This window comes from Triturus cristatus, chromosome 1_1 (assembly GCF_964204655.1).
Source record: "Triturus cristatus chromosome 1_1, aTriCri1.1, whole genome shotgun sequence".
NCBI lineage: Eukaryota > Metazoa > Chordata > Amphibia > Caudata > Salamandridae > Triturus > Triturus cristatus.
The window spans coordinates 240,776,968-240,849,056 of NC_140579.1; the positions used below are offsets into that span (position 1 = coordinate 240,776,968).

Genomic DNA, 72,089 nt, shown 5'->3' on the forward strand with positions numbered 1-72,089 from the left:
TGCCTGAAATCAGTGGCAGCGACAGCTTTAGCAATCAGACAAAGCGATGCTATAGTGTTAGGACATCCATTGACAGTTCAAGTACCACATGCAGTAGAGGTTCTTGTGAATCGAACGCAAACACAACACTTGACTATAGCACGACTTACAGGGTATGAACTAACATTGTTTCAGCCACATATAGAAATCAGACGTTGTAACACATTGAATCCTGCCACACTTTTACCTGTAAATGGAACAGACCCACTAGCCCATGACTGTATTGATGTTATTACAATCACGACGAAACCCAGACAAGACTTGACAGATGTCCCATTGTCAGACCCAGACCTGACGTTGTATGTAGATGGTTCATGTATGAGAAAAGGTACAGGAGAACTAGTGGCCGCTTACGCAGTCACAACAGACACTGAAATCATTGAAACAAATTGCATAAATACCTTGTCCGCTCAAGCAGCAGAGCTCGTCGCTCTGACACAAGCCTGTATTCAAGCCACAAATAAAAAAGTCAACATATACACTGATTCACGTTATGCATTCGGAGTTGTACATGACTTCGGCGTGCTGTGGCGAGAGAGAGGTTATTTAACTTCTCACGGTGCCCACATTCAGCACTGACCCCTCATTCATGCTTTATTAGATGCAATACATCTACCCACTGCAATATCAATTATGAAATGTAAAGCTCATACGAAAGTTACTGATATCATTTCTCAAGGCAATGATTTAGCTGACAGAACAGCTAAACAGACTGCTCAAACTCAAACATCCGACATGACAAAGACAATAGTCCCGACGCCAACACATTGTATGACGGTTAAAGATCCTACTCTTGACGTAATTGATATACAGACACATGCTACACCAGAAGAAATAAAGAAATGGACTGAATTAGGAGGGATCCAAACGGATCAAGGATGGTTGATGAAGGAAAAGTCTGTGTGGTTCCTTCCTGATTCAATGGTCCAGGTTATAATTAACACTGTACATAGTCCAGCACATCTAGGAGAAAAAGCTATGCTAGACAGCATTCAACACATTTGGTTCAATAAACATTTACGAGCTGCAGCCAAACAAAAAGTTCGTACCTGTATGATCTGTTGTCAGTTCAACCCAGGAAAAAGCATCCCCGTAGAGCAGGGTGGATTTCAGCCTCCTGATCACCCTTTTGAAATCCTCCAGATGGATTATATCCAGATGGAACGATGTCGAGGATTCAAATATGTTCTCGTAGTTGTCTGTGCTCTTTCCCGTTGGACAGAGGCATACCCGGTTTCAGATTACACTGCCCCGACTACTGCCAAACAGCTAGTTCGAGAATTCTTCCCACGATACGGTTTACCACGTGCTGTCTACTCAGATAACGGCCAGCCGTTCTCATCCGAATTAATGAAACACGTCTCACTCTTGTTAGGCTATCAGTGGAAATTCCACTGTGTCCGACACCCCGAAGCAGCAGGTCTCGTAGAAAGACATAATCAGACCCTGAAAATTAGATTGTCCAAAATATGCAGAGAGAAAGGTGTCGACTGGGTAGTAGCGTTACCAGTTGCACTCTTTTACACAAGAATGGTAGCACACTCTCGAACAGGGCTATCCCCGTATGAAGTGATCTTCGGCAGACCACCAAATATGTGGGGGACGCCTATACCACGCAAAATAACTGATATTGACTGTAATATGCTGACAGATTATTTGGCTTCCTTGATGTCTGCACTACAATCTTGTCGTTCACAGGTAGCTGCAGCTTTTCCTGACAACACTGAGGTGAAACCCCATGACGTAATTCCGGGGGATCTCGTTTTAGTGAGGAACTTTGATCGAAAGACTCAGCTGGATCCTAGGTGGAGGTCGCCTCAGCTCGTGTTATTAACGACGAGGACAGCCGTGAAGATCGAGGGCAGAAAAGGCTGGATTCACTCAAGTCATATCAAGAAATTTCATGGACTACAATCAGATGTGAATACCACACCTCGTGTGTCTTCACCCATTGACTCAAAACTTCCTTTTGTTGAAAGGAGTAATTCCGAACATTATAAACTAAAGCTCAGGTCCAATCAGTCAAGCAATTTGATTGTTTAAGTCCTCTCCGAGGTGAAGCGGTTGAATTGTCTCTGACATGTATCCCTTGGACCTGAATAGAGATAACACCCGAAAAATGTTGAAACGACAGGCGTACTGTAAATCACTACGGAGTCATTGCATAGTGACGTTATTAATTTTGTTTTTCTTAAGTCTTTTTATAATTACTGCAAGTATATTATTGCACATATATTATCCTATTTCTAGACATGTTTACAATGTTACTGCTGAACATTCTTTTAGTGAATTACCTCCGTTTGAGTTGTCTTATAGATTTGCGCTGCGCAATAACACGTTTATCAGTATGTTACATCATTCCCATCAGGTTAGCAATGCTACAAATTGTTGGATATGTGGCCGACTCCCTCCCTATCAGAATTATAAAAGAATTCTACCTCTCTTTCCATACCCGTTCACACACAACGGCTCCTGTGGAGCATGGTTTAGCTTAATCAATTCCTTAGATTCAAATTCTGCAGTTTATCAAGACAACTGGGTAAGGGGAAATCTGAACTTAGTTTTACTTAAAGTCTGCCACCCCAACAAGGAGGGACTTCCCAAAAGAACAGGAACTGATCTAGAAAACGAAGTATATGGATTAGGTAATTTTACGCTTAATCTCTTGATCTTGAATGTCGAATCCGAAGTTACTCCAATTTTGCCCGCTATGTCAATATTTTCAGTAAAAGGTGAATTATGTGTAAGAAAGAATGGTTCCATACATATGGGCCATAGTAGATGCACCACTGTAGTAGAATTTAGTGATCAAGGCAAGTCTACATTTAGAGCTTCCCGCCATTCCTATTTCATATGTGGTCAGACGGCATATGTACGTTTGCCTCTAGATTGGGATGGTACCTGCTACATTGGATTCCTTTTGCCACCTGTTTTTCTAGCTCCTCCCGATTATCACAGAAATACTCATTTAGTATATAATAGAGTAAGGAGAGATCTCCCGATAGTCGATTACACTGAAACAGCATGGGAAAAATACACAGATTTCAATAAGGGTCTCTTTCCCTATATAGGTACCGTTACTAATAGTAAGCTGATACGTAGATTAACTAGAACCCTTGAAGCAGTAGTGAACGAAACTATTTCCGCCTTAGGCAACTTAACAGAAGAGCAGTCTGCTATGCGGATTGTTGTGCTTCAAAATCGTCTTGTCCTTGACGTCATCCTGGCCGATAGGGGCGGAGCTTGTAGGGTCATCGGATCAAGCTGCTGCGTATTCATACCAGAAAATTCGCCATCTGTATATAAAGCTATAACCCGCCTTCATAAGATTGTGAGCCAGATACACCAGAATCCAGGCACTTGGACTTGGTCCGGGTGGTTTTGGAGCGTGTTATCAGCCTGGGGATGGAGAGTTCTATCCTTCCTAGGTATTGGCCTTCTCATACTATTCAGTTGCTGCTTATGCCTGCAATGTGGACCAGCGATTTGTGGTCTGTGTGCCACATCGTGTATTCCACATCAAGATTTTCGTTCAAGATCCCGGAAGAAGAAAGAAGAACAAATGATGCTATATGAACAGATCAATGGATTAATGAAGATTGATATCTCTTGACGGGCAAGTAGGGGACAAGGAGGGAATGTGGAAATATGGATTTTTCTGGTCAGTTATGTCCCCTATCTTGGACCCCAACGGTTCTATGTGCATGTTACAAGTACATGTATGTTCCCTCCAGTTCCAGTTATGAAGACGCAAACACATGTGCGTCCACCGTTAACATGTCCTCTTTCAGATCCGCCATGAATGGGCCGGATATTCCATTCCTAAGTACAAAAGGCCACCGCCTTTATATGGTTCACTTATGCCATTTTTACAGTCCAGGCAAGTAGGCCCTGATTCTGTCATCAAGCTTTTCTTGCTTTCTGTCTCTGAAGCTCCAGTCCGAGCCTGCATCTGTGACCATGAACTTTGTCTCATTCCCTGCGCGGCTCACGATGCCTGACATCAGCTTGCTGCCTGCCAAGAACTGTATTTCACCTTCGAAATTATCTGCTCCGATCCCTGCCCAATGCATTCCTGTCTAGTAGTTTCAGTAAACATTCTTCCAGCTACCGAGCAAAGGCCCGGCTTCTCTGTCTTCATGCAAGTAATTCATAGCCCTGTTACTATGGAAGATTCCTGCCCTCGCATCTAGTGTAGACACTTAGACGCTTGTACACGCACTAACAGTCAGTATAGTCAGTATAGAATAAGATTCTACTCTAAGAGACCTCTCTTTTGGATAACCTAGTTCTTTAAACATAGGATGTTAGATATGATTTGGGATTAGGTTGACTTGACCCTCCAGACTTCTGTCGCCACATGTAGAGCTAAATGTCAATTCCCCTCCACCCCCTAGCTGCACGTCAATCACACGTCATACTGCTGCGCGCGCATTTCTGTCAAGTATTTCTGCTGACATTGCGAAATTCTTTCATGTAACCGCCCTCTTATGACATCACATCTGATGACGTTCTTTAAATCACTCCCAGTTACGCCTATTTTTGCTACGCACGAATATATTATCCATGCTATCAATTGTTACGCCTCTTGTATTTGCTTCACTGTAATGCCTATTGTATAAAAGTAATTGATTGTCAATAACGTATGTACTTCACTTCCTGAACCTTCGTGGTGATGGAACCTGGAGCAACCGATTATAATCGACCATTGGAATAAAGCCCATTCCGAACCTCTAATACCACGGATTCTGCCTCTTATTTACTGAGCTATTTTATTATGTTTCTGTATCAAATTAAGGCCCGGTAATTAAATTATTTACCACACTTCAGTGGATTACCTCCTTCCTGACAGATTGCTCCCAAAAAATTCAGATGGGTGATTGTGTGTCTGACAGAGGGCCTATAACCTATGGAGTCCCGCAAGGATCTGCCCTGTCCCCACTCCTTTTCAACATCTATCTTAGACCGCTGGTGAGGGACCTGACCCGGATGGACTGCCAGGTGTTCAACTATGCTGACGACACACAAATCATTTTACAAATTGACAATTCCCCTCAAGCCCAAGCACGTGTGCAAGACATCCTGAGATATGTGGTAAATTGGATGACAGCCAATTCACTTAAGGTTAACCCGGACAAAACAGAGGTATTAGCCATCACTACGGATAACAACCCATGGACCACCCAATTCTGGCCACAAGAGCTGGGAGACACTCAGTCTCCAACCCCGGTGGTAAAAAGCTTGGGTATTAAAATAGATGCCAACCTCTCATTGACCAACCAAGTATCCACCGTGTTTGGGACTTGTGTGGGTCTGTTAAGGCAATTGAGGAAACTTTCACCCCTCCTCTCATTCTCCACCATGCGAACTGTGGTTACAGCCTTGATCATGTCACGCTTAGATTACGGCAACTCGCTTTACATTGGGCTACCGGACAAGCTGCTACGTAAACTTCAGGTGGTGATGAATGATGTTGCCAGATTAATTTTTAAGCTCCCCAAATGCACGCGGGCTTCTCCTCTGCTGCAAAAGCTCCACTGGCTCCCCATCAAACAGAGGATAAGATTCAAGGGTCTTTGCATTGCCCACAATGCCCTGCATGGACAGGCCCCAAGATATATCAAAGAGCGCCTGGGGAAATACGTCCCCGGTCGCACCCTAAGATCTTCCACAGTGGACCAACTAATCTGCCCACGTTTTAACTACACGACTAAAGGAGAGCGAGCTTTCTCTGTCCTCATCCCCCAACTATGGAACAGGCTGCTAGGTCATCTTCGCACCAAAATAGCCCTCCTCCTGTTGCAGGGATTCTGCTCATGCACAGAACTATGCGCAGGAAACCAGGACCTCAGTGAATTGTGGTGTACCAAAAACTCACCTCAGTACCCAGAACCCCTATCCGACTAGCATCAGTGTCTCATTCGTTTTCCGTATCATCTCGAAGCTACCAATGATTAGACAACCCAGACCAAGCGACTTAGAGTACTCTCAGGAATGGTGGGAATCAGAAACACCTTTCCGTTATTATTCTCATATCAGTCCACAACGAGAGTCATCGGAGTCACGGTAAAGTTAAAAATGTTTATTTTTAACTACGTGCCCTAAGGTGCAGTACTTTGGCTAACATAAGCAGACAAATGATTAAAAACAAAACCATCAGCATTGTTACAATACCATAGAAAATGAAGGGAGAAATCATATTACAATTGATAGTGGAATATAGCCACCCTCCCTTCGCTAGTAAGCTAGTTTTATGAAACTAATAGAAGGTCTCTAGGCTTGAATGGGGAACCCCATACTGTAAATATCAGCTTAGGTGAATCACATCACGGGATCTGCTCTGATCTGTGTCTGGAAAAAGTTTTCTCCAAAGTGTCTCAATCATGCATGCAAATGCAATATTAAAGGCACCCAAGTTTCAGATATTTGCAGCTGTGTGCGTGTTATGGCTAGAGAGTGGGCCGATCAAACTGAATTCAAAAGCATACATTGTTTTTTGACCTTGACGGCTTCTGCACACAGTGTTCAGACTAAGGTCGCGGTGCACGTCTAGGGATGTAAACAACAGACCGTTCTAATGTGAAGAAAAAGCAAGCAAGCTGTTTTTCTTGTAATAACAGCTACCTGCAGTGTCGTGTGCAAAAGCAGCAAAGTGGCAAGATGGCGTTTTACTTCTAAAGCGCTTATGCTAACATAGCAATGTGTGTACATGGAACTCCGTCTCCACTACACTCCCATTTAGGAAGAAACTGAAGACTCTCCTTTTCACCGATGCTTGGGCATAACTCAGTCTAGTCAGGGTTTCCCGCACCTAGGGGGACTGTAGCTACTCTTCTCTCAGCGCTTAGAGATCTGCCGGTATTAAGCGCTCTACAAGTCACCATTAACAATTGTAGGAGAGTAGGATCTGCACTTATGTTGCCACCACTTTTTTTCTGATGTTTACACTGGTTTCTGGCTATAGTCTGTCTGGGTCCCTGCTAATCAGGGCCCCAGTCTCTCTGTTCTCTCTCAACAACTTGGAGTGCATATTAGATGCACTAGTGATTGGATACTGTGGTACCTAATGAGCCCCTAGTATATGGTACCTTAGGTACCAAGGGCAGAGGTACTTCACAGGCCTACCAGGGGCTGAAGCATGTATTATGCAACCCCTGGGAAGCAGACTAAATCTGACACCACAGGCCTGCTACTGCAGCCTGAGTGAGGTAGTGTTAGCACTCCTCACTGAGGTATAGGTTCCCTATATCTCACCTTACACACACATATACACTTATCAGTAACCCCTAAGGCAGGCCCTATCAATCCTGAGGGCAGGGTGGTTGGTTTTCCATGTGAGAGGGTGCCTCTGCCTGAGCAGGGCCCCTCTGCAGCCCTCAGAGTCTATTCTCTGTGGCTGTTTGTGGACGCGGTTAAACCATATTCTCTTAAGTGCATTATAACCTAGCGGTAAATGCTAACTTTGGGATGGCTGCATCAAAACATGGCGTGTTTGGTGTCAAACGCCTTGGAATCATACCCCCACACCAGTAACTGGTGTGGGAGTATGATCCCACCCTTCTAGAGGGATTGACATGTGCCTACTGTGGAAACACGGTAGAAATCTGAAAGAGCTTGGCATCACAAAATGGATGCCACCAGCACAGACACTGGGCTGCCCTCCTGCTGCTGACTGAAACTCGCTGTGTAGGAGGCCCAACAATAGGCATCCTGTCTCAGGGAGGTGTCACCACCTTCCAGACAGGATTTAGTGTATTGGGGCTGGGTGGGTGCACTCTTAGAGTGCTTTGAAGTCCTGCACTGGGGGAGCAGTAGGCTCCTCTGTGCATATGCCAGCTCAAACCGGTTCAGGGGCTACCTGCCCCTGCTCTGGCGCGAAACTGGACAAAGGGAAGTGGGTGTAACCACCCACTCCCCTGACCCTCGCAGAGGAGTGGTCATAGAGCTATTCCCTCCCTCCCTTTCCTTTAGTATAAGATAGGGAAACCTTGCCATTGCAAACTAGATATCTCTGGACGACGCTCTACAAGAAGAATCCTGGACCTTCGAAGTTCCACTACCTTTGAAAGACTGAAGAATCACCCTTGGAGTCAAGGAGTGACTCCCCTGCTTGGCAGGCACCAAAACTTTGAATCAACGGTTGCAAACTTTCCCAGTCCCGCCGTGGTCCGAAGTCCCTGCAGCCCCGAAAGTAGATTTCCTGACTTCGACGGCCATTGTGAGTCCCCAGCAAACCTGAGGCGAGTGAACCCAACGAGTGACAAGGAACAGCAATACCCGGGTAACGTGCACTATTGTTGAGTGCAACCCCTTCACGACGTTCTACGAACTTGTGCATTGGACCACGTGTGGTCCAAGCCTCCAGCAGGATTTCCTTCGAAAATCAGAGGCCTACCTCGTCCTGAGTGACCGTGGGCTCCTGTAAAGTGAATCCTCACGAGGCGTCTTCGCGATCCCTTGCCGGTTGGCTTGTGGGTCCCCTGAAGACTTTTTCATCAAACCAAAGGGCTCCCCTGGTTGCTCCAGGCCTGCCCTGACTTACCCTTGCTGGGTGAGTCCCTCAGACCTTGCTGGTCTGCACTGCTGACTTTCTTCACATTCCATGAGACTTGCTGTTGCCAAGGCTTGTTGGCTCCAATCCGGTTGCCGACACCTCAGTAAGCTGCAGACCTTGAGGGACACTCTGAATCCAGCTCCTGGTCATCGTCGATTCCTCCTGGACCTCGTGGCTGAAGAGTCAAGACACCCATGAATCACCTGAAATCACCCGACTACCGTGGGCATCCATCTTCCTGGCCCCGGGTCACTGGCAAGTGACTGTGAACACTGTCCCTTCTGCTTTCAGGTCTTCCTTCTTCTGAATCCAGCCTTGGATTCCACCGGACAGTTCTCCAGTCTTCACAAGCAGCAAATCTTCTTCGGCTTCCTGCGAAAACGACACCGCGACCCGACACCAAAAGACACCTATGCACCCGGCTTCCCTGGGTGAGGTAACTCGTGTACTCCAGTGCTCCTGTGGGTGTTGGCCCTCGAAGTACTTACCATGTAAGTGGCTTGCTTGTAGACTCTCCCGAAGTACCCTAAAACTTTAAAAATCCAACCGCGACTTGCTCCATTGAAATCAATAGGGAACCCGCGGCTGTGTTCTCACACTGCATGCGTCTCCCGTGGGTCCTTTACTTACCTGCCTTGGGTGGATTAGTGAGGCCCCAGCGATTCTAAAGGCCCTAGGCCTTGTCCCCTTGCAAGTCGACATTCCTAAACCTCTTTTTTAGTATACGGTCTGGTACGCCCCTAGGGCCCCAGCCATATAAGTGCTTAATTTGTTGTGAAACATTGATTTGTGCATATGTTCCTGACTTCTAATCTCATAAAGAGATTAGTAGAGTGTGTCTAGAAATAAATAGATATATATTTTATATATATACCTGTGTGGTGTCCTTTCATTTGGTAATTCAAGAGATTATAAGGTAAAACAAGCTGCTTTATATTCCTCTGAGACTTAGCCTGAAGGCTGCTCTCCACAGCTACCACTAGGATAGCTTTCTTTAAAAGGTTGTCTTAAACCTATCTACCATAAGAGTCGAATTGGACTGGTGCAAGGTGGCCACTATAACTAGTGACCAGCATATGCGAGGCCAACTTCTCACAACAATTTATAGAGTGCGGCTAATTAGCCGTGAGGGCATCCAGGCTCTGAGTAGGGCAGGCCTGAAAGGAGGAGATCATGCCTTTTTCGTCTGAAGTCATGTCTTGAGGTTCCTTGAAAGCCAATGAGGAAAGGGGATGTTCTGAGGTGTTTCAAAAGGTTGTTCTGTGTCTTAGCTGCGAGGGGAAGAGTGTCCTCCGCTTCTGGTGGTCTTGATGTGAAGGAGGTGTGCTCTTGCATGAGACGCAGATCGAAGGTGTCTGGTGGGTTGGTAGAAGCTGAGGCGGTGGTTGAGGTAAGCTGGACCGGTGTTGTGGAGAACTGTGTAGGTGTGGGTGAGTCAATTGAACTTACAACTTTCCTGGACTGGGAACCAGTGGAGATTGTTGAGGGGTGGAGAGATGTGGTTATTTCGCAGGATTTTCAGGATTAATCTGGTGGCGGCGTTCTGTGTGGATTCGAGTCGGTGTAGGACATGGGTAAGATTCCAATGTAGAGGGCGTTTCCTTAAACTAGGCTACATGCGATAAGAGGCTGGGTGACCGTTCTACTGGTGTTCAGTGGGATTCACTTGAAAATCTTGCGTAGCATTCACATGATGTGGAAGCAGGATGAGGAGATGGCGTTGATCTGTCTGCTCATGGAGAGGTTAGTGTCCAGGATGATGCAGAGGTTCTTGGCATGGTCCGCAGCGGTGAGTGGGGGGCACGTTCGGAGGGCCACCAAGAGGGGTGCTAGGGGGAGTAATTGTTGCCGAAGATTAGGACCTTAATTTTGTCTGTGTTGAGCTGGAGGCAGTTGTTTTTCATCCAGACAGTGACATTGCTCATGCAGTTGGCGATGTTTGCTTTGATGGTGCTGGTTAAGTCAGTAAGCATGAGGATGAGCGGTGTGTCATCGGGGAAGGATACTATATTGATGCTGTGGGCTCTGACAATGTCCTCAAGGGGCTGCATGTAGACGTTGAAGAGTGTTGGGCTGAGCAATGATCCTTGAGGGATGCCACAGATGAGTTTCTAGGGTTCTGAGGTGTAAGGGGAAAGTCTAACTTGTTGAGTTCTGTCCGTGAGGAAGGAGGATATCCACTTGTGGGCCTGTCCGCAGATACCAAGTGCTGAAGCTTTCTGGTGAGTGACTTGTGTGAGACTGTATCGAAAGCTGCGGAGATGTTGAGGAGGATGAGTGCGCCATTTCGCGTGGGTCGAGGATGCTTCCGATGTCGTCGGGCACAATGAGGGCTGTCTTTGTTCTGTGGTTGGTGCGAACGCCTGATTGAGAGCTGTTCAGTTGTTTAGTGAAGTAAACTTCTCATTTAATTTACAGATTGGATAGTGAGACACAGCAAGGCAAGATCCGAAGGAAAAAAATTACCAGCAGAGGGCATCTCATCAATTCTTCCTTAGATATGACAGCGCTGTCAGCAAGAGTACTCCTGAAACTCACATTTCTGCAGTCTTCAATTTTTGACTTTTTGCCATTACTACAAAAACAACACACGAATAGTGACGAGGCTAGTCCAACTTGGCAGAGTGATAATGTTCAGCATATCTGACCTGATATGGATTCTGTGCCTATGGATACATTGCATGAAGCATCCGCCGTAGAGGTCACCCAGCTTCCAGATTGCTGGAACACAAAGCAGTGGTCTTATTTTAAAGAGGAAAATCCTTGGTTATATCTGAGTTCGAGTCATGTTCTATGTTTTGTTTGCTAAGAGGTGAAAGCAGCTGGTGGTAGTGTCCATGGGATGAGTTAAACTCTGAGTGGGCAGAAGGAAAGGTTGGTCCCTCTGGTACTAAAACATCTTTCCGGCAAAAGCAGATTAGGAAAAAGATTTCAGAGCATAAGGCAAGTGGCACTCACATGGTTGCAGAAGAAATTTGTAAAACGCTCCAAAACCGGACAGTGGAAGATGCAGTTCAGCAAAGCAATGCCACCCGCCTGAACAGCACTTGCAGAGTTTTTATAACTGCTTACTACTTAGCAAACAAGCATTGGCATAGCCAATATGGCTCGCCTTTGGGACCTTGTAAGTGTTTAGCTATGCAGCACATTATCACCCACCGGGCAGATTATGGATCTGATGCAAGCAGGGATCTTAGGGCAGGCTTGAAATCTATTCTTTTAGGGCAGGATTTAGAGAGATTTCAGATAGGGGAAGGAGTAAAGGCAGATAGGGGAAGGAGTAAAGGCCTTGGGTCTGAGGCAGACTTGATCTGGATCCAGTAGACTCTGAGAAGTCAGAGTTGGCCATGGATTTAAGTGCAGACCAGATATCTAGTCCAGTCTGGGCACTTGATGCATGCTGTAAGGGACTGGTGCGAGATGGGGATGCACTGCTGGCTGGGGATCAAGTGAATGTGATAATCCTGTGCAGGCTGCAAATAATATGCAGCAGAAATAATCCAGTACATGCTGAAAGCCTAGTGGGGCCACAAGAGGCTACGGATCCAATAGATTGCGAGATCTCGTGCAGCCTGGCCGGCCCACATACACGTATTTAAAAAGATGGGTAAAATAATTTAGCAGAAAAAAACGTTATTTGTTTTGACAAAATAAACCTACTGCATTCCTTTATAGACACATTAACACCAGCCATGTATATTGAATTAATGATTTAGAGACCATTAAATTTGTAACTTGATGAAAATTAGCATGCAAGTTACTGAAATATATTTATTTTCGAGATGTTTTTTTCTGTCTGCAAATGTCTAATTAGAGAAACTTCCAGGATTATTTTCCATTGTAATTTTGAGCTTGGACTGATGGCAACTTTTGAGTATTCTCAGACCTGGTCGATTCACAAGGCTGTGTGAAGAGAGAGGGGAAGGGAGCTTAGAGAGGTTAGAGTTAGTACATCTGTTGTGCCACAAATAAAGAGCAGGCTGAGAAAAATAAAGTGCTTGATATGGTGTGACAAAAATGTATCTGCCTTCAGTTGGACCCAGCTACACTGTGAATGCAAAAGACGAATCACTGCGGTAATGTGGAGACAAGGTGATGCGGATTAACCCGAGGCATGTCAATGCTCAAGAAGCGACATGGCCGTGCCCAAAGTGGGGCCCCTGGTCAATTGCAGCCTCTTCTGTGCCGTTGGAGGACGATGAAGGCATCCCACGGGGCAGGTTGTTCAACGTCCCCAGGACAAAAGAGGCTCAGCAGCTGTTTGCGCTCACACGTGGGAAATGGAGTTTCCTAGTCTAAGAGGCAGCTGCATAGTACTTTAAAGAGTGGAACATGGTAATAAGTCTGCCTCATACAAAACAGAACTTGATACCAAGTACCATATATCTGCGTGGAAGGACTTACTACATTCCGTCATCAAAACCCTCTAAATTTTGTCTGCATGCACTGCCCCCTCCCTCCCTAATTTTTTGTAAAGCCAGGGATAGTTTAAAGCACATAGATAAACATCTCCTACGAAAAGCAGACGTACATGATACCCAGAAACACCCACTAGATTACAAACACAATTTTAAAACGCAATAGCAAGTTCCCCTCCAGTACGGGTATTCAGTGGTGAAGCTCAGAAACTTCACGCACTCAGTAAATGCATTTGTTACAAACTGCCACAAAACGCTTAGAAGATCAACAAGCATTTGCAATGCAATCGGTCTCACTTTGGGACCTTATATGTATTTAGCTATGCAGCACATTAGCCTGGGTGCTGAAACATCTACTCTTCTTTAACATGGAGTGAAAGTAAGCACAAAACTGTGCGGCACAACAGGTATGGGAACACATGGAGAGACATATTGCCTTTCAGCGGGAAATAGTATTGTCCAAAGCTCTGTTTTTAATATAAAATTAGGGCCTTCGGTGGTCATATCACTAAAAATACAAGATTTAAAAAAATATTATTGTCTACGGGTGCGCATGGAAAATATTTTTTATGGACTGGAACTCAGAGAATGCTAAAGTGGTTCTGGTATTTTACTTTTGGGTAAGGTTTGCTGCAACCCACCCCAAGTTGTCAGTTAGTAGTTGGGCTCTAACCTGGTCATCTAAACAACACTGGATGATGAGGTTCATAAAGCCACAAGGGATTTCGGCCCTCTTTGTCCCCTTTAAATGCCCTTCATGAGCCTATTTTTGGGCTGCACAAAAAACATATTCATATGTTTTCACTAACTCCAGATGAGAGTTATTTGCTCACGAAACATGCTGACATGGCTGTCATGGGGAAGGGACTAACAAGCTTAAAACCAATTGGAAGGCATCATTTATAGCCTAGACCAATGAAGAAGATGGGCCGGAGAGTGGGAGGAGCTTCCACAAACCTTCCACACTATAGTGTATACTGCATGCCTCGCGCTGCAACGCTAGTGACACCTAAAACATGGATGGACAAAATGAGACCTAATAACCAAGCCCTCCATACCCTTCATCAAAGCAAAACCAGCTGAGCGTTTTGTGAAACGGGCACGGAGATGATCGTATTGCCCGTGTTACTGGAATGTACAACTAATTGCGAATATGTGTTTTGTCTCATTTGTTTAATTTATTTCCACAAACAGGTAATGTCGAGAATGCACCGGCCTCTTTTAAACAACAAGCTGGAGCCCGGTGACTGACTGGAAGGGAGGAGGGAGGGGGGAGTGGGAGCAGAGAGAGTGGGATAAGGCAGCAAGACAAGCATTTGCAATGCAATCGGTCTCACCTTTGGAACCTTATATGCATTTACCTATGATGCGCTCTCATTCCTCGCCCATTCATTGACTATGCATTAACTAATCTCCATGAAACACATAGATACAACTTGTGCTCGCCATATTGATTAGCTTAGTTGTTTATTTTATATTATAAATAATTAATGTATTTTTTGTGACATGTAAAAGTAGTGTGTAATAGAATTCATTTGATGACTTACTTTGTTTAATAATTGTTTTATTATCACAGCAAACATTTGCTCATATAATCAAAAGGAGACCTGTGAACTGTTTGGCTGCAGCTCCACCCAAACGGACGCTAACGCAGCCACCAATTTAGCAAAAATAAAAGCGTGTTTTTGTGTGCTGCAAACTATAGTTACAAGTACTGCAGCTTAGGGGATTTGTGTGTGTCTGCTTCGATCCTGTATTTGGAAGCAGTCGGTACCAGTTCAATGGAGGACCCACGGGACCGGGTAAGTGTAGCAAGACCGGACTTGAGCATAACCCAGAAGAATCTCTAGGCGGGTAATACCTCGACGGCTTGACTTGATTTTGGATTAGTCTCTCTAAATTAGAGGAATCTGTAGGCAGTTAATCCTTCTATTCTACATCGCTAGAGAGCAGCATTGATTGTATGCGTGTTTTCTCTCTAGATGGCGCAATCACATCTTTGAAAGTGAGTTGACAATCTACACTCCGAATTTCATGGAAGCAGTGAGACGCTCGATTATTGCACGATATAAATAATTATCAGTAAGTGCGGACATGGTGTGCCTGTTTATATATTCCGTGATGGGTTCCATCAGCAGGAGTGGTCATTTACCACCCTTGCATGTAGAGTAGCTTTCCTTGTCGGTTTCCCCCCCCCCCCCCCCCCTTTTTTGGCCGTTTGTTACAAGTGCTATCTCCTTTTTAGGCCGTTTGCTATTAGTATTATCTATTGCTCTCTGTTGTTTCCATCGTTTTAGAGACACCTGTGTCTTTGACACCGCATTGGCCGTAGTCCAGTAGTTACGTCTGAACCCACGTGATTAACGATACATCCGCCAATAAAATGGAAGCCTATGACGTTTCTATGAAGCACTAAGCACACGGGAAATTGCTACAACCAAAACCGGGAACGTCGAGCACCAGAGAATCTAAGGTAACATATGTAGCACTTCAATTCAGTTTTAGCTACAAATGCATACAATTGATACAAAATAATTCCAGCTCAGTGTAGGTCATACACTTCCAGAGCAAGATAAATACTAAGTATGGTTGGCTGATCTTCCATTTACAGAGACATTAGGGGAGATTGTGGCCAACCAACAGGAACGGACAAACCACGCTGTACATTCCCAGTCCAACATCACAAGTCCTTAACGTTGATACATGATCGGCAATAAGAAGGTAGGCAACCCTTAGGTTTCTTTTAGGATACGCCCTTAACTGTTTGTTTCCTTTAGCAATATTTAGCCACAGTGTCAGTAATTTAATTACCAAGTACGAAATTATGATCTTATAGGCTCCAATTACATAAAGTTCCAATCTATTTGAGGCACAGGCCTTAGAATTTAAGTAAGTAAATATACCAAATGGGTGACCCCCTGACCTAGGAGTTGTCTACTGCATCTAATATACTCTGATCTTAGAAACGTCATGGATTTGCTAACCTAACTGGAGATAGATTGTTTTAATGTGTAAATAATGTGTAAATAATGTACATATGAATAAGATTTGTATAGTTTGTTTTGATATGTTGTGCACTTAAGTGATTTGGTATATTCAAACAAATATAGTTTATTGTTGTCTTTACTTATTATGTTATAGGAGCTAAGAAACCATGGCTGCATGAGGAAGGCTGAGCGCCGAAACGCGCGTAGACCGAATAGAGCCATGTTCAATAATAATTTTTCTTCTTTTTTTTATATGAATTAATATGTAATCATTGTAATCATTTTGACCAAATCTGTGATGACACAGTACCCACAACAGGAACTGTTTATACAAAAGAGACATTAAGAAAAGTGAAATGATTGTTTGTGTATATGTTTATGAATAAATGTATAGAGTAACAAATAACTAATAAATGAATAGAAACGACTTAGTTTCCCTGGGGTCATAATTGGTCAATGGGACAATACTATGCATGTTGGTACATATTTATTCACTATATTTTGTTTGTATACTACCTCACCGTTTTTTGAATAAGTTTCCTATATATTGATTCACAAATATTTGCTTTAAACCCTGAGATAGGAAACTAAATTAGGGGTACCCTTGTTATACTACATTATATATCTGCTTTAATATATGTACACATCTTACAGGGATCAAAAGGATGTCAGCCTTAGAGAAATAGCACAAACATTTGAGTGAGCCTACTGAAAAATCTTAGAATTTCAAGTTGCTCAAATGGATGTCATTTGCAATATACAGGACTAAACCACTAAAATAAAACGCCGACACTGACCTGCCGAGACTCTTGTTATACGTGTGTAGATAGTGCCATGAGGCGAGTGACCGGCGTTATTGCCTTGGGCGTTAAAGGGAAAGCAAGGGGTACCAGCTCATACTTTTATTTAGCGATACTTTACATTTAGGCGAATTCTGAGGACAGTGCGTGTTTGTGTGGGGAGGGGGTGTAGGAGGGGGGCTATGTGAAGTACTCCGCAGGTGTGACCCTCTTTTGGCTCAGAGTACACTGGGGCATGGGACGTTTAGATTACATAAACTGTGGTGGGCACGTTAACCCTTTGAGCTATCTTTTCACCTGTGCTTGCAATGCATCACGGAATGTAGCGAAGAGCCGACAAGCAAACCTGCCAGAACCAGAAAATGTAGCTCCTAGCAGTAAACATCACAGTCGCGGTAGGCCCCAACTTGCAGCCCATCCTGATCCTGTCAACGACCCTACACCCTGGCAGAGGTGCTGGGATCGAGCTCCATAAAAAATGCATTAATATCCCAAACACATCTAAAACAGAGCATGGTACATTAAATACCCAAAAACACAGCTTAAAAAAGTTTAGAATTACACTGAAATTAGGAAAATGTCACACATAGCAATCTGAAACCTTGGCAGATGCTCACTAACTTCTTGACCTCTCTGCTGAGTGCGCCAACTGATGTGTCTCAAATACTATTGACACAGAACAGCTGTTTACTGTTACACAACTGAATTTTACAATACAGATTACAAACAAAATTGTCTCTGTGCTCGAAAGCATGCGTTGCTGTTAACCAAATTAATGCTACCCATGCTAGTGCCCTTTGGAAAGATGAAATAAGGAGCTGCTCCTCCCAGAACTGGCCCTACGACCCTCGCACTACATCTAGGTCCGCAGCTGATACCTGACCCTACTAAGTCATTTTACAGAGTTCATCTCACTGGTGAGGTTTGCATCATAGGACTGAACTACTAAAGGCTACCGAAACTCTTGTTATAAGTGTGTAGATAGTGTTGCGATGCCAATGACTGGCGGCACTGCTAAGGAGATTAAAGGGAAAGCAACAGGTAGCAGCTGGTACCTCTATTTGGCGATACTTCATATTCAGCCTACTTGTGGGGACAGTGTGTATGTATGGAAGGGGGGGTGCGCATAGGGGGAGCTCTGTGATGTACTCTGCAGGTGTGACCCCTTTTTTTTTTTTTTCTCAGAATACACTGGGGCATAGTTCTTTAAATCACATATTTTGCAGTGGGCACGTTAACCCTTTCAGCCATCTTTCCTTCTTTGCTTGCAATGCATCACATAAGGTAACAAAGACTCACTACAAAACAAACCGGAACTAAAAAGTGTGGCTCATAGCAGTAAATATTACAAATTATCTCTGTGCTCGGAAACATGTGTTGCTGTTCCCAAATCAATGCTACCCATACTAGCGCCCTTCAAAAAGGTGAGAGAAGGAGCTGCCCTACGACCCTCAGACTACACCTAGGTCTGCAGTTTATACTTGACCCTACTAAATCATGTTACGGAGTTCATCTTACTGGTGACGTTTGCATCATAGGAGTGAACCACTAAAGGATAAAAGTCTGACGCGGCCAATGCAGACCTGTGAATACTCTTGTTATTAGTGTGTAGCTAGTGTTGTGATGCGAGTGACTGGTAGCACTTTTATAAGCATTAAAAGAAAAACAATAAGTAGCAGTGGTACCTGTATGTGGCGATACTTCATATACAGGCAGCTTGTGGAGACAGTGCGTGTGCGTGTAGGGGGGCTGTGTGATGTACTCCACAGGTGTGACCCTCTTTTTGCTCAGGGTACACTGGGGCTAGGGTGACCAACTGGCATTGGTGCAAATTCAGGACGGTGAGTGTAAGAATTCAGGACAAAGGGTCCAAATTCAGGACACAAATTCAGGACAGGAGGTCAAAATTCAGGACAAAACTTCAGTACAATAGATACGTTTTACAGACACATCAGAGGAGGTTGTGCAATAGTATATAAGTAAGCCCACATATTCAACCATTTGCAAACCTATCCATCATGTATCCTTCCATCTATCATTTCACTCATCCATCCCTTCATCCATCCTTTCACTCATCCATCCATCATCCATCATCCATCCACCCTTTCACTCTATCCATCTGTACACTCATCCATCCACTCTTCTACCCATCCATCCAGCCATTTACCCTTTCACCCATCCAACCATCCTTTCACTTACTCATCCATCCACCCAGTCAGTCATCCTTCCACCCGTCCACCCTTTCAGTCATCCAGCCATCCTCCCTTTCTCTCTCCATCGACCCTTTCACTTAGCCATCCTTCCTTCCATCCATCCATCCACCCACCCACACATCCATCTACTCATCTACTCATGAATCCATCCATTGACACTATCACTCATCCATCCTTTCTCTCATCCATCTATCCTTTCACTCCTTCACTCATCTATTCATCCTTTTGTCCATCTACCCTCCCTTTCACTCACTCATCCATCCTTACATCCACCCTTTCACTCATCCGTCCATCCATTCACCCTTGCACTTATCAATTCATCAATCCATCAATCCATCCATCATTTCACTCATCCATCCACCCACTCACTTACTCATCATCCACCTTTTCACTCATCCATCCTTTCACTCATCCATCCACCCTTTTACCCATCCAGCTACCCTTCCACCCATACATCCAGGTATTTACCTTTTCTCTCATCCATCCTTCCACTCACTCATCAATCCATCCATCCATCCTCTCTCATTCTCCATCCATTCAATCTTTCACTCATCCCTTCACCCTTTCACTAATTCATCCAGCCATCCCTTCACTTACTCGCCCACCTTTTCATATTAATATTGAGCTGAGCCTTTTGGAGAAGAGGCCCATCAAGAACTTCACCCTCGCTGCAGGAGCCATTCCAGGACTGGGGCAGAAGCCACCCAGGGCGGAGACAGTATCCACCACAGGGGGGACAGGAGCCATCACAGGCGGGGGAGGGGTTGGGGGGGACAGGAGCCACCATGTGGGGGACAGGAGCCATCACTGGGGGGGGGGGGGGGGGCAGGAGCCATCACGGGAGGATCCACCAGGGTGGGCATGCAGTATTCTAGTATCATCTTGGTCTCTTCCAGGGTGGGATAGGGCTCCTCACCCCCTCCTGGACAAGACAACGAGACGACAGGCTCTCTTTCCAAAATGTTAGTTTTGCCATCCCCCACTGTGATGTACAGTACTTAAAGGAGATACTTCAAGAGAACTGATTTAACTGATTTTATGTCAAGACAGGAGGCTAGCATTATGCATAATACTTTTATTTCCCACTTCCGAGCAGCACCTTTAAAAGCTCATGGAATCCTTATAACATCACAATCTAAAAGAACTTTCAAGAACATAAATAGCATGAGGCCACCATCTTCTTCCTCTTTTGTTTGCTGCTTCTGAGCAGATAAGTATTCATTAAGGAATATAAAATTGTTGAGAGATTATTTAAAAAATAAGGTTTAAAAGATGAATGAATGACGTGGTATGCAGTTGGAACCCAATTTATGGGTGAGATGAGTGGAGTTTGTTTATGAATTTTGGTAAAAAATATAAGTAAAGATGTAAGGAACTCTGAAGATGTACAAAAATAGTATGAAGTTTTTAAAGTAAGACGAGTCTGCTATTTTGACAAAAATGCTAATTTAAAAGTTTTAGAATCAAATGATAGTAGAAGGGAATTGTAACGTAGTAGCATTGTGTACTTGAAAGAGAGATGTCGTCGATATGGGGACAGGTTTAATGAGGTGTTTAATATAGCGGAAGATTGAAATATATAAATAATAATAACGAGCATAAGATGATCGCGAGGGCGAATAAATGAAGTTTGAAAGTAAATAAATAAATAAACGAACAAATCAGGTGATCGCGCGCAGAAATTAAGTGAGGCATTGTTTAAGCGAGGCTCGCGCTTACCGTATTATCATTTGAAGACAAACGGTGAAGCGAGTAGGCTCAAAGTGAGAGCCGACGTGGAGGAGGATGACGCGTACACGCGTATGCGTGACCGGGGATTGGATAACTATGAGGCATATTTTTAGAGGAAATAGAGCATGAAATGAAACGCGAGTAGCGTTTTTGAAGGGATATAGGAGGCTGTGAGTGGTTACCATAGTAACCAGTGGTCGAGCAGAGCGAAGGGGAAAAGAGATCGGTAATTAGATGAGGAGAAATTAATAGATAAAGAAAAGAAAGGTAGAGGAAATAAAGAGTATAGATTTAAAGTGTAAAGAAAGGAGGAGTTGGAAAAAATAATTTAAGGATGGAAAAGTCAGGTGAAGAACAGGAAAAGATGATAAGAGAAATAATAAATAAGGAGTTGAAGGAAACAATTCAGGAAAGTGTAAAACAGGCATTAGGAAAAAGGAGAAATACTGAAGAAGAAGAGTATTTTTCAATTTCGGATGAAGAAAATGATAGAGACCCAGGAGGGAAATGCACAAAGAAAAAGAAACATTTGGCAGAGAGAAAAGAAGTGAGTGGAGTCCAAAGCGGCTCAAAAAAGAAAGGTATCCTAAGCGGTATGCAGGAAGGCCAGTTATACACTGGAAGGAGAGAAAACGCATCAGAGGATGCAGAAAGTGATGAGGAATTGGATGAATACATCCTGGATTTAGAATATAAAGATGGTCTAGGAGAGGAAAATGAGAACAAAAATAAAGAAAAATTTAAGGAGACAGTAGTTGATCCTTTTGGGCAAGTAATGTTTAACCCAAAGGAGATAAGACATCCGAGAGGGAAAGATTGGTGGCCACTTGAACATGTGGCAGAGTACATTAAAGGAAGAATGCGTAAGTCACTCGAATTAGAGGAAAGGAATATTATGAGAGCAGAATGTTCGAGACCAAATATTGATGATAAAATCACAATGACTCCGAATATTGACACAGAGCTGATTACATACCTATTCAAGATGGGTAAAGATCCGCGAAAGGGGTTAGATCATTCACTGAAACAGTGTCAGGATAAGGTTTTGGATATTCTTGGACCTTTGGCAAAAATATTTGACGCTGTGGAAGAAGCATATTTAAAGGATTTAAATCTGGATCTAACCTTGATGCGGGGATGGTGCCAGAGAGCAATTTGTTTTTTAGGGAATGCGAATGCAGGGATAATATCTGAGAGAAGAAAATCTATCCTCATGAGGATAAATCCAAGATTGGGAAATCTGGCATATAGGGAGTCGAGTGAAGAAACAAGGGGTCTTCTGTTTGGAGACGGAATGGTTAAGTCATTATCAAAGTTTGTGAATACTTTCACAAGTTTAGATAGAGCGCAATACAATATGCGACGAGTCTTTGGCCATAACAGCCATGGTTTATATGGAAGGGCCAGAAGAAGAGGGCAATCTTTCGGCCGTGGAAACTACAGAGCCCAATACCAGAACCAAGGTGGAAATTTTGGAAGAGGACAAAATAGTTACAACTTCTTTCCTCAAAGAGGAAGAAGCAGGACACGCGGAATTAGAGGAAGAGGTCAGAGTCAGTCACAGAATCATAACCAGGGTGAGTATGAAGACTGGTACTATTTCTATCCCAGAAAAGGTAGGAGGAAGGTTGAAATATTACAAAGAGAAGTGGAAGGAAGTGACGAAAGACGCGTGGGTCCTAGAGACTGTAGAGGGATTTCGAGTAGAGTTCGAAACAGATGCATTTCAAGAAAAAGAACCAAAAGAGTTGAGATTTCTGGAAAAATGTATGTTAATAGTGGAGAAGGAAGTAAGTTCGATGTTGGAGAAAGATGTAATTATTCCAGTGAGAGAAGAGAAGAAGGGGTTTGTAAGTACCCTTTTTCTTGTAGAGAAAAAAGGAAAAGGTTGGAGACCAGTAATAAATCTAAGAAGTCTAAATCAATTTGTGTCTTATCGACATTTCAAGATGGAAGGAATTCACTTATTAAGAGACGTTCTGAGGGAAGGAGATTGGTTGGTAAAGTTAGATCTAAAAGATGCATACTTCACTATTCCAATTGGGGAAGAGAGTCAAAAATGTATTCAGTTCATATGGAAGGGACAGTTGTATCAGTTCAAAAGTTTTCCTTTTGGTCTTTCGTCGGCCCCTTGGTGTTTCACCAAGTTGATGAGGACAGCCGTGGGATATTTGAGAGAGAGAGGAATAAGGATGATAATTTATTTAGACGATATTCTGATTATGAATCAGGAATGTGTAGTTTTAAAGAAACAGTTGAGTTTTGTGATTCATTTTTTAGAAGAATTGGTTTTTTTGGATAAATTTAGAAAAATCTGTTGTGGAGCCAGTAAGGAAGTTGGAATTTTTGGGATTCATGATAGATACGATTTTGTGTCAGTTGTGTCTCCCAGAGAAAAAGATAAAGAAAATAAAAGAAGAAATACAGAAGGCCTTGGTCAAAGAGAGAGTTACTTTGAGGAATTTGGCAAGGATAATTGGTTTGTTGAGTTCGTCAATTCAGGCAATTTTCCCAGGGCTACTGCATTACAGAGCATTACAACGAATGAAGAAAAATGGTTTGTCAAGAGGTCTGTGGTACGGAGATATGGTAGATATTACTATGGAGGCGAAAGAAGAATTGATTTGGTGGAAAGAGAACATAAAGGCATGGAATGGAAGGGCGATTTTTGGGGTTTGCCCAGAATTTGTTTTAGAGACAGATGCAAGCAACTTAGGTTGGGGCGCAGTTGGTTTGGGAAAAGAGACTGGAGGGGTCTGGTCTCTTTTGGAGAAGGAAGATCATATCAATTCATTAGAAATGAAGGCAGGTTTGTTTGCTTTGAAGAGTTTCAAAGAAGGTTTGGTAGGAAGATCAGTCCTTCTAAGGATGGACAATGTATCTGCTGTTTCTTACATAAACAGACTGGGTGGAACCAGGTTGAGAGACTTGGCAGAATTAGCGAAAGAGATATGGGAGTTTTGTTTAGAACACAAGATTGGATTGAAAGCAGAATATCTTCCAGGTGTTTGGAATGTGATGGCAGATTTGAATTCAATGAATATGAAGGATTACAGCGACTGGAAACTGAAGGAAGAAGTTTTTATTCAGTTGAAGGAGAGAATGGGTCCGTTGGAGGTGGATCTGTTTGCGTCGAGACTGACAAATCAGCTAGACAGATATGTGAGTTGGAGACCGTATCCAGGTGCAATAGCAGTGGATGCATGTCAACAGGATTGGAGGAGCTGGACATGTTATGAATTCCCACCATTTTCAATGATTCAGAGAGTTCTGGTTCAGGTAAGGAAACAGAAGTGTCAAATTGTGTTAGTAACTCCTTTTTGGAAGAGTCAGGCTTGGTTTCCTTCGGTGATGGAGTTAGCGGTGTTAGAACCTATAGTAATTTGGGCTTTCAGAGGCCTTTTGAGAAATGTGGAAGGAGAGGAACATCCATTGGTGGAGTCAGGTTCTCTCAACCTTCTAGTTTGGAAGATATCAGTGGTTAAGGAGCATTCTCACACCTTTCGGAAACGGCTGAAGAGTTGCTGTTTGAATCCTGGGCACCAGGAACTAGAAGATATCAAGGATCATGGAGAGTGTGGCTTTGTTGGTGCGTGGAAAGGGATTTGGATCCCGTGGAGGCAGATGAGGTTCAGGTAGCAAATGTTTTGGCTGGACTTTATAAAAAGGGTCTGTCATATAGGACTATTAATTGCTATAGATCCGCAATTTCAGCTGGCCATTCTTTAAGTCATGGTTTGACTATTGGTAGGAGTAATTTAGTTTGTAGGGTAATGAAAGGCATTCGGGTGAAAAGACCACCAGAGTCGAAATATAGGTCCTTGTGGGATGTGGATTTGGTGCTTAAGTTATTTTTGGAATGGCCTAGTAATACATTTTTAGATAACAGGCAGTTATCTTGGAAGTTAGCCACTTTGTTATGTCTCATTTCTTTTAAGAGAGTTTCCGATGTACAGGCTTTAGAAATTTCACATAGATTTTTTCAACCAAACGGTGTAATGTTTGAAACTTGTAAAAGGACTAAGACTATGTCAAGATCTGTCTTCTATCCAATGTTTGATGAATGTCCAAAACTGTGTGTGGTTAGATGCTTGAAAGAATATGAAAACAGAATGTTAGATAAAAGGAGAGATGGAATAGAACAATTGTTGATCTCATACGTAAATCCATACAAAGCAGTATCAAATGCGACAATTGCTAGATGGGTTAAAAGTTCAATGAAAGAGGCAGGCGTGGATGTTAGTAGGTTTACTGCACATTCGGTACGTGGAGCAATGGCAAGTAAGGTGAGCATGTTAGGAGGTAGGCTAGAGGATATTATGAAGGCAGCTGATTGGTCTTCAGTTTCAACCTTCAGAAGATTTTATTTTAAAACAGTTGAACATGTTTCTAAATGTGTTTTAGAAAGCTTTGAACATGCATAATGCTAGCCTCCTGTCTTGACATAAAATTGCGATTCTAATAAGTTTTACTGAATTTAGAATTGGGATTTTATTAAAGACAAGGAGGCTAGCATTATCCCTCCCACCCTTCCCTGGGTGGAAACGAAGTATATTTAAGGAAAATAACAATTTACTTTTTTTCAAAGGAGAAGTTGAGTATGGTGGACAAATGTAAAGTTAATTTATTTTTCTTTATCTTAGAGAATTAATGTTGGATGATTCTCGTTTGGATTAACAAGAAGAAAGTTTGAAGAAAGTTAAAGTTGGAAGAGGCAAACGAAAAGAGGAAGAAGATGGTGGCCTCATGCTATTTATGTTCTTGAAAGTTCTCTTAGATTGTGATGTTATAAGGATTCCATGAGCTTTAAAGGTGCTGCTCGGAAGTGGGAAATAAAAGTATTATGCATAATGCTAGCCTCCTTGTCTTTAATAAAATCCCGATTCTAAATTCAGTAAAACTTATTAGAATCGCAATTGTCCTCCATACTTTGTTAATCAGTGATTGTGCCATTTCTTTATTTTATTACATTATAGACTGCATGTTTGAAGAACCGAGGTTTGCTTACAATCAGTAATTAAGCTCTGTGAAGAGAACCAGGTGCTGCCTCGGTGTAATCAGGACCGGTTCTACGATTTTTGGGGCCCTGGGCAGAAAGGGAATGTGTGAGGCCCCTCTAAATTGCAGAGACATGGCATTCAGGGCTGTTTACATCTGAATAGATGCCCCTGCTCCTGAAGCTGCAGCCCCTCCCTCTCAGTCACCTTCAAGCACCTCTTAACAGCTCATCAAGGGCTGAAGGTGTGAGGGTTGCCATCCCGCTGTGTCTCTCCAATGCTGCCGGGTATCTGAGCTTTGGTACTGCATCGGAGTCTGTTAAACCCGACCTCAACAGCATCCGCGTCAAGAAGGGAGGTGGGTGGAAGCTGTGCCGGCTTTAGGGTTGTGCGACCGGTGCCCGGTTAAAATTACAGACAAATGGCGTCCGTTAAAGAATCCTTCACAGACAACGGACAGACGGCCAAAATTACGGACTGTCCGTGAAATTTACGGACGGTTGGTCACCCTAACTGGGGTATGATTAGAAGAGCAATGCCACATTTCAAGGGGGGCTATTAACATTTCCGGGGGGGGGGAGGGGTAAGTGTTCCAGCAATAGATAGATTGAAGCCGCAGGGGCTCTAAGAAGGAATGAAAACCCCAACAAAGCCTCGTTCACAAGTAAATGGTATTATAAAGACCTGTGGAGTACGGCTGCAATCAGGCCGGGCTGACACACATAATGGGGGGAGTGGGGGGCTAACCCCTTGTTCAACCCAAAGGGCGTTGCACGCCTGTGCATGCTACCTATTGAGATCACACAAACTGCAGTAGGCACGTTAGCTCTATGAGTTCTTTTGTTGTTTTACGCTTGCAATGCATCACGGAGGGTAAGAAATACCCCACAACAAAATCCGTCGAAACCAGAAAGTGTGGCACCTAGCAGTAAACATTACTGTGGAGACGCCCAACTTTTAGCCGATCCTGGTCCCATTAGCGACCCTACATCCTAGCAGCCGCGCACAAATTATTAACAAAATTGACTCTGTACTTATAAACATGCATTGCTGTTAACCAAATCAATGCTACCTATGCTAGCGCCCTTTGGAAAGGTGAAAAGAGGAGCTGCTCCTACCTGGACTGCCCCTACAGCCCTTAAATTACACCCAGGTGTGCAGCTGATACATGACCCTATTAAGTTAAATAAACAGAGTTTATCTCAGTGGTAAGGTTCGCATCAGAGGACTGAACTATTGAAGGATGAAAGGCAGACGCGATCGACGTGCACCTGCCGAGACTGTGTAGATAGTGCCGCGAGGCCAGTGACTAATAGTACTGTTATAGGCATTAAAGGGACAGGAAGGGATAGCAGCTCGTCCCTTTGTGTGGTGATATTTCACATTTAGGCGGTTTTTAGTGACCATGCCTGTGTGTGTGTATGGGGGGGAGGGGGTGTGCTAAGGGGGGCTATGTGATGTACTCCGCAGTTCTGCCCCTCCTTCATCTCACGGAACACTGGATTATCGTACTTTTAGACCACATAGACTGTGGTAGGCATGTTAACCCTCTGAGCTATTTTTTTTTTACATGCCCTTGCAATGGAGCAAAGAAGGTAGCAAAGACACCATAACGAAACACGCACCAACCAGAAAATGTAGCTCCTAGCAGTAAACATTACAGTCGCGGGAGGCACCAATATCGCAGCCGATCCTGGTCCCGTCTGCGACACTACACCCTGTCAGCTGCGCTAGGCAATGGCTCCTCAGAAAGCGTATTAATATCCTAAACAAACACTGGGACATGGTACTTTCAAATCACACAAATTGCGATGGGCATATTAACCCTTTGAGCTATCTTTCCTTCTGCGCTTACAATGCATCAGTGAAGGTAGCAAAGACTTCAAAACGAAATTCTGAAATTAAGAAAGTGTAGCTTCTACCACTAAATATTACAATCCAGATGAGCCAACTTGGAGCCGATCCTAGTCCTATTAGCGACCCTAAGCCCTGGAAGCCGCACTAAAATTATGAACAAAATTGTGCTGATACCTGACCCTGCTAAATCATTTTACAGAGTTCATCTCACTAGTAGGTTTCCATCATAGGACTCAACCACTGAAGGATAAAAGGCCGACGCGGTCAACAGAAATCTGCCAAAACTGTTGTTATAAGTGTGTAGATAGGGCCGCGAGGCCAGTAACCAGTGGCTTCATATTTAGGCAGCTTCTGGGGACACTGCGTGTGAGGGGAAGGGGGTGCGTAGGGAGGGGCTGTGTGATGTACTCTGCAAATCACACCGTCCTTTTGCTTGGGGAAAACTTTACCCTACTAAACCCTCAACACCCATTTGAATAATTTTATTAAATTCTGACACGTTTTTTGTATTTAAAACACTTATAGCAACATTATACTAATTCAACAAGCAAACACAATTATTAAAACTTACAGCAAAACAAGCACTGGATTTATGACAAACAGCAAATATTTGGGCACAACATTTGTAACACGGCACCAGATGTAGCTGAAGTCTGCAAAGAGTTTCCAAGCAAACGGACAAAAGGGTCTTACCCCCCCCCCCACTCCTAAACAGGACACAAGGAGTTCTTCAGGTGGAACAAAAGGACCCCATAAAACTTGTGCTTATCTTGAGGAAGCGCATTCGTCAAAGACTCTCTAAAAACTGCCAAAACGCAAGGGGTAGCAGCTTGTACCTCTGATAGGCGATACTTCATATTTAGGCAGCTTGTGGAGACAATGCGTATGTGTGGAGGGTAGAGAAGTATGGGGGGGCTATTTGGTCTACTCCGCAGGTGTGATCCTCCTTTTGCTCAGGGTACACTGGGGTGATGGAGCTTAGATTTCACCTATAAAATGTATGCATTATTATATGACAAAAAGCTGCAGACATGAGTTCTAAAATGGCACGCAGATTGTAGAAAAGCAAGATGAAAACATAGGGCCTGATCTCACTATAGAATGCACATTAATTTAGAAAATGTATTTGCACTTTCAAAACGGCATCATGTATTTTTGCAAGAGTAGAAATGTGCTGAATTGTGTTTCACAGTGTAGAAAACCATGTGATTTTAGTTTGCTTTAGTGGACTCAGCCAAACTGAAGTTTGCCCTTGAAACATTACATTGGAATGTGTTCTTCTTCCCTCCCAACTTTCAATGAAAGGGCTCTGTTAAAAATCCTGCCTACAGCTTCCTTCGACCTTCACACAATGTTGCATATTTTTGTAGCCTGTTTAAACGTGGAGAGAAGAACACACTTTTTTTTCATAAATCACAAGACTGAAATTTGAACAGGAACAAGCCTGATTAATGACGTATCCAGTCAGCCCATGGGGAGATGATATGTCTTGAAGTTCTGATTGGACCAGCTATGAGGACTGAGCACGTGAACTTTTACTTGAAATATGGATTACAAGTGGGAGGAGTGCCTTTTTGCCTTGCTTTTTGCCTCTCTCTTCTTTTTTCATTATTCTGAGGGCCAGGCCCAGTTTCTGTGCTGGACACAGAGACAGGGAGGGGCTGCATTCTGAGGGGGCTATGGTGCAGCTTGAGACAGAGACACAGCGGTAAACCATAGGTGATGTGGTTTTGAATAGGGAAATTACCAGGTAATTACCGCTGGATCAGTTTTTGGTAACAGAGTTAAGGTTAGTGCCATCACCAAAAGGAGCATAGTTAGTTTAATGCCTAGTGCTAGAAAATAATTACCCAAGTTAGATAAAGTCCTGATTCCTGTGCTCAGAACCTGAAGACTGGCAAAGCAGTACCGGAAAGGTGATACAAGAAGGAGATTGCTGGAGTGGTGTGAGTATTAATAGGGTTGTGAAATGTTAATGTGCCTGCAGGTATGTTTTTGTGGTATTGAAAAATAGTAAGGGTTTTGACTGTGGATGAAAGTTTGCTCATTTTGACTTGATGTTTTTTATTTTGTTTTATTGATTGAATTGGTAATTTCATAGGACAGATTTATTGATTATTGATTTATGTACTAACATTCTATGTTGAGTCGCGTCGCGTTTTAGGTTGTTTTTGACGACTTTTGGGATGTAGGAAGTCGGATGTTTGTAATGATTCCATAGTAGGGCAGAGGTAAGCGCTGCTTTCGGGAAAGACGGAATTATTGTTGCCCTGTAGGTACACAGGGAAAACGTGTAACGATTGAAGCTGCACAACGCATTGTCAGGGTTCGATTCGGTGACATCGCCATGTGTTGCCATTAGAGACATTTTCTGTGTGAGAGAAGTGTATATGATAGCGAAGGTCACCTGTGAAATTTTGGTCTTGGGTACCAGGAGTCCAAATGGCATTCCGATAACGCTTATCACTGGAAACGTAACAGGTGCTCCCTAAGCTTGCTAGAAGGGTAAAGTAGAGGGAAGTGCTACTTTATCAACGTATGTCATAATTCTGTAGTAGGACAGACTGTTCGCTGTTCTCGGGAAAGACAGAATTCTGTGTGAATGTACTACATTTTCCGTGTGAAAGTGCGTGAATGAAATAGCATTCAGGTTAATTGTGAAACTCTGGTTTTATTTCTCAGGAGCATTTGGTCTCCAACTAGGTGTCTTAATTCTGGAGAAACAGTTAGCTAATGCTTGTTAGAAGGGTAAGGTAGAGGGATGTGCTACTTTATCAACAGAAGTAACGATTCCGTAGTAGGGCAGAGGTAAGCACTGCTCTCGGGAAAGATGGAATTCTTGTGAAAAAGGTCATTAACTATACTTTGGTTAGCGAAACAGATAAGGGTGGCGTTTTTATGTCGTTACTAACAGATTTTGAGTAAAAGAGAATGTTAGAAAAATATTGCCATAAGATTTTGTAAAGGGAGGGCTGGCACTGGACGAGACAGTGGGTGTGTAGTGAGCCCTGTTTGTAAAGAAGGGGTCAGTAGCAGGAGTGAAACAGACTGAAACTATCAATTGTGGCAGGATTGGAGAAAATAATTTGCATTAAAATATTACAGAAATGGAATTGTTTAACGGTTTAAAGAAGCTGTTTGGAGGTAAAGTGAAACATTTGTTTTTTATTGGTGATGCTCCTGAAGGAACACCTGTGCATTTTATGTCTACCAATTTGGGACAAAATTCATGTATGTGGGTTCACCAATGGTGCAAGATTACTGAAAAAGAGGGTCCTTAGAGGTTTCCAAAAGATGGTACTTTTGAATTGCAAGTTATTGACAAATTAAGGGAAGTGTTATGTGAAAGAAAGACACCATCTAGAGCTGCATTTGAGGCCTCAAGCATGTGGGGAAAAGCAGCAAGATGCAGGAGAAGGGAATTAATGATGATAAAAAGCTTCAAATAAATAATGATTCAGGGGATGAAATAACGGATGCATTGTTAACTGAGTGTCCGCCACTTTATGTGGTTCCCATTAAAAATACTGAAAATAGTGTACCAGTGAGTACTACAGTGGCTACTGCTTCTGTTGAAAAGAGAGAAATACAGAATGAGAGAAATGTGCAGATATTTCAGATTGACCCACTACCTGTTGATTCAGCACTGACAGTGATACCTCCAGGTGTTACTGCTTTAAATGTGACTGATTCAGTGAAAAATCTACAAGCTGCAGATGTACAGACAGTGCCTAGACAAATTATGACTGTTCAAATTAATATGGGCCCTACTCAAAAGGTTCAAATAGTTGTAGAAGAAGTAAATATGTCAGGGTTTATTTCAGAAACTCAGAATGCACAGATTATTGAACAGACATTACCTCAGACAGACCAAGCATTGAAAGCTGGGAAAAATGGTGTTTACAGCACCCACAGCCCAGGATAAAATGAACATATTTGAAGATGGGGTTTTTCAAACCTACTTTGAGGAAGCAGCAGTAATTAAAAAGATAGAAAGCATGGGGGAACAAATTAACCCAGACCCAGAAAAAGAGAAACAGCTTAGTGTTTTAAATTCAACATTTGAGCATGGAGAAATTAACAGTCCTTGCTATTTAAATCATGAAAATGTGAACCAGTGTCAGGAAAAATAATTAATTTCCCTGAGTAAGGAAATAAATACATGTGCAGTGACTACACATGGTAGACTGACCGATTTGGCTCAAAAATATGAAATTAATGTTTCAGGAAGTTTTCCATTTCAGAAAAGTTTCAGGGTACATGTGGATGATGAGGCAAATGAGACAATGCATTCTTCAGAAATGCAATTGCACATTGCAGAAACGAAATATTTTTTTAAATGCAATGAGTTTGAGAAATTAGGAGACAAGTGCAAAAGAAAACATGAGAAGAAAAAGAAACCACCAGACCTAGCAAGGGAATTGGTTAAGAAAAAGAAACAACCAGACCTAGCAAGGAAACTGGATAAGAAAAAGAAACCACCAGATTTAGTTGAGGAAAATAATAAGCAGAATGAGGGAGAAGCTTTTGCTTGCTCATTGAGAAAAATGGTGGGAGAAGTGCATGTTCATGTGCTGCAGATCGGCGCATATAAATTCTCCCTACTTCCGCGGACAGAGTAAACCTACAGTCGCACGCACATACACTCTTCATACGCTAGGGCCCATTACACTAACATTCATTCTATTACTCTATCCACACTGAATATATGAGAGAAACCTAAATCAATCTGCATCTAAAGCGAGGTCAATGCGACCATAAAGAAATTGTCCTGAGTCATGATTTTAAAACATAGGGAAAACATTTGAAACTCAATAAATGACAAAGAAATAACCACCCGACACTGGAATTCAAACAAATGGTTGTTTATCTAAATTAATTCAGATGAAAGTCAATCAATAGCAAGATCATTATTCTCATAGTTACCTATTCTAGCTAAATGGGTCAGGACAGGTCTCTCAGTAAAGTCTCCCGAGTCGCCGTCCTCTCGATCAGCATCGATCCTCACGAGCATAGGTTCAGGAAGAAGTGGCCTCAAATGCTACAGACCCTCTCTAGTCTAACATTATTTATAACAAAACTAGCGAAATAGAAGTAACAAATAAACTCTGAATGTCCGTTGAGCCGCTGAGCAGAGCGAGCAGGAAAGGATGTCGCTTGGTAACATTTCGAAAAAATCACAAAAATAAAAACACGGAAGAAGGAAACTCGAGTTTGCAAGCGATACATTCATGAATGCTCTTCCTTGGTACCATAGCAGAGCCACCGCAGGTTTATCTTTGTTCATTGTGGCTTTATTCTTTCCCAAGGGCAATTGGAAGCATGCCCGGAGCTGCTGTCCTCACGGAAACTTTTAAATCAGACAGAGGCTGTGGTCAGGTGACTTTCAACCATGTTCAGCAAGACCTCTCGTCACATCTCAATCACTCGAGCGCAGGCTGAAAATAGCAGCCATCTTTGTTTAGGCCAAAACGGACCATCTTAATTAAAAGAAACACAAAACAACGTTACCACATCATAATGATAATACAGTGTTAATCCCCACTAATACCCTTATGTGTATGTAATTACTGTTAGGAACTGAGCTCCTCAGGGTCCGAGCGACGTAATAGGGGTCCACCTCCCGATATCCCCGGGCTCCAACCAAAAGGTTACAGAGCCCAAAGGCGATCAGGCGAGGGAAAACAGGAAGGGGGGAAGGGACAGCGGGGAATAGAACCTGAAAGACAAATGGCACAAAGGTTATATCGTAGTTACAACGTCTAGCTACTCTCATATAATTCTCACTAGAAAGGTAGTTACCATGTGTAGTGGGAATCCTTCCCCGCGATCACTGAGATACCTCTCTCAGGACCGCAAAAATCTCACTCCAATACCCAGGCGTATTCAATGTCTGACAGCCACCACACTCAGCTTCAGTCACACCCGCAAAGTCATGAGCCTCAGTCTTTCTTCAGACCCGAGGTGAAGTCATCCACTCCCTAAGCGCTCATTCTGCTCCGATGTACTGACTGTTGGCTTCCACGGTTACTATACCGCCGCCTGAGTATACCAAATAGATAGCGCTCCTTCACACCCGTGAGGATCAACACGCTACTAGTCTTGCTTCCCCAAAAGTACCACTGCTGCTCGATGGTTAATCCTCACCACCCATACAGCAGGTGGGTTGCAAGGCTTCCCCTACTCCTTAGTCCCCCTGCTCAGCCGAGCAAGGCTTGGTCGGGATACTCCTCCTCCGAACCCGGAGGGGGTCTGTGTGGGGTGAGTAGCACCCTCGAAAATAGTACAAGTCTGGTGCACCTCCTATGGTGCCCTCCCAAGGGATATCCGCTCCTCGCGGACCTACGGTTCTGCACTCTCGCTTCCCCTCTGGGTTACGAGCGCGTGAGTACGGGGAAAGGAGCCAGGGACTCGCTTCCTACCTGCTCCTGAACGAATCACGGCAGACGCTGGATGTTGTCCTTCCGCCGTGCGCGGCTTCCGTCTGCTCGGTGCCTTAAACTCCAGGTGCTCTCTGAGGATAATGCGCAGCTCCGCTCGTCTGCGGCGAACACGGAAGTTTCCTCTGGAAAGTAGAATAACGCACACCTTCGGCTGCGGGGGACGTCGTTATATGGGCGTCCACTTCCGGGTCCTCGAGGCTGCTGGGAAATGTAGTCTAAACGCTAGGTAGGCGCGTCGGCCTACGAATCCTGACAGAAGGCCCTCCTCCCAAGCGCCTCCTAGCACCCGGCTTCCCCGGATACCGGTTATAGAATCTCCGCACCGCGAGCGGCGCATGCACCGCCTCCGCGGGTTCCCAGGAGTCGTCCTCCGCCGTGTACCCCTTCCACGCGATCAAGAACCATAACTTGCCCCTGCGATACTTCGCGTCAAGGATGCTCTTGACTTCGTACTCCAAACCCTGCTCACTCCAAACAGGCGGCGGGGCTCTCCTCCTGGCCGACACCGCCGGTTTCAGCAGGCTACAATGAAAAACGGGGTGGATCCTGAGAGATCCTGGAAGCCGGAGTCGATAAGCCACCGGATTGACTTGCCTGACCACCTCATAAGGCCCGATGTATCGTGTGTGGAAAACGCTGCGCAGCTTGAACCTGATGTTCCTGGTGGACAGCCATACCCTGTCGCCCACCGCATACTGGGGACCATCAATCCTGTTCTTATCAGCCCACCTCTTGTAGGACCGCTTGGCTGCCTGTAAAGCGCGTTGCACCTTCCGATGCAGCCGTCTGAGGGCGCGGACATGCTCTTTCACCGAAGGATGATCGGACACTTCTGTTGGTATGGCAACCGGGAGCGTCTTGGCGTGGAACCCGAAATTTGCCATAAACGGGGACATCCCCGTCGAACTGTGTAAGGCGTTGTTATATGACAGCTCCGCCAACCAAAGCCAGGATACCCAAGAGCCCTGTGCTTCCGACACATAGCACCTTAGGAACTGTTTCAGAGTTTGATTCAAGCGCTCTGTCTGCCCGTCGGTCTGTGGGTGAAAGCTGGTTGATGTGGCCGACTCCACTTGCAGCGCCTTACACCAAGTCTTCCAGAACCTGGCTATAAACTGAGGGCCTCGGTCCGACACGATCACCGATGGTAGTCCGTGGAATCGCACCACATGATTCAACAACAGTTGCGCGGTCTGACCCGCCGTGGGGAGGTTTTTGCATGGGACGAAATGGCCCATTTTGGTCAAACTGTCCACCACCACTAGGATAGCCGCACACCCCTGATCCAGGGGGAGACCGGTGACAAAATCCAAACTGATATTCCTCCAGGGCTGTTTGGGGGTGGGCAGTGGGAGCAATTTCCCTTTCTTTCGGCCTCTCTCTCCTTTGACGCGGGCGCATGTTTCGCATTGCCTGACCCACTTGTGTATGTCTTGGGTCATGTCGTCCCACCAAAAATGCCGCCTCATGGCCTCCACAGTTTTCCTGACTCCAGGATGACCTGCCACGGGCGACACGTGACACCATTGGAACGCCTGGTATTGCAGTTTGGGCTTGGGCAGGAACAGCCTGTTTCTATGAAAGGGGAGCCCCTTCGTCAGGGTTCGCTCTGTGTCTCTCTGAGCCCACTTCTTCCAGTCGCCCACAGAACGGCTGATGCGTACCTCCTCCACAAATTGATCTGCCCTCAACACACAGATGACCTTGGATGGGTTAATGATAGCCACCGGCGCTGGAGTGAGATGGTCCTCCTTCATGGCCTGTCGGGACAGTGCGTCTGCCTTCTTGTTCTCTGAGCCTGGCCTAAAAGTGATGAGGAAGTCATATTCCTCAAAAAAGAGAGTCCACCGCATTTGTCTGGGTGTCAAATGCCTGGCCGTCTTCATGAACTGAAGATTTCTGTGGTCGGAATACACCGTCACTGTATGTTGGGCTCCCCACAAGTAGTGTCGCCACTCCTGGAAAGCCTTTTTTATTGACAGCAGCTCCTTCTCTGCAATGGTATAGTTTACTTCTGCCTTGTCTAGCTTCTTTGAAAGAAAGGCTACCGGGTGCAACCTCCCTGTGACCTTATCACGTTGCGATAATATGGCCCCGATGGCCTCATCCGACGCATCCGCTTCCACTATGAATGGAAGGTCCATCTGCGGGTGTCGGAGGATGGGAGCCGAGGTGAATGCTTTCTTGAGGCGTTCGAAAGCCTGGGTGGCTTCAGAGGTCCACACAAACGGCACTCCCTTGCGAAGCAGGCGAGTAATGGGCACGGCGATCTGGGAGAATTCATGTATGAATCTGCGATAATAGTTCGCGAACCCCAGAAAACTCTGAACATCCCGAACTGTCCCGGGAATGGGCCATTCGCGTATCGCCTTCACCTTTCTCTCCGACATATTCAACCCATTCGGACTTAGAATCACTCCTAGGAACTCCACCGTGTCCACCCCAAACTCGCACTTACTGAGCTTACAGTACAGCTTATTCTCTCTTAGTTTCTCCAAGATCAACCCTACGTGTCTGGTGTGTTCTTCGATCGTGGAGGAATAGATCAAAATGTCATCTATGTAGACGACTACAAAGATGTCCATGTACTCTCGCATGACTTCGTTCAAGAAGAACTGGAATGCCGCCGGGGCATTACAGAGCCCGAACGGCATCACCAGATATTCATAGAGCCCAAAACGGGTCTTGAACGCTGTCTTCCACTCATCCCCTTGTCTGACCCTCACCAAGTGATAGGCCCCTCGTAGGTCTAGTCGAGTGTAGATGACTGCCTTACGCACTTGGTCCAACAGAACGCTGATGAGTGGCAACGGGTACCTATTCCTGATGGTGTTCTTGTTCAGACTCCTGTAATCGCAACATGCTCTCAGCTCGCCATTGGCTTTAGCTATAAAAAACAAGGGAGAGGCTGCAGGGGAGCGGGATGGCCGGATAAATCCCAGTGCCAGGTAGTGGTCTAAGTACTCCCTCAGATGTCGTGTTTCAGGCTCGGACAATGCATATACCCTACACGTGGGGATGACGGCTCCCTCCACCAGGTCAATCCGACAATCGTATGTCCTATGTGGAGGAAGACGTTCCGCCTGTCTCTTATTGAACACGTCTTCGTATCCTGCATACACCACCGGCAACTCCACCTCTTTTTCTGCCGCCGTAGCGACACAAAAGGGGTATGTCAAGGCCAGGGCCAGCGCTTGATGTTTCTGTAGACATCTGTCCACACAACCTGGTGAGAGAAACCGGACCGTCCGGGCTTTCCAATCCACCGTCGGGTTGTGGCAACAGAACCACGGCATTCCTAGAATAACCTCATATTGAGGGGCCTCGATGATATTTAATTCTATGGCCTCTATATGCTGATCGGGCCCATCTCTTAGGGACATCTTCAGGCTTTCGGTATGTAGTGTAATGCGACCAGATTTCAACGGCTCTCCATCTACGGCCAGTACTTCCTCCGGGGAGTCCCTGCGGACTACCCCTATCGATAAAGACCGTACCAACCCCTGATCTATGAAGTTGCCAGTGGCCCCCGAGTCCAACATTACCAGTACCTGATGCACCTGCTGCCCGACTTCTAGCCCGGCCTGTAACACTATGTGGGCTTCAGTGCGGGTGGACCGAGTCGTGGTCAACGACGGTATTCTCCACTCCGTATCCCCCGAGGGTCCCCCCAGGCTCTTCTCCAAACCGCTGCTTTCGTTACTTAAGGTAGACGCCGCTGCCCTCTTTCCTCTGTACAACGGATGGGTGGTTTTGGGTTTCGCCGGACATTCGCGCACAAAATGCCTGCGTTTCCCGCAATACATACAAAGGCCTAGGGTGCGGCGGCTTTCCCTTTCGGTTTTGGACAAAGGGGCTCTCACTGCCCCTACCTCCATCGGTTCGCTGTCAGAGGCCACCGGAGCCGTGTCTCTCCGTGCGGATCTGTAAGTGGACCCTATCCCTCTGTGTCTATCTCCCATCCTTTCCGCCATGCGCCCATCCAGTCGCAATACCAGATTCATCATGGCGGTGCACGTGGTAGGCTGGGGGTCAATCTGGGCCACTAGGTCCTTGAGATCCTCGCTCAATCCCTGGTAGAACAAGGACATCCGCTTGTCTTCGGGCCAGGACGTCTCTGCCACCAACCGATTAAAGGAGGTGAGGTAGGTAACCAGGTCGCTCTTCCCTTGCCTCAAGGAGAGCAATTCTCTGTCGGTACTGAATGTGGTGGTTCGTCTGTCGAACACCGCTTCAAAAGCCGCTCTGAACGCGTCCCAGTCGGACAGAACCATATCATTGTTTCTGACCAACGGGACCGCCCAAGAGGCCGCGTCTCCTACTAGATAGGATATCGCGAACGCTACCCGTGAGTGATTGGTGGGAAAAGAGGAGGGCTTGCACGAGAAATATAGCATAATCTGAGTCAAGAAGATTTGTATCTTTTGGGGATCTCCGGAGTACCGTTCCGGACTGGCTAAAGGAATGGGCGGTGGCACCGTCACCTGAATCTGCGGGCTGCCCCCTAGGGAGGCATCGAAGGGGTTACGCGTCGATCTATCTATCCTGTCCCTCAGGGCTGCCGTCTCGGCTCGCGATGCCACTAGTTCCTGCTGGACCAAGGCTAGCGCTTGTACTACTTCATCTAAGGTGGCCATGTCGTACACCTCGGACCAGGAGGAGCACGATTCGTTGGTGCGTTATTCTGTTAGGAACTGAGCTCCTCAGGGTCCGAGCGACGTAATAGGGGTCCACCTCCCGATATCCCCGGGCTCCAACCAAAAGGTTACAGAGCCCAAAGGCGATCAGGCGAGGGAAAACAGGAAGGGGGGAAGGGACAGCGGGGAATAGAACCTGAAAGACAAATGGCACAAAGGTTATATCGTAGTTACAACGTCTAGCTACTCTCATATAATTCGCACTAGAAAGGTAGTTACCATGTGTAGTGGGAATCCTTCCCCGCGATCACTGAGATACCTCTCTCAGGACCGCAAAAATCTCACTCCAATACCCAGGCGTATTCAATGTCTGACAGCCACCACACTCAGCTTCAGTCACACCCGCAAAGTCATGAGCCTCAGTCTTTCTTCAGACCCGAGGTGAAGTCATCCACTCCCTAAGCGCTCATTCTGCTCCGATGTACTGACTGTTGGCTTCCACGGTTACTATACCGCCGCCTGAGTATACCAAATAGATAGCGCTCCTTCACACCCGTGAGGATCAACACGCTACTAGTCTTGCTTCCCCAAAAGTACCACTGCTGCTCGATGGTTAATCCTCACCACCCATACAGCAGGTGGGTTGCAAGGCTTCCCCTACTCCTTAGTCCCCCTGCTAAGCCGAGCAAGGCTTGGTCGGGATACTCCTCCTCCGAACCCGGAGGGGGTCTGTGTGGGGTGAGTAGCACCCTCGAAAATAGTACAAGTCTGGTGCACCTCCTATGGTGCCCTCCCAAGGGATATCCGCTCCTCGCGGACCTACGGTTCTGCACTCTCGCTTCCCCTCTGGGTTACGAGCGCGTGAGTACGGGGAAAGGAGCCAGGGACTCGCTTCCTACCTGCTCCTGAACGAATCACGGCAGACGCTGGATGTTGTCCTTCCGCCGTGCGCGGCTTCCGTCTGCTCGGTGCCTTAAACTCCAGGTGCTCTCTGAGGATAATGCGCAGCTCCGCTCGTCTGCGGCGAACACGGAAGTTTCCTCTGGAAAGTAGAATAACGCACACCTTCGGCTGCGGGGGACGTCGTTATATGGGCGTCCACTTCCGGGTCCTCGAGGCTGCTGGGAAATGTAGTCTAAACGCTAGGTAGGCGCGTCGGCCTACGAATCCTGACAATTACCTAGCAATCTGCGACACAAGAAAGCATCATAGCACGTTATTTTAAAAGCGTAAACACGAAACAAATAGCACTTTAGCAACACCTATTTAATTAAATTGCACATCAACTTAGTTCACGTATTATTTAAGCAACATATATGCATTCCCACGTGTAATTTCTCTCATTAGTAATGTTGGTTAATCAAGACTTTTAACAAAACTAATAATTAATAATTATAAATCAGTAATTTTAATCATAACATATAAACAAAACTGGAGCTTAAAACTCAATAAATTTTCAACAGAAAACTCTGCTCCAGCACATGTGCCACGGAACAAAAGTGAACTTGCAGAATTTCTGAACACATTCCCGAAATTGAGAGACAAACTTATGCTGTGGTACCCACAAGTTGATGGAATTATCGAAATTTTAAAGGAGTTGTGTACTAATTTGGAAATTATTTTTGACACTGCCATGCAAACTGAATTATGGTTTGAATCTAAAGTTGCGATGCAAAGGCCAGGTGAGGAGACAGTGAAAAATGTTTACATGAATGCACCATCATTTTCTCTTGTTGAGAAAAATGAAGCAGTGATTACTTTTCCGAAGAGCAGAGTGCCAGGAAAATATGTTAATTGGGTACAGATTAAAAGAACAAAACAGGAGCTAAAATTGGTTCATGAGTTTTGTGAAAGTGTGTGTTTAATGTTTCAGCAAAACAGTGGTAGGGTATGTCCTGATGCCACTAGCATAAGATCCTTTGTGACTCAGTTGGTTATTGGTTTAATATTTTCTGATCAGATCAGTGTGCACATACAGCAAAAGCTGATAGAATGGCATCTGAAGGATGAAGGTTACTATTGTGCTGAACAGGGAATGAAGCCAAAAGAGTTTGAAGAAAAACCTATGATGGTACAGAGAAGGTTTGCACAGAAACGTTTTCAGAATAAGCTGTTTGCAGAGAATAAAATTGTGGTCCAGGGTGTTGTTTCACAAGCAGAGGTAAAAAGTGCTCAAGGAAGATTTGGTGTTCCACAGGATGGAAATAAAGGTGTTTTGGTTTGTGCAAATTCAGGTATGAATGATGTACTGCTGGAAAAAGTGCCCGTTTGCCATCTTTGTGACAGATTTAAGCATTGGAAGAAGAAATTTAAAATTAAACATGATGCAGCAGTAGGAAATGTGCAAAAACAGAGAGAAATGCAGGTGCAAGAGGTGCCAGCTAAGCAAATGCAAATGTCAGTTCAGAAACAGGTACCAATGGAAGAAATGTTTCAAGCCCAAATTGTCACACAAAATATGAAAAATGCTAAAATTAATTTAAATAAGTTGTCCAGAGCAAATGTGAATAATTTCCAGAAACAAGGCCTGACATGAAAACAATTGTTTTGCAAATTAAACAGCACAGATTACTGTACACCAGATAATGTTAATTTTCAGATTCTTGATGAGGATGTACATTTTAAAATGGCCCAACAAGAGACAGCTGTAGCATTGTTTTCAGAAAAGACAGTTGAAAAATGACCTTCTGATTTGAAAGCAATAATAAACACAGAAATAAAAGAGTTCACAGAGAAGGATGTCAGATTAATAAAATGTGCAGAGCATGACTTATTCAAATTAGAATTAGAAGACATGTATTGAAGAACAGCATCAGTTGCAGGAATTTTACCAATAAAAGGATTTTTGATGGAATTGATTGGAAGTTTATGTAACTTTCTGATCACAGGTTCGCAGAAACTAAATGAAAAGAACAGATTAGAGCAGGAGATTAATAGCATACTTTTTCCATGTTGTCCTGTGGTACCGAATCCAGCCAATATGTTTTTTCACGTTCCATGTGCTGAAGAATGGCTTACTGTTATTGATTTTTGCCAAGTTCATGTCACAGTGTCATTGCATGAAGCTAGTGAGGAGTACTGTCAGAAAGAAAATGAATGGCTGGGACACATAATAGGAAAGGAAGGTAGAAAGGTGTCACCAGAGAGAGTGGAAATAATTTACCAGATAAATCTACCTCAAATTCAGAAAGAAGTCAGGAAGTTTTTGGGACTGGTTAGCTGCTGTAGAGAGTGGTTGCTAAACCTTTCCCTAGTGGCTAAGCCTTTACTGAGGCTGACACACAAGGATGTATCTGATCCGCTTCCATTGGACAACAATTGCACAAAAACATTCCTAGAGTTGAAAGTGAAAAGGTGTCGCGCCCCGGCACTAGGAATGCAAGTTTATTTAAAAGAAAATACACCAATGTGCAGTGAGAGGGAGGGCTGCGCTCTCTCAGTGCCTGTTCAAAAACATGACAGCGTTCAAAGGTCTCTGACGTATTTCCCAATGACCCTTGACCCCAACGTCACAGAAATGCCCAGCTGCCTTAATTTAGTAGCTGTGGTAGATGTCAGTCATAAAAAGAGTGAGTTTATAATAATGGCATTTCCAATTATTGTAATGGTTGCTTCCTTTGTGGAGTTGTTTTGGGAAAATATTGTGACCAAGAAATGTCTAAATTCAAATGTATTTAGCTTACTGCCAGCAAATGAAATTGTTTGTGATCAAACTGAACCTAAATGTTTAAATGTCTTGAATTTCTGCCTGAAACCAAAGTTAGACTTTAATGATGAACGTCTGATTCAGCCCAACCATTTTGTAGATGGACCATATTTGAAAGGTAACAATGACACATTAAGAGCAGCACATTCTGTGCTTCCTATACATTATGTTGTCAAAGTTTAATGGCTGTCAGCAGTTACCTCAGCCCAAAATTCGAGATTGATTGCCCTTACCATAACATGCAATATAATTTTTTCAATTGAGAGTCACTGTTGTCCTGGGAAAGAGAAATGCTAATTCAGTTGCAAAATATTGTATCCTGTTAGTCTCAAATGTGTTATTGCAAAAGCTGATGCCCATGTATAGATTGCCAGTTTCTCTGAAATCAGATCATAATGAGGTCTCAAAGATGATGAGTGCAAAACCACAGACTGGACAAGAAGTGGATTGTAGCTATCTGCCTGAAGTTTCAAGCATAATAAAGCAACACAAAGGCAGCACAGAGTTACACTTTGCAAAAGACTGTGTTTCAGCATCACCAAAGGTGCTTGAGTATTTACATGCAAATGCACTTGTGAAAACGACTAATGAAAAGACTAGCCATTGCTGTGAAGGTCTGACTGATGTGGAGCGTGCAGTTTCTCACCAGATTGCAGCTGCTACACAAGATCTACATAATGAATGGTGTCAAAACTTTGATCTGAGAGATGCTGTGAAATGGAAAGGCCTGTTCCAAATGATCCTGGCAAAGACTGTTGTGAAATGTGGTGGCCTTCCAAATTGGGTGCATGCCTCTCACACACGCATGGTCCTGGGTCCCCCTGATAAAACAGCTCCTCTTCAAGAAAAAATGCCAGCAGTGGTCAAAAGTCCACAGAAGAGGGTCAGTCAAGCTGTAAGGGAACACACAGAGTTTGAAGCAGCACTAGAGAAAACGGAGGTGGCACTGGAAAAGCAAAAAGTGGAAACTGACTCAGATGAAAGCGGTATCCAAAGGGTGAAAGAGTCAGATGCAGCCTCTGAAGAAGAAATTAGTGCTGTGGGCCTACGAGTGGAGGTAGGAAAAAGCTGGCTGAAAGGGAATCCAAAACGTTTGCAGTGGTCCCTTGAAAAATCATTTGCACCCATAGCTGAAACATCTGAATCTGTTCAAAGTGAAAATAAAAGTGAAAAGATTGGATTGGAAAAGTGCAAGGAATTGATGGTGCTCTGTCAGATTTTTTTAGCACCTGAGTGGTCAAAATGCATGGAAAAAGTACAGGATGCCACACTGTATGAGCCACCCTGAAGGCAAGCAGGTGACAAGGAGCCAAAATGTGCTGAAACAAATAAATGAGAACTGTCAAACTGTTCCAAGAAGCTACTTACATAAATCTGCACAACAACATTTGAGCTTGGCCATATATGATCTGCTTACAGACCAAATTTGTGTGGCCTTAGAAATAGAGGTAACATTGTTATATGCTCAGCTTTTGTAATAACCAGTGATAAACAACATACTAATTTAGTAGGGTTTTCTTTTAGACACCTGTGTACTAAAGATGAGTAGTAATATTTTAGGTAGAGAAAAACATATATTTGACTCAACTAATGATGTGTTTTTAAAAAAAAACAAATGTAACATGTGAAATTTAATTAGTGTGATAAATTTCGAAATCATTTGAGGTATAATGATTTGATATTTATCAAAAGGGTGAATTGATGGAGCTTAGATTTCACCTATAAAATGTATGCATTATTATATGACAAAACGCTGCAGACATGAGTTCTAAAATGGCACGCAGATTGTGGAAAAGCAAGATGAAAACATAGGGCCTGATCTCACTATAGAATGCACATTCATTTAGAAAATGTATTTGCACTTTCAAAATGGCATCATGTATTTTTGCAAGAGTAGAACTGTGCTGAATTGTGTTTCACAGTGTAGAAAACCATGTGATTTTAGTTTGCTTTAGTGGACTCAGCCAAACTGAAGTTTGCCCTTGAAACATTACATTGGAATGTGTTCTTCTTCCCTCCCAACTTTCAATGAAAGGGCTCTGTTAAAAATCCTGCCTACAGCTTCCTTCGACCTTCACACAATGTTGCATATTTTTGTAGCCTGTTTGAACGTGGAGAGAAGAACACACTTTTTTTTCATAAATCACAAGACTGAAATTTGAACAGGAACAAGCCTGATTAATGACGTATCCAGTCAGCCCATGGGGAGATGATATGTCTTGAAGTTCTGATTGGACCAGCTATGAGGACTGAGCATGTGAACTTTTACTTGAAATATGGCTTACAAGTGGGAGGAGTGCCTTATTGCCTTGCTTTTTGCCTCTCTCTTCTTTTTTCATTTTTCTGAGGGCCAGGCCCAGTTTCTGTGCTGGACACAGAGACAGGGAGAGGCTGCATTCTGTGGTGGCTATGGTGCAGCTTGAGACAGAGACACAGACTAGCACAGCGAAGCAGAGGCAGAGGGAAAGAGCTGAAAGGATCAGAACAGATTTAGATTTTAGGTGCTAAACTGTATTTATTTCTCTTTATGGGATATTTTTGCCATTATTAATTATTGATTAACCTTGTAAGACTTACTCTTTTTCTTAGAAACTCTTTAAGAGTTTTGACTAACAATTTGCGCCACATTTCCCTTCCTAGATGTGATGCTTATATGCAGACTGTAACATGTTCTGTATTAATGCTATTTTTCCTATTTTTCAATTCTGTAACCTGATTGATATTTGACTAATGAATAAAGAGTCAGAGAATCTTAACTTTTGACTTAAATAAAACCCTTTAAAATAACTCACCACTCTCATTATTGCCTCTAATATTGTTTGCATTTAATTTTTATATATATGTCAAGTCTCCTGTTTGGTGAAACACGGTCATCAAAAGATCCATCATTTTTCACCCTTTACAGCGGTAAACCATAGATGATGTGGTTTTGAATAGGGAAATTACCAGGTAATTACCGCTGGATCAGGGCATGGTACTTTATTTTTCAGATCGCGCAGACTGCGGTGGGCACTTTAACCCTTTGAGCTATGTTTCCTTTTGCGCTTCTAATGCATCACGAAAAAAGGAAAAGATCCCACAACGAACCCACTGGAGCCATAAAGTGTAGCTCATAACAGTAAATATTACAATCGAGACGTCCCAATTTGCAGCCCATCCTAATCCAGTCAGCAACCCTACAACTTGGCAGCCACGCTCAGATTATGAACAAAATTATCCCTATACTCACAAACATGCGTTACTATTAACCGAATCAGTACTACCTATGCTAGCGCCCTTTGGAAAGGTGAACGGAGGAGCTGCTCCTCACTAAACTGACCCTACAACCCTCACACTACACCCAGGTGTGCAGATGATACCTAACCCTACAAAGTCATTTTACAGACTTCATTTTACTGGTAAAGTTTGCATCAAAGGACTTAACCATTGTAGGATAAAAAGCTGACACAGCCTTGACCTGCTGAAGCTCTAGTTATAAATGTGTAAATAGTGCCGCGAGGCCAGTGACTGGTGGCATTGCTATGGGTATTAAAAAGAAAACAAGGGGTATCAGCTCATACCTCTGTTTGGCGATACTTTTACATTTAGGCAACCTGTAAGGACAGTGCATGTAGGTATGAGGGGGGAGGTGTGCTACGCAGCTGTAACCCTCTTTTTCCTCATGATACATTGGGGCATGGTTCTTTTACATCACACAAACTGCGATGGCCACATTAACCCTCTGAGCAATTTTTCCACCTGGATGCCGGCTCCACGGAAAGCGCATTAATACCCCCAAACACATCTGAAACGGAACACAGCACAGGGTGAACCTGTCTACACAGTTAAAGCAACCCTCAAAAGCTGACACGGCGGACGCGGACCTGCTGCGATTGTTGTTAAAAGTGTGTTGATAGTGCCTCGAGGCCAGTGACTAACGGCACTGCCAAGGGCATTAAAGGGAAAGCAAGGGGAACAGCTTGTACGTCTGTGTGGCGATACTTAAGATCCATGCGGCTCGTGGGGACAATGCGTGTGTGTGGGAGGGGGGAAGGGGGTGTGTGGGTAGACTGTGTGATGTATTCCACATGTCTGACCCTCCTTTTGCTCAGGATACAGAGGGGCATGGTATTTATAGATCACACACACTGCAATGGGTTAAATCTCATCTATATTTCCATTTGCGCTTCTAATGCATCACGGAAGATGGCAACCACCCCACTACGAAACCCGCACAAACCAGAAAATATGGCTTGTACTAGTAAACATTACAGTCACGAGACGCCCTACACCCTGGCAGCCCGACCCTACACCTAGCAGCCACGCTGGATGCCGGCTCCACGAAAGGCGTATTAATACCCCAAAAACATCTACTGCCAGTCATGTCAATGTGTTAATTTACGTTGAAACTAGCGGTACAAAACATAAAAAAAATTACATAAGTAAACACCGGAGTTTGTCTGCTTCCGCTGACACCAAGCTGAGTATAAACAAGTTGGGGAATATGTTTAAAAATTGGTCAGGTTTGTGTGGCCTTTCTGTGCCTCACCCTCAGGTTGGAGTCTTTTTCACTGTCTATCACTGTGAATGGCGTCCAGTGCTGGTTTGAAACATGATTGGGGGTGTGGGTTTAGCCCCAACCAAATATTCCTGGCTACGGGCCTGGGTTTAGAGAGTGTTGGGGATGGCTTTTCTGCGGGGGTCTGACTCGCGCGGTCTCTCTCTAATTCGATAGTTTAGTGGAAAGTGGTCTGCAATGGGTTGAAACATGACTGGGGGTTGTTTAGAGGTGATCCCGTTTGTGTGTTTGGGGGGGAGTGGGTGCTTGCTGTGCGCAGGGGTCTCGCTGTCAGAGTGATGAGTCTCTTGCTGGGGGTCTCTTTTTTTTTTTTTGTTGCATATTTATATAGCGGGAACTCGACCCGAAGGTATTGGAGCGCTTTACATAGCACCGTATTTACATTACACATTCAGGCACAGAGAGGTTAAGTGATTTGCCCAGAATCACAGGATGTGGATGCGACCTCGAGGCTCGAACCCTGGTTTCCTGCACCAGAGGCGGCAGCGCAGCCGACGGACCACATCCTCTCCCTTGTGGGAGAGGATGTGGTCCCTCCCAAGTCTCTCGCTCGGGGTGGTTTAGTGAGAAGTGGTCTGTCTCTTCTGGGTTAATAGGTTTTGGGAGTTCTTTTAGGAGAGGTGCGTGTTGCATACAGGGTTAACATTCCGGGGTGGCTGTGTGTCTCGAGTTCTGTCATTGGGAGGAGAGGGGGGGCCGGGGGTCTCTTACCCTGCACGTCCACGGCGAGCTTCTTCCAGATGAGGGCGAATTTCTGGCAGCTGGGAAGAGAGAGGGGGGAGCACGAGCTTAAGTGACAGGCCGCATGACAGGCTCGGAGGTAGGAGTACTGGTGGTTGAGGGCCGTCGACAAGTACACGGGCACTGGAAGTCCTATCAAGAGGCAGAGGCAGACTTTTTGCGCGCATGCGTACGATGTATAGCATCGCAAGCATGCGGGAGGGACAGGTCAGGCAAAATAGAGTCCGAATGCAGCCAGCCAATCGGAGGGGAGAAAAAGCATTTACAAATGCAATAGGAATCGTATTTACGCGAGTGCTATTGCATTGTAAATAAAACTGCAGTCGTCCAAGAAGGCAGGAACAGGAGTGGGTGGGGGGGTTGTGGTGGGCACAGAAGTGACGGACTGTGGGAGGGAAGGGGGGAGCCAGGGGAACAAAACAGTTTTAAAAGTAAAGGGGCCGATAGCTATGGAAGGAGAAAAATGACATCATGGCAGTAAGGAGGTGGGACTAATACCCCGGCAACCAATGAGAATGCAACATTTCAGATTTGAGCCAATCTAAAGCATGGGCAGAAAGTAGGTGGAGCTTCCCCCACAATACTGTATACAGCATCTCTCAATGAGACAGTGCATGCGTTGCCTAGCCGAGACCTAAAAAACACACAACAATGAAAGGATAGCCAGCACGGCGCTTGTGAAAGGGCGCCGCGCTGATAGAGCTCACATCTCTAGTGTTCCCGGAGACCAGAGTCAGTCCACGTCCGGGGCAGCTGCGAGGAGCAGGGCAGGCACAGACAGCAGTGCCCCCTGCTCTGAGCCAAGCAGCGCAGCCTTCTCTCTGGTCCGCCGTTATAACGCAGAAGGTGTTAACTTTGCCTGAAGAGTCATGTTTGGCAGACTACAAGACAAGTTTAGCAAAATAACGCTGGCTGTTAAGGCGTTAATGCTGTAACTTGTTGGTACCTAGTGAATTTAATGATGCATTTATTTAGGTTGTTTGCATAGCACGTGAAGATTCTGGTCACAGTATAAGCGCTTCGCAAAGCAAACAATATAAAAATAAAGAACAAACAGGAAATTTCGGTCTTCAAAGTGTGGTGTTTTCTTTATAGTGCAGGATTTGAGAACACCAAATCACAATCTATGTATTAAGAAAGGTCTTTTACGAAATGGTGTTTGAGGTCCATTTGAAAGCGGAGATTGACGAGTTCTGTTTGAAATGGATCGGTATAGCATTCTAGATTACTGGTGCTTTTCAGAGTTGGAGCGGCGCGCGCACAGGCAGAGCCCGCCTGAGCCCCCAGCTCCTCGAGAAGGGGGGCACCTGGCTCCGCATCTTCATTGTCTGCCCCCACGCTGATGAGGGCCAGCTCGGTGGCCCGTGGCCCGGCTGAAGCAGGAAGGCACGAGCAGCCCGATGGAAGGATGAAGGAGATGGTGGGAGGTTGCTGCGTGTGCTCCGATGAGAGGGGATGGGCTAAGAACCATCTGGTCTACTGAGATGGCCACGGCTGCAATGTGGCCATTCACCAAGGTACCGAGCCTGGGGCACTGCTGGGGCGGCGGGAAGGAGGTCGGCGGGACTGTGGTGTTTGTGTGTGTGCGTGCGTGTGCATGAAGAATGGAGAACGGAAGAAAGTGAGCCTGAAAGACAAACGGAGAAGGGGGGATGAACACATGGGAGAGACAGTGAGATGAAAGGAGGATGGAGAAGATGCAAGTGGAAAAGAAAGAGAGGCGGAGGCGTTAGTCCTGAAAATGCCAAGTCTTTTAATCCGTCGAAGCATTATTTCCTCTTGAATCAGATACTAGGAGCAAAGGAAGATGGTCCTAGCTGACAGTGGCACCAATACTAGGAGACGTGGAAGTGGTGCGCGCGCGAGAGAGAGGGGGAGCAGGAGGTGAGCCCGGGAGTGGTGCGTGCATGCATGCGCAGTCTGCTCATTTTCAAGCACACACTCATGCTTGTGGCATGCTGCCAGAAGCACGAGTGTGTGCTTGAAAATGACCAGAGCGACGGCTAAAGGCCCTCCTACGCTGCGCATGCGCGCTGCGTAGGCGAGACCTAAAAACAACTGCCCTTTTACAGACTATCCAAATGTAATTAAACTCCTGGAAATGAGTGGCAGCGCTATGGCTCGTGTGCTACACAGCAATGTCACAGCTGCTGAAATAGTCAGACACATAGCAGTAAAAATGCAGAGAAAACTTGTTTGTTACATCAAGGACCAGAAGCCAAGCTTACTGTGATTGTTGATGAGAGCACTAATATAATCAACAAACCAGCCTTAATTATCTATCTGCGTGGTGCTTTTGGTGACCAGTGTAAACCAGTGACTGTTTTCTTTGGTCTCGTGGAGCTACACGAAATTAATCCCTTGGCCACTAAGATGGCTCTCTTGCAGTATTTTGAAAATATAGGGTTCTCTATGAGCCTTCTGCATGATCTCTGGATTGCCCTGTGCTCAGATGGGGCAGCCGTTGTGTTTAACAAAGAAGTTACAGAGTTACTAAGGTCAGACTTCCCGAATATTGCATTGTCGTGGCATTGTTTAGCACACCGCCTGGAGCTCGCTGTGGCAGATGCAATTGACTGCGTTGCTGGAATCACTTATTTTAAAATCTTCATGGACTCGTTGTATGCATCATACAGCATGTCACCAAGGAATGCAAGGGAGCTGGAAATGACTGCTACTGAACTGGTTATGTAGCTGCAGAAAATTGGCAGAATGCTTGACACAAGGTGGGTAGCATCGAGTTATGGGACTGTTCAAGCTGTGGGGCACTGCTTTGTGCAAGCATTTTGAAGATGCCTCCAAGGACCCATCGGGGCCAAAACGAGAAAGGGGTAAATACGAAGGGCTTCTAAATAAACTCACTTCTTGTTCCTTCATAAAAGATTTAGGGTTAATGTGTGATGTGCTCGAGCAACTCAGTGACTTATCAGAATTGCTAAAGAGGCATGACATGACCATTGTTAATGCTCACAGGTGTTTGCTAAATCAGGTTTGTAGATTTACAGCTATGAAGGACACACCTGGAAAGTTTGCTACTATTGCTCAGAAAGCAGCAGACGAAGGGCAGTTCCTGAGAAGTCAGATTTCTGAAAAAAGGGTCATATTCAGTTCGCCTAACACAAGGCAATTTTATCAAAGTTTGTCAGTAATGCTTAATGAACGATGTAGAGTAGGCTCAGATGCAGAATTAATTGAAAGCTTCAGCGTGCTCAATCAGGAGAATTTACCAGTCGGTGACAAACCTATTTTATATGGAAAAGTGGAAGTTCAACTTTTAATCTGTCCCTAAGAGAGACCATAGACGCTTACAGGTGCTTTACAGATTCTGGTGGCAAGAGATGCCCGGAAATACTTGGAGAACTAGCTGTGTGCATGGAAACTCTGCCAGCAAACAGTGCAGACTGTGAGAGAGGACATGGCGCCATGAATGTAATTGTTTCTCCAACAAGATCATCTCATGCAGCCACTGTTTCTTCATGTTTATGGCTTAATCTTAATGGCCCGCCTCTCAATGCTTTTGTACCATTGTCCTATGTAGAAAGCTGGCTAGCGAAAGGAAGGCGATCAGCTGAGGAAAGACATTGTGAGAGACCACATCAGAAGAAAGATGATGAAGAACACTTAAAGGGATTCTGGGAGATTTTGAGCTAGACGTCTGTATTTTTGCTATTCTGTATTTCTTGCAGTCCTACGGTAACTATTGGTTATGCAGATCTGTGCTGCTGTCCATGCCGCTAAGTCATTTGGAATTTAAAGGTATGTTTACTTTTAAAATGTTAAATAAAGGATAAATGAAAGCGTATGACTTGTAAACCAAGCAGAACATGTAAAAGATGTTTCCTCTACCCTTCTGAATGTATTGTTGTAACTGCTGGTAAGGATCTTCAGATAAGTGTACAAGAAACTATTGGGATTATATTATGCTTTTCCTGATTTCAGCAATCCTGCTGCGTAAAGTTCTTCAGTACATGGAAATTCACTATGGACATCAGATTTTTATTCCCCATTAAAATCCCTTGTAGATATGTTAAATAGTCAACATCACTTTAAAATGTTTCTTAACTTTGCACCATAGACAGTACCCTGCCAGGCCTGTTCCATGTTCCTTTTTGTAGGCACAGAATCCCACACATACTATGCTGCATTCCGACAGAAGTGGACTACCACCTGTAACGCACCATTATATAATCTTGACTTCTCTCGTAAATGACCAAGCCACTGTTGGTGGTCATGGAAAAGGACTACTTTCCTGTTGGTGGCCATTAAAGAAGGCCATTTTCTCAGTGTGGAAGACCCGGATGTGCAGCTATGTTCTGAGTAACCTCCATTTCCTCCAATAACCTGCATTTCATATGAGAGGGATTTGGGAAGACTGAAGTATATGGCATTGCCATAGTCACTGTGAACTTAAATTTGTGTCTGGGTGATTGTTAGACCTGACATCCTTGGTGTGGTTTCTTCTGACTTTTTTTGTGCTTTCTGACCTCCTGTTTTGCTGACTTCATTTGTTGCTGGCTTTAGGATTCTGGGCACTTTTCCACTGCTGACCAGTGCTAAAGTGCAGGTGCTCTGTCCCTAAAACATGGTAACGTTGGCTTATTCACAATTGGCATATTTAATTTATTTAAGACTCTAGTAAGGTGCACTACATGTGCCCAGGGCCTATAAATTAAATGGTACTTGTCGGCCTGCAGCCCTGACTCTGCCTCCCACTCCAGTAGCCCCTTAAACGTGTCACAGGCCTGCCCTTACAAAGCCTGTGGGTGCAGTTCTAAACTGCCATGTCGACCTGGCAAGGGAACCCACTTGACAGACTCAAACCTCCTTTTTTAATACATATGTCACCCCCTAGGTAGACCTAGACCTCCCTAAGGGCAGGGTGCAGTGTATTGAAAAAGGTGGACTTGTACTTTCAAGTTTTACATGTACTGGCAGTGAAAAATTCTTAAATTCGTTTTTCACTCCTGCAAGGCCTCGCTTGCCCATAAGTTAACATTGGGATTACCTTATTCCATTTCATAAGTTTAATTTCCAATTGGAATAAGATAGAAAGTTTGGGTTTGGTGTCTCTGGACTCACAATGTAAAATTGCAACGAATGGTGAAGTCAGATTTAAATTGCAAGTCTGAAAATGGTACTTCTAGAAAGATGTGATTTTCTTATTTTTGGTACTCCACTGCCTGTCTCTCAATACACGTCTGGGGTGGGTGACAGCTGGGATTTTTGCATCCCTCTAGATAGTCACACATAAAGGGAGCCGAGGTGAAAAATTCACATCCTGATGGTCCATTACCAGGTGGATGAGCTTTCCTGAGCTAGATGAGAGGGAGGAGCTGACACCTGTGCCTGAATAGGGCTGTGCCTGTCCCAACACCAAGAACTGTATACCCCCTTGTAGTGAGTTTGGAGCCAGGGCAGGAATGGTAGGGGCCTTGTGGACTTTAAAGGCCTCTCTTTGAAGACTCCCACACTTCAAAGGCACAACTGGGTAGAAGTACTGACACCACCAACTACGTACACTTTGGACCTGAGGACACCCTGCCAGGAAGGAATACTGCTGTTCTGCTGAAAGGTCTGACACTGCTGGGCTCTATTGGATTTGCTGGACTCCTGCTCTGCTGCCCCTGCCCTGATGTCCCTTGCCTGGTATGAGAAGGACTTGACCTGAATCTCTACATCCCAGAACCAGGTGATTCCACGGGCTTACTGGCTTGACTCCTATTGTGAAGTCTCAGGGACATCATAGACTTCCTTTCAACCCTGCTACAGCCCTTGTGAGTCCTACCCTGCCAAATGGTGCCAATCCAGTCCTGGGCCCTTGAAAGTGGGTTTTTTGGTTGTTTCTGCAAAAATCCACACATTGCCTGCTTCGTGCCAGTCGGAACCAATGTACTTGTCTTCAGCGCCAATTCATCACCTTTTTGCGAACTCCACAGCATTGGCAGCGCAACTCGACGACGACGCATTGCCTTCATCGCCCGGAGCACGACAATGACATGGGACTCTACTGCACAACTCATAACCGCTGCATCGCCCACAATCTTTCGTATCAATGACCACTCATCTCCCCCTCTCCCTCCCCTCCTCCTCGCAGCTGCTCCTCTACGTCAACGCTTTCTCTCAGTGAAGGTACTGTTTCAATAGAGCCTGAATGGTTTCTGTATCGAACCTGCGCTCCATCACGGTCAGCTTGACTTTTCAGATTTGGCCCGGTCCATCATGACCAGATAGCCCTGATTGGTGCTTTATGACTATAATTCATTACACATTTAAAAATTCATAACTCCGGTTCTACTTATTGGACTTTTTGTAACGTTGGTCTTGTTTTGTTCAATAGATTAAGCTCTCTTTTTCTAACGTGGTGTGGATTCTTTTTGTGTGGTGTTTTCACAGTTACTGTTTTAAGTGTTGCACAAATACGTTACACATTCCCTCTTAAGTTTAGTCTGCCTGCTCTGTGCCAAGCTACAAGAGGGGGAGCACAGGTTAATTTAGGGTGTGTATCTGACTTACCCTGACTAGATTGGTGGTCACTACTTGGACATGGTACATACCTCTGCCAACTAGAGATCCCATTTGTAACAGTGATATATTTGTAATATATTAGCAAAAGTTAAAGGGTAAAAACCATGATACAAGATGGCGTATGTGTAAATGAAAGTTGTTGGTCCAGTATAATTTCTGGGTTACTTTGGTAAGTGGAGGTTCCCTTGAATGAATGCCACCAAGTGTTAGACCAGATCGTATTTTCACCTCCAAAAATGAGGACTTCCATCTTGTTGGTATTTAGTTTAACGTGGTTGGCGTGCCTCCACCTAGCAATATTGACAAGACCGTTTTAACGTGTACAATGCAACTGCATCTGTGAATATAAAATTAACAAATGTATTAAGGCTGTAGAACAGCATACACAGTAGAACTAGGATGTGCTAATAATGAGAAGAATCTGTATAAAACTGCAAAGCACTATGCGGGTTTAACCAATTTCTAAAGAAAATTAGATGCAAAAAATTGTTGTTTAACGTTACTGTCATTCGCCTCCATGATCCAACCACTACAAAGGCGATTATGATATTTCCTGGATTACTGCACTGTTCTCCTCGGTCACTTCCCCCACTTTCTTAGCAACATTTTTTCCTTGTGTTCCACAAACTGTAAGGGCCATTTCCTGTACTTTATTTAAGCCAGGTTTCTTTTTTCCTCTACTTAGTCTGGCTATACATTTTCAGCCATACTCGCCAGCCAATTGTGTATGCTTGCAATAGTGAAGCATACCGCGAGATCTGTAGCAAGACATCGGCTTCTGTACCGTTTGCTCTTCATTTCCCCAATTTCAAGATTATCGAAAGAGGTTTTTCTTGCGATTAAAATGCAAACAAAGCTATCAAATCTAAGACAACATGCATGTAATACTGAATATTTGGCACCCAGTTATGCCTGTGGTCCTAGTGGTCTGCCGCTCCCTTTAATTAATTCAGAATAAAGCCGAATATGTAAGTCAAAAACTAGTGGGCAGTCAGAGCATCCATGTCTGGCACCTCTGTAAATGGCATATTTCCTCCTGAAATGGCATTTATCGTTATTCCCACCCAGTGCAAGCATATTAAAGCTAGGTCAGCCCTGTTAACTGAACATGTATGCCAATAACCTCCAGGGCAGCCCATAAAAATGTCCATTTCACTAGGGCGAATTCCTTCTCTGTATCTCATAGAACAGTAGCAAAGAGGTTTCACCTCTTGGCTTCGTGATCTATTTGTTACAAAAGATGGATGAAATTCGCCGAGGGAAGCAACCTGGTATTAGCCCAGTTTGATCTGTTCTCATTAAAGTATGTTGCCCACCTACCTTCCCAAAGTCGACTTGCCACAACTTTAATTAAGATTTTAGAATCACTAGTTATCAAAATGACAGGACGATATGAGGCTCATTAAAGTGCATCCTTATTTGGCTTCCTCTGGTGGTCACAAGCCCTAACGTAAATGAGTTCAAACATATCTTCTACCAAACTATTTTTATATGCCACATAAAGATTGGTATTAGCCAGTATGCATAGGTCTTGTATCAAATATTGCTAAGGCTAACTTTTGCTTGTGCCTTATTACATGGTAATGCGGCAGTGGTCTCCCTTCCTTTGTGACATGTAACACAGAGACACTCGAGTTATATTTGCCAAGAAATCAATGTAGCCCTGTTGGACCTTTCAGCCTTAGGGTGGTCTTCCCCTACCTTTTTGCCCTTTTGCCACCCATTTTTACCTTACAATTTTGTTGGACTTAGGACTCTGGGTGCCTCACCACTTCTAAACAGTGCTGAGATGCAGGTGCTCTCCCCTAAAACATTCTGACACTGGCATACTGTAGTATATGCTTAATGCTCTCAACGCTTCGGAATGTTTATTCACCTATGTTCTCTATTGCCTTGTGAATTCTAGGTTCTCTTCCACGGCAGTTGCTGTTGGCTTCTGTCGTGGAGAGTCCGCTCTTGTGCTTGCTCTGTACTTTAATAAATCATTCTATAAGAAGATGCCTGTCTGCCTCAGCCTATTTACTACGCATACCTGCCACAGGCCCCTGCTACCGCAGTGAGGCCTAACCCTCCATACGATAACATTGGGAACCCCCCTTATGGGATAATTTCTGACGGGGACCTAATAAGCCTGTCATGTTTGGTCTCGTTGGACTCGGGCGGGGAACCCTTTCCAATGATATATGGGGTTTGGGCCCTACTACTTTAGAAATCCCACTTTTAGAAAGTGGACCTTTTTCTGCCTACATTTAGTCTGGGCATTGTAGACTCACCCCCTCCCCTCTGCATACTACTGATAGCCTGCCTGGGTTGGGAGGTGGGAGTGGCAATTCACACCTTCTCCCCTGGAATGGGCTGTGACTGGCTGCGCACTATAGCCTTAACGGCCCTGTCTTTCGTCACTGTGACAGCCAGGTCAGGGAAGGCAGGGAATATTCCAGAACTCCCTGGACTCTTCCAGAAGCCCCTGCCCCCAGACCCTTTCAGAGACTTCTGCAACCTTCTAGTAACTGGACTGTAAGGTATATAAGGGAGGGTCCTGGCCTCTCATCTTTGTTACACTACTGGACCTAGGAGAATCCCTGCTGGAGTGAGGACTGCTGCGCGGGAGGATTGCCATTGGGAAGGAGGCTGTCTGCTCTAAGGAACTGCTGCCTCCCAACCTGCTGAGCTGCCCTACTGCCTGCTGATCCTGCCCTGCGAGGGAGAACCGGAATAACACCCCCCAGAGTGTCTCCACAGCCTTCCTAAGAACTGCCTTTATGGGACTACAACCCTTTGTTAAAAACTGCCTCTGCAGAACTTTAAGGACGACAACGTTTTCCTTTAATTGGAAACTGCCTCTGCAGAATCTATAAGGGCAACAACTGTTTCCCTCTTCAAAGAACTGCCCCTGCAACATTCACCAGGGCAGCGACGTGTTGCTTTTCTCCAAAGTCTGCCTCGGCAACACCGAGAGCGTGTGAGGGAAACTTTCTATGGCCCTTTGAAGCACCGCTGCCGGCCCGAGTGGAGCGCACTATGCAGATCACCCCGCTGGGCGCTATCTAAATCACTCCAGGAATCACCGCTGCGGGCCCGAGCTGAACTCCAGTGGAATCGACTCAGAAGACACCACCGTGGGGCCGAGCTCAAGCCTATTTAAAACTCCCAAAATCACCGCCATTGCCCCGAGATTGCAAGGGGTTACATTTTGTCAACTGGGACGCCGTGCGGGGTTCCAGCATTGCCCAGCAACCAGGACGCGATTGAAGTGCGCACCCGCTGACCCAGCGTGACGCCAGCATCGAGCCGAAGGGGAGCTCTGCAGGCGATTTTGGGAGCGCCCTCCTGCTTTCGCCCCGTGTAGCCCATCCCCGTCACGCGTCCCGGAGACCCGGAGGAGCCTCGTGCCAGTGGGTGCCTCCCCCACCCCTCAGGTAAACCCCCACAGTTGTGTGCAGGTGAAGTGTTGCCTTGGGCGGGGTGCGGATCCGAGGCAGTGGGGGCAGGATACCGATAGCGGGACTGCCGGGGTTTAAGTGGCATTGATCTGAACCCCTCAGCGCCTCGCAACTTAGCATTGGGCTCAAGCTCGCCACTGTGGGAAAACCACCATTCCGCTATTGTGGTGCGGCGGGGAACAGGAAGCCTTCCTTTCTGGGCTCGAGCCGGAGACTGTGTTGGTTGGGCCCTTCTGCAAGCGGACGGGTGGGACATTCTGGTGACTGTGAGCTCCGCTCCTGGTGACACGCCCGTATCGGGGGCCCATTAACTGTGCATCTTTTTGCCCCACGTAATCCAAAACACCCTTCCACCGAGACGATCAGTGCGGAAGGGACTGGCCTTCTTTACACTTCGATCTGGGCAAATCACTGCTTGTGCTTGGGGGCTTTTTTTTGCCCTAATGTTTTACAACTGAAAGACAGCCGATTACCAGGATCTCTGCAACAGCCGTCCCATAGAGACACTTGACTGATACCTGTGATTTTCTATGTGCGGAGTCTTGCTATTTTTGAACCTTGCCCAATTTCTAGATAAGGATAACTTTCCTTTCTTCATATGCAACTGGATTTATCTGATTGTTGATCTTGTCTGGAAACTGGATTTACCTGCTTTTGGATCTCGTACAATTTTAGATAAAGATTCTTTTATTTTTATATAAAAACCGGTGTGGTGTCCCTTTTGTGCGTGTTTTACTGTGTTACTATTGGTGTGTGTGGCACAAATACTTGACACATTGCCTCTGAAGTTAAGCTTTCCTGCTCTGCGCCAAGCTACCCTGTCGGAAGCTGTGGTCCCTACTTGGACTAGGGTGCATACCCCGGCCAAGTAGAGACCCCGGTTCTAACAAGCCCTTACTGTGAAACTGGTTCCAACCTAAAATGACTTAGTTAAAAAAATACAACATAAAAGAAGGTAACGGGTTCTCTGAGGGTCTCAAAGAACAGTGATGTGATTCTCTACAATCCTCTCCTTCTCTTGCTATGCAAAAAGGTTGCCACATTTTCTCCCTCTTTCCACAAATGCAGTTTTTCCCTCCTAATGTGTCTCGAATCTGTATTTTGAGCAGGAAGTAGATGATCCTGAAATTTCTGTAGTGGACAGATTTGTATCGCCTGTAATTCTTTCGTCATCACCCTTCCTCCTGTTTTTCTCCTTTTAATCTTTAGCCTTTCTGTGAAACTGCAAGTTCATTCAAGAAATGTTAGAAAGTTTCCAACCCTACCATTTAGACTTATCAAATACTTTTTTTTTTTAATTCTTTTTATTGGCATTTGTTGATATAAGCATACAGACATTACATTCCGTACAGGTAACTGTGACACATGTGCAGCAGAGTAGACCAACATCAATATAGAGAGTACATTTGCGTCTTATTCCGCGTAGATGCGGCATGTGTTGTAGCAGGTCTTCGCCAGTAAGAAAAACTGGGGGGGAGAATTAAACTGGGAGGTGCCATGGGGTTCTTAGTGGTTGGGCCAGGCGTATGCTGTGAGTCCGCGAATGCCTACTCGACAGTGCAGCTGCCTGTCGCTTAGGAGGGGGTGGGTGCGCGGGTTGGTGTGGGGGGCCGTTTAGTATGTCAGGCGAGCGAATGCGAACCCGACGGATCTAGGGGTGGCGCGGATATTCGGGGGGGGGGAATCCCCTGCCCTGGGAGCATGTACAGCATGTGGCTGTGCGGTGTCGGGGGTATGTATGTCGGTGACCGGGTCCTTTGGGGTCTGGGATTGTAGACTTATCAAATACTTATTGCATGAACCTGGTTCAGGTGGCAGCTGGTGGTATTTTAAAGTGGTGCAGCGTAAAAGTTGGGGATGAATTAAGTAGTTTGGTTGGTGCCTTTCGAGGCTGGGGGCTTGTCCGCACTCCACCCGACTGAGCATGAAGGGCTAGTCTTCGCAAGGCAGCTGGCCAAGCCGAAGTGCGCTTAAACTTTGGGCCAAGTCATCTCTGCTGCCAGTCAGCAGGAATGGCCCCGCCCTCACGCTTGAGCTGACTGTCACACTTTAGTACTTTAAAATAAAATGGTAATGACTATTTTATTTACATTTGCTGCACTTGCAGCACGTATGGCGAAGCTCCTCAGCCCTAAAGGAGTCAGAACTGCCTGGTTCCTGGGACAACCAGAGGGTTATGGTCTCACCCTCCACTAGGGCCCTATTGGACATAAGGGAGTAGCCAACAAACACATTTTTCCTTCACTTTGTACCATATTGTGAATGAACCAGGGTGTTGGAGTGAAAATATGCCATTTCCAAAGACTTTGGTCAAATACCTACTAGTTTTCCGGACATTTCTTGAGGAGCACTAAGGTATCAATAAAAAAAAATCATTTACTGACTATCTCTAGGAAATGGGGGTGGATAATTCTGCTCAAAAACATGCTTCATGATTCACTGATGTTTGCATTTAATCCATTCCAATCAAGTATGACATTTATTAAAATGTGTAGTTTTGAAACATGCATTTTAGAAACATTTGGATAACTTGTCATGCATGAGCAAAGAAATAATAACCTTTTTGGTGCACATTATATAAATGGTCAATATGTTCATTTGGATTTCCACCACACTATACTAAGTTATATATAAGAGAAACTCTTTGGTAATTTACCCTTAAAATTTACAGTCCAAGACAATTGGGAACAGTCAATCAATAAATCTGAATTTGTAGAGGATGGTTAATCACCCGTGAGGGTATGCAGGCGCTTTGGTCCTGCCGCGTCCAGTCAAATAGCCAAGGCTTGAGTCCTTTTCTGAATTCCGTGAGGGAAGATGCTGCTTGAAGGTGGAGGGTAAAGTTGTTCCAGGCTTTGGCGGCGAGGTAGGAGAAGGAACGTCCTCCACTGTGGCTTCAACAGATGCAGGAAAGGTAGCGAGGGAGGCAGAGCGCAGGTGTCTGGCAGGTTGGTGGTAGTTCAGACGGTGGTATTGCATGCTGGTCCTTGGTCGTGGAGGGCCTTGTAGGCATATATCAGTATCTTGAATTGGCATATTTTCTGGACGGAGAGCCAGCGAGGTTACTGATGTGGGGGATGATGTGGGTCCATTTGGGAAGGTTGAGGCTGAGTCTGGCAGCTGAGTTCTGTATAGCATCGAGTTTCTTCAGGAGTTGATTGGTGATTCAAGCATAGAGCGTGTTGCCGTAGTAGAGTCGTCCAGTGACCAGGGCGTGGGTGACTGTTTTCTTGGTGTTGACGGGAGCCCTGTGAAGACCTTTTGGAGCATGCGAAGGGCGTGGAAGCAAGCAGAGGCGACTGCATTGATCTGGCGTTCCATGGTAAGTTTGCAGTCCAGGATGATGCCAAGGTTGTGGGCGTGGTCGGTCAGTGTTAGTTCGACTCAGAGGGCCACCAGGTGTCGTTCCACTGGACAGTGTTGTTTTCAAAGGTTAGCACTTCGGTCTTGTACATGTTGAGCTTCAGGAAGTTGGTCTTCATCTATTCAGCGACGCTCGTCATGCAGTTGTGTAAATTGGTCCTGTTGGTGGAGTGGTCTTCTGAGAGCGAGAGGATGAACTGGGTTTCGTCTGCATAGGGAGTGTTGTTGAGGCCATGGGTTCTGACTATGTCGAAAAAGGGGGGAGGAACCAAGAGCTTTTATATATGAGGTTCTGCACTGTGCTCCAGACGTATAATACACAAAACCAGGGGTACAGTTCCTCTAGGCAGGGAGGGAAGGGAGGGAGGTGGAAGAGAGATTTGTCTCTATATAGTGCCCTCACACACCTAGCAAGGTGTCATGCTTCATCATAGGGCTGTGCTCCTCGTCGGGCCGGCGCTGCAATGCCCGACGGGTTCCCGCGAAGGGGCTCTTTCTCGGAGATCGACAACTTCCTTTAATTTGAACTCTCTTCCGCGTCTCAGTCACGGAAGCCCAAGCCACGATAGGATCACAGTTGCGAGCACTCCCAAAATTGTGAGTACGATGCAACTTATGCCGATACTCCCGTAACGGCACATGCTTGATATTTATACGCATCTTTATTTTCAGGGCGAGCCCCGTTTTACTGGCTTCGAGGCGAACCCGTACAGCTAATTGCTGTCCCTCAGGGTGTGAGTCTTCCCTCGTGGATTTTGCTGGTTTTCCGAGTTTACCTCTCGCACCATGTTTACTACTGCTCATGATCCGCCAATTGCATGGTAGTGAGCCCATTTATTCAAGAGGTCGGTAAACGACAACCTGCCCTAGCACTTGGCCACCCTGACACTCTATTGCGGCTCTATACGATAGAGTCCTCTGTACTAGTGTCTATAAGTTTTGACACCTAGCGACTTAGTCTTGGGAACGACTACCCGCCACTTCACCCGGTCCTTTTTTCCGCCCGATCACTTATCGCGGCATTTTGCTATACAGTCTGCTATGAAATAGTCCACAATACTCGGCACTTAACGTTTCTTTTTAGCACTGCCAGTCCGTCATGAAATAGTCCACAATATTTGGCACTTATCGTTACGTAACAACATTATCAGTCCGCCTTGAAATAGTCCACATCACTTGGCACTTAGCGTTACGTTATAGCATGTCAGTCGATACTACGATCTCCACTTTAGTAATCGACCACTACGAAAATCTCTCGTAGCAAATTTTACTTTTAACCTCACTGCTGCACGGGCACTCACGGATACCAATCAGCACTAAAATTCGTATGCTGATATTGTTCTTATTGTTCCTATGTGTTGTACTTTTTCTTCCCTTTTTAGGTGGCACAACAGTGGGTCCATCCCCCCCCCCCGTGGGAACCAATGGACGCACCCGGTGAAGTACTAATTTTACTATCACCCACCATGTAGTAGAGATTAATCAATTTTTCGAGCACCGTTCTCACTTGGTCCTGAAGAATTGCCACGACCCGTTCTGGGCATATGGCAAGAAACATGTCGACCTTCTTACTGCCCGGGGGAGCATCATAATCCCCATGGGAGTCACCTTTTTCACCTTTTTTAATTAGGCTGGTATATCACCAGAATAAAATTGTTCCTCGTTTGGCTATACCAGACCTATTTTAACCCACCTCACTTCTTCTCACTCCACTTGTTACACTTACCCCCACGCACCCATACGGCTGTCTCTAAAAAGATCTCCGAGAAAGAGCCCCTTCGCGGGAGCCCGTCGGGCATTGCAGCGCAGGCCCGACGAGGAGCACAGCCCTATGATGAAGCATGACACCTTGCTAGGTGTGTGAGGGCACTATATATAGACAAATCTCTCTTCCACCTCCCTCCCTTCCCTCCCTGCCTAGAGGAACTGTACCCCTGGTTTTGTGTATTCTGACTATGTCGGCCAGGAACTTCATGTAGGTGTTGAACAGGGTTGAGCTGAGGGATGAACTTTGCGGGGCGCCACAGATGACGCTCTTGGGTTGTGAAGGGTGGCAGGCGGATTCTCTAGGTTCGTCCTTTGTGGAAGGATGCGATCCATTTGAGGGCATCTCCCTGGATTCCGATGTTACGGAGTCTCTTAATAAGGGTGTAGTGGGATACTGTGTTGAACTCTGCTGAGTGGTCTAGGAGGATTAGGACTGCTTCGTCTCCCCGGTTGAGGAGGTTTCTGATGTTCAGGGCAATCTTAGTGCTGTGGTTGGCTCGGAAGCCGGTCTGGGAGGTGTCCAGCAGGTTGTTGTTCTGGAGGGGTTTGAGTCGGTTGATGGTCTTCTCTAGGACTTTTGGCAGAAAAGGGGAGGAGAGAGATGGGGTGGTAGTTCTTGAGCTCACCAGTGTCGACAGAGGGTTTCTTGAGAAGGGGTACATCGACACTGTTTGACCCTCTGTGGAGCGCTACCAGGCAAGCAAGGACTGACTACTGTCCCTCAGTTGTGGGGGCTGACATCATTTGCCTCTGTCCCAGAGCTCGTCTTGCTATAAATCTGTAAACTGGGCCAAATAGAAACCCTTCAGCACTTGGTATGTTATGTTACATTTGAGATACTTGATGACGTGCAAGTTCACCAAAACGTTTCTTGGCACAAAGTATCTGAGGATATTATTGAGTTGAAATTGAAAAAGCCAAACCTAACTGCAATGCACCTGTCTGAAAAAAAAATTCTGACTGTCCTAAACACAGTTTCTGAACGTAAATATGCAGTAAGAGAATGCCCAAGGGTTGGTGCCTGAACATAAAAGCTCTGGCCACCCATACTTTTCTTCTGGTATCTGAGGGTCCTAAGAGATTGGCATTGGATGATGTCAGCATACCAGAAGTGGTATATTACCAAATGGGAGCCAGTAGTGACAGACATCTGAGGGAGGTTAGCTTACAACAGACACCAAACAGTGTTAAACACTTTATTGTCCAGACCAATGCTTAGCTTTATAAAAGAAGTGCTTTAATACTATTATACACTACAAAAGCTCAGGTACCTGGAGTCTCTGCCACAGGGCCACTCATTTGAGTGAGGATGGCAGTCTGCTTCTTCAGTCACCTCTCCTCACTCTTAGAATTATGGTACCCGTTGTGGGTCTTGGGCAGAGGTGCAGTGCTCCCTTCCCTATCTTTGAGAAAGAGTGCACAGTACTGTCTGTCTTTATCTCACCAACTGTGAGTCTGCAGTAGGACACGACATGGCCTCTGTGTGATTCAGTGTAGGCCTTCCTCTGAAGGTGAGAAGATGTGCCCATAGAGCCGTAGGTGACCCAGCCTCTGCTCTGCTCCTGGAAGCAAATGCAGAGCCGCAAAGGAGAGTCCAGAGGCGGTGGCAAGAGTGCAGCTGTCTTCCAGACTGTGGCCTTCTTCTGGGCGCACAGTGAGTCAGCTGGAGGCTGGGGCCCAAGGGTCTGGGAAGGCCCTCCTCTGTTTCCACTGTTCAGTGAGTCAGCATCTCAAGTGGACAGTCCTCCTGGGGTTTTGGAGGCGATGTAGTCGACATCCGGTCTCAAGTCCAGGTGGTGAAATTGGTCCACTTCTAAATGCTTCAGTTCATTGAGGGTGGCGTGGCCCAATTGTGTGCACTTCTGGTCAGTGTCTCAGGCAGCCGAACAGTCACTCAGGCCCACAGTGATCAAGTCTGTGAGACAGGAGGTTTACTTAGTGGCATAGTCCGGCACATGTTGAGCAAATGCCGCAGGACTAGCCACTGCAAAATCTGTTTTGGCACTCTTGGATAGTGCCACGGGCTCGAGAGAAGTCTCTTCTCTAGCGGTGCGGACCACTCTGGCACACTCTGGGGAAGTGCACCTGCGGCAACAGCAGAGTCCCTCTCGGGTACACTTGAGGAAGTGCCACATTCTCAGCAGGCAGATTTTGGTGGGATGATTCGCTCGGGCCTCCTTTGGCAGTGCCGTGGATCATCATCTTCAGCGAGAGTGACTGGATCAAAGCCAGGAGCATGCCAGATGTCTGTTCGATGTATCCAGGCACCAGGGTCAGCTGCTCTTGCCCACATCGGTAGTCTGCTCCTCCTTTAGGGTTGACTCGCTCCTTCCCTCTTTTCCCATGCAGGGTATTTCTAGGCATTCCAGGACGGGGAAACTGCTATTCCTCTAGTCCAGACTTGATGTCTCCTTACCTTTTGGAAGCTGCCTCCCAGGCAGACATCAGTTCTGTTTGTGCAGTACTCATATTGGTAATATGTGGAGCACCTCATTATGTGAAGTGCCTCATCCTTGGTCAGAGAGAACTTGGAACAGGAGCAAGTGAGTCACCAGCTTACACTCTAATCCATGCACAGCAGACAAGGAATATTTACTTTCAGAATCAGTTTGGGTCAGTTGTTTGTGTCCTTCTCAGGCTGTCTTTCAGGCTGTATCCTATGAGCTCATGAAGGGAGCCTTGATTGCGGGATTTGGACTCGCTACTGAGGAGTAAAGAATTAAGCTTCGGGGGGCGGGGGTTAGCAATCCCAGCGTCAGTCCTGGGTGGAATTTGTAGATTACTCAGTAAAAACACTAGGTGGCTGGTTGACTAGAAGTAAAGTGCAGGATTATGAAGGGAGTCACCGCATCAATGAAATGTTGCATCAGCATCTGGTAGTCCTAGGTCCAATTTCTCCCCAACAATTGGGAAAGAAGGCGGACCACTGGGTCAAGACAAGGGTAACCAAGACAACCACTGGGGGTGACCAAAAGAAAGGGGTCACAAAGCCTCCACAAGGGAAAGAGGGTGAGAAATCCAAAGATAAATTACACAAGTCTTCTAAAGGCCCCCAACATTCTGGTCAGTGGGGTGGGCACAAGAACTCTTCCCAGACCATTAGTGGGTACAAGGGGAAAAAGTTTGAAGAGGCCTGGTGTTTCCACTGTAACAAGAAGGGACACCGAACTGGATATGCTGCCTGCCCCAACAAACCAGTTCCTAGTCCCCTGACAGTTTCTACTGGTATGGCAAATCTCCAGATGGGATCAATAGTGTGCCAAGAGCAAATCAGGCTTCACACTGAGGCTGTTTTAGTCTCTGAAGGGGAGGGAGAATTAGCCACTTTGGCTGTCTAACCCAGTGAATGGAACTAAGATAGAAGCCCTGAGGGATACAGGTGCCAGTGTCACTATGGTGAGAGATACACTGGTTTCCCCAGAGTAATACCTAACTGGAAAAACCTATCCAGTTACCAATGCTGACAGTGTCACCACTAACCATGCAATGGCGATATTAGACTCAGTGGCGGCTCCTCCACTATGGCAGAGGAGCGTCGCCCCACTGCTTTCAAGCAGTACAAGAAGTAGAAACCTAAAATAGTAATAACTTTCAGTTATTATCATTTTATGTTTGTGCTGCTTTGCGGGAGGTCAGGTGGGCCGGGCTGCTCTGCTCTCAGAGCATGGCAGGGGAGGAGTGATTTGCCCACTCCTAAGTGCGCAATGACTGTTTGGTCGGCTCTCTCGGGCCGCCCAAACCATACATAAGCATACCTTTTTTATACTTACCTAATTAGTCTGGATTCTGTCTGTGTGTGCCGTCAGTCTTGATTGAGTGAACACAATAAATGCTCCCCCACACTACCACAAAGAGGGCTGTTGGTACTTACCTAATTTAGCCTCTGCTATACCTCTGGGGACCCCCTGAACTCTGTACACACTATATCTTACTTTGGTATAGTATATACAGAGCCAGCTTCCTACATTATTTTAACTATTATTCATTCAGGTTGTGTTATGTACACTTTTATCTCCTTGTTCCTAACTTTTCATATTACTGATGTTATAGTTCTATTTTTTCATTTACATAGTCGATACTATGCATATCTTAATCATTTTGTAGATGCTGTTATACCTTACTTCAACTGTTTTTTATACATTTATGTATAGTCACTTGGAATGTTAAGGGGTTAGGCTTACCTATCAAACATCAAAGAGTCCTTACGCATTTAGCCAAAATAAATGTAGATATTGCTTTATTACAGGAAACGTATGATGTAGATAAAGAAGTACAAAAGCTTGTTCTAATTGGGTGGTCGATGCTTTCTCTTCACCAGGGACAGGCAAACGGAATGGTGTGATTATTCTCTGTAAAAAAAAATCCTTAACTCTTAAAAATGTTATCACAGGATCTAGACACAGAGGGTCGATGGCTTCTGTTAAGCAGAACCATCAATAACATCCCAGTTGCAATTGTTAACTTTTATGGTCCTACTAATTTTGACAAATCGTTTTGACACTTAATTGACAGACAAATATTTAATTTTTGGAGGATATTGCAATATGGTAAATGGACCCTTTTTTAGATTGATCTTCTAAACCCCCCTTTGTTTCTTCTTCCATACATAAACAAATCACTGCGGCTATCAAACAATTTTTTTGTATCTAAAGCTCTTTCTCAATGCATGTTATCTGCAATCATTGCAACCATTTTAATTTCAGATCATGGCCCAGTTATTTTCGATTTGGACTTTCTTCCTATTACTCCCAAAACAAGGCATAGGTGTTTCAATACTTTCCTTCTATTAGATGTTAATTTTACTCAGAGTTTTCAAGATTTTGTTCATGAACTGTTAGATTTGGGGGTCTCTAGTTGGCAGAGGTAGGTTCCTTTGACAAATAGGGACCCTTGCATCTAGTCAGGGTAAGGGGGTACACTCCTTAAATAACCCCTGCTCACCCCCTTGGTAGTTTGGCACGAGCAGACAGGCTTATCACAGAGGCAGTGTGTAAAGCATTTGTGAACATATGCAGTAACCAAGTGACAACACTACAGATGGACACCACACAAGTTTTATATCAAAAATAAGTATTCTTTATATAGACTTATCACAAGACCACAAACGACAAAAATCCAGAATACTATACTTTAAAATGGTAGAATTAGCTTAGTTCTCTTTAGATGTTAAATTGCGGCACTTTGAGTTCAATGTACCCTAAGATGCGTAACGCAATACAACGAAAGTTTTGCAGGGAAGGTGATGCGTCGGTTCCTTACACGCAAGAACGGTGATGCGTCGGGTCCCTACTGCTGCGTAGGGCATGCGTCGGTTCTTCTCTGCGAGGGGAGGTGATGTGTCGGTTTGTTACTGTGCTTCCGTGGTGCTGCGGCACGCAATGCCGTGATGCGATGAAGATCCGGTGCAATGAAACAAAGATGGCGTCTTTTCTTGACGCGAAACGATGCGGACCGCGACGGGCCCTGCGACACGCTTCTCGGTGATGCGGCGGCGTCTGCTGCGATGTCGATCCTCTTCTCCGATGATGCAAGACGCTTCGGCAAGGATGCGAGCCCTGCGACAGGCCCTGCGACACGCTTCCCAGCGATGCGGAGGCGTCTGATGCGACGTCGATCCTCTTCTCCGGCGAGGCGCTTCGGGGACCCTGCGATGACTCAACGGTTCTTCTGGGCCGCGCCAGGCCCTGCGACACGCCTCCCGGTGATGCGGCGGCATCTGTTGCGCTTTCTCGTTGTGGAGCGACAGCGGCAGTGCTGCAACACTCTTCTTGCTCGTGAGTCGCGCTTCCAGCTCCTTGCGACATGCAGTCCCTCAGAAAGCCTCGCAAAACAGCAGGCACTTCCAAAGAACTCTTGGGGAGCTGGTGGGTGAAGTCTGTTGTCCCTGAGACTTCAGCAGGAGGCAAGCTCTTCTCTCAAGCCCTTGGAGATCCTTCACAAGTTGAATAAAGTATACACAAAGTTCCTTCTCCTCTCTTTGGCAGTCAGGCAACCACTGCAGGCCAATCCCTCAAGCTTAGGGATAGTCTCTCCTCAGTCTCTCTGGTTCCGCTCCTCAGCAAAGGTTTCTTCTTGTTTCCCAAAGTGATCTAAAGTTCTTGGGTTTGGGTCCCAATATTTATACCCAGTTTCTCTTTGTTCTATGAAGGCAGAGAGGCCTTTGCCTAGTCCAAACCAGTTCTGGTCAGTCCTGGAGCACTCTGTTTACATGACTCCTTCTTTCCTTTCACAGTGCAGGGCAGAGACATCAGACGCACCACAGGAGGGGGAGCCAGCATTTTGGAGGGAGGGCACAGCCCTATTCAGCTCCCAGGTGCAACGCCTCCCACCCATCTACATGCAGTTCGTTCTATTCAGCCCTGTGCTGACTCACCCTGTCTCCTGGAATCCCCCAGCCCCTGTCACTCAAACTCCAGACAAGGAATACACAACCTAGCAGAGGCAGGCTTGGATTGTTAGACGAGAAAATACCTACTTTCTAAAAGTGGCATTCTCAAACACAGAATGTTAAAACCGACTTCACTAAAATATGTATTTTATCATTCTGAGATCAGGCATACTAAACTTGAATTTCTATCTAGTTCCCTGAGTCAGTTAGGATTATAAGATGTAATAATCAAACTGCCCATTCTGGCCTATGGGGAACAGTTAGCCTTGCAAATGTGAAAAACTAAAATGGCTGTAATTCACTATTAGGACATGCCACACACACCAGGGCATGTCCTACCTTATACCTACAATGCACCCTGCCCCTGGGCCTACCATAGGGGTGTCTGATATGAAGAAAAGGGAAGGTTTAGGGATTGGCAAGTGGGTGCACTTGCCCAGTCAGCATGGCAGTATCCGACTGCACACAGGCTCTTCAATGGCAAGCCTTAGACACACTTTAACAGGCTGCTTCTGTGGGTGGCACAACCAGTGCTGCAAGCCCACTAGCAGCATTTGGATTACCAGCCCTGAGCACTCCTGGTGCATTGTACTAGGGTCTGACAGGTAAACCAAACCAGCCAATTATGGAATCACTAATCCATACATCAATTTACAATAGGGAGCACTTGCACTGTGGAACTGGACAGCAGTGGCACAGTGCCCAAAGCATCTAACACCAGTAAAAACACATGAGGCAACAGCAAAGAATGGAAGGGAGACCCACACCAAGGTGCCAGGTCTAACATGAATTATTCAACAAATCCCCAGAAATGTATTTTCAAATAGTCTGCGATTCATATAAAGCTGCTTCAAGGGATTTCATTCTTTCCTATGTTTCTATCAAAAGGAAAGCAGATACGAAGACAGCTTTAGACATCATGAAACGTATTAAAGCTTTAGAACAATCCTTTTTCTCATCCAAATCTTAGGTGGATTTAGATGCATGAATTCAAAATAAATTTAATACAATATCTATTGATAATGCTCCTACCTATTTACTTAAATCAAGTGTCAAATACTTTGGGGTCAAAACAAAGCAGGTAAACTTTTAGCAAATTACCTTAAAGTAAAAAAAGAAAGAACTAACATTAAAACAATCCTACATGATGACTTGACAAGTATTTCAAGATACTAATATTCTCTTAGAGATTTCTAAATATTACAAGTCCCTGTACACCCTTGAAAATTATCCAGCAGACTTGGATATTGAGTGATACCTATCCTCTATTCATAGAGGATTCGATCCCCATAAAGAGTTGTCCTCTCTCGATAATGAGATTTCTTTTCCAGACATTCATACAGCACTCAATTCAGTTAAAAAGGTAAAGCTCCTGGACCTGATGGTTTACCTATCGAATTTTGTAAACATTTCTCTAAAATACTGATTCCTAAACTACATAAACTCTTCACAATTCGGCTTCTGGTATCTATCAAGATGCTTAAATTTGCCTTATTCCTAAAGATAATAAAGATCCTACATTATGTAAAAACTATCAACCAATTTTCCTAGTTTATTCCGACAACAAAACATTTGGCAAAATTCTTGCTTTCCATCTGGATTTCTTTTTACCCAAATTAATTGGCAAACAGCAAACTGGTTTTGTTAAAGGGAGACACCTTTCTGATAATACACTAGTCTTCTTTAAACTTTTCAGTAAATCCAAAACCCGTTCAAACTCCTAGGCAGCCATTTCTTTGGATGCAGAGAAAGCTTTTGATCGAGTCCAATGGAATTTTCTCTCTTCTACTATTTCATGGTTTGGATTCGGTCAAAAGTTTATAAACCTAGTCTATCTTCTTTACTCTTCTCCTAAGGCGTCAGTTTTCATCAATGGCTTAATTTCTTCTCCTTTTTCTTTGCATAGAGGAGCCAGACATGGTTGTCCTCTTTCCCCACTGCTTTTTATGCTCGTGCTTGAACCTTTTCTGTCCAATATCTAACAAAATGCTGGCATACAGCGTTTTCAATACAAAAATATACACATCAAATGTTCAGTCTGTGCTGACGATATTCTCTTATATTTGCCTTCTCTTCTTGCCTCATTGAAATACTTTTTAGACACAGAATCAGAATATGTAATACTTTCCTGTCATTAACTTAATACTGATAAATGTGATTTTCTTTTACTTAATAAATGGTGTTGTAAACATGATTTTTCAACCTCAAAATTTCTATGGAATCCAACAAAAATAAAATAGGTAGGACTCTTGTTCACTACTTCTATTAAAGACACCGTCTCAACACTACTGCCCTAATTTCAATACTAACTACCCTTCCAACAGGATGGAAGCCACTATTTCTTTCATAGTGGGGTAGGCTGGATTCTATTAAAATGGTATTAGTTCCTATAATCCTCTTTTATATCTCTACAATTCCAATCCAAATCCCATTTTCTGTAATTCAAAAGTTATATTCTATTTTAAGTTTTCATATGGAATAATGAAAAACCTTGTATGTCTCTGAAGAAGCTTCCACATAATAAATAAATAGGAGGTTTAAATTTCCAAGCATACAATGCAGACTTCTTTCTGAAACACTCAACCCATTACTATAATGGTCATACTACACATGAAAAACCCTTATGGATAGACGTAGAATTAGCATTCATCCAACTATTTGCTTTTTCAGAGTTTTTGTCTTTTACACATAGACCTTCATTCTTGGCAATTCATGTCTTCAAAACACATATAGATTATTACAGCCCATCTTTATATCATATCTATTTATTCTAGATCAGTTTCTTCAATCTTCCATCTGACATAATGTACATATCTAAATTTATAATAAGTTTATCTTTTGGAAATCTTGGCAGGAAAAAGGTTTGTTATGGGTTCCTTAACTATTCCATAACCATTCCTCCATTACTTTCTCATAAGCCCA

The 72,089-nt window shown here is 44.9% G+C and overlaps 1 pseudogene; it reads left to right on the forward strand.

Annotated features, from left to right (window-relative positions):
- The first annotated feature begins 11,246 nt into the window (after positions 1-11,246).
- Positions 11,247-51,332, forward strand: LOC146870073 (E3 SUMO-protein ligase KIAA1586-like; annotated as a pseudogene).
- Positions 51,333-72,089: the final 20,757 nt, after the last annotated feature.